The following is a 72,089-nucleotide window of genomic DNA, read 5'->3' as shown; positions in this document are numbered from 1 at the left end:
TCATGAAAGGTCACTTCAGGTTTGATTTCTACTCTCGGGCACTGTTTGGGATGGGAACAGATGCAGCTAGCAGACTGGAGATTTAGCGGGGTCAATAGCGCCTTGCTCTTTTGCGGGCTATTTTATTCTGGGAGAGTTGGCTTTCTCTTAGCTTTTAAGACTTTGAAAATCATCGAATTTCGAGAAATCCACGGGACTGACAGAGCAGATTCAAAATGCAGTATCCTTCTTGGTGAAAGTGATTTTGCCACCCCTGCGAACGTCTGCTGGAGGGAATATTGCATGCCGTGTCTTTATATATTGGCAGTTGCATTGCCATAGCTAATATTGAAGAGTAACATCTCAAAGTACTTCCTGGAAAGTATTATTTCGGAAGGTGCAGTGACTGTTGTTATGTATGCAAACATATAAGTTTCGGCTCACAGGAAAGGCAAATAGCAACGTGGAGCGGTCACTTTTGCACTCAGTACATATCCAAAGAAGCTCCTGACCAATGCAAATGTCAATATGAGCATGCACTAACGTTGCAGTTATACTACAGGTACCCTCAGACGCGATGCGCAGCTGACACACTGGAGAGCCACCGCCGGCTATATCAAGGTCCGCCACACAGGAGTTCCATGCACGCACCTAAAAAAAATAGCTTGTAATATTGCGGAGTGCACCCCCACTTCCTCCTAACATTCAAAACTCCGAAAAATATGTCGAAAAAGTGTCCGAAAGATCTAACAGCCACGTCCTTTGAAAATGCAGTTTGCACTGGGACGAAGTTATACTGCATTCAGTGCAAATCCCAAACAATATGAGCCCCAACCAATTAGAATTAGTATACCAAGGGACCAGACATCTCACCTACCTTTGGGTTGTAAGATATAGTCAAAACCTTTAAGTCGCGATGTAAAAAGTAACAGCATAGCTAAGTTACTGAGGCAACAAGTACATTCTTCAAGTTACAAAGATAATATTTATAATCTATTTATGCTGAAAACTCCACGACTCACTGAGAAGTTATCGAAGAAACTGGTTACTAGTCGAGGATGAACTTTGTGTTTGTTGCTTATGATATGGAAACTCTTAACAAATTGGCAATGTGGTGGAGAGCTGATAGGATCTTCAACGGACAAAAGAAAAATTAGACTGGTTGGTTACAAAGATCCGGAAGAAGTAACCGTGCAGAAATCGACGAGAAAATGTCAATTGTGGCTTTAGTTAAGCATCAATAAATTGTTAATGAATTGACAATTCAACACTTTTGGCTGGTTCATTTGCACTCCAGCTCTAGCCCATGAAGCTTGACTCAGTGGTAGCATTCTTGCCTCTGCATCAGAGGTTATGGGTTCACGCTCTACTGTCGGACTTGGAGTAAAAAAATTAAGCCAATGTTTCGATGCAGTATTGAGAAATGATTTTACTTTTTTCTGGAAGAGCTGACTTTCAAAGCAGAAACTAATCTGAGGTCCAGTGTGTCTATTCGGTTCAAGAAGGCAGCTCACTACCGCCTGCTCGAGGGCACCTAAGGGTGGGCAATAAACGCTGGCCCAGCCAGCGGCGCCCACATCCCATCAATTAATATGAAAAAAAATGTAAAAGATCAAAGATTCACTATTTGAAGAAGAGCAGAGAATTTTCCTGATGACCTGGTCGACACGCGGCCCTCAACCAAAATGGATTAACTGCCCATTTGTTTTATTTGCTGCTTCTGGGATATTATTGTGTGCAAATTGTTTGTTGCAATTGTCTCCTTAACAACAGTGATTTGCAATTAATTAGATGCCTATGAAACAGCTCGAGGCATACCAAGGACATCAATACAGGTTGTTTAATTCTTTCCTTGGTTCCATTTGAGTTAAATTTTAATTGGACTATATGGAATCTAGCAAGAACATTTCGCAAGTTATTAGTAAGAATAAAACTCAATATTATAACTTTCTCTAAGATTCAGAGAATGACGATTGCCAATCTGCCTCAGTTGCCTACTTTAGCCAGTAACCTGTGTGATGTTCTTGCAGGGGAACTGAGGGTTGTGCTTTGCAACACTTTCCACTCTCTCCAACTAGGAGGGAGACCTGTGAATGTTCTGTAATTACTGTTAATCCGGCAGTGTGGCCGAGAGTTGGGGGGGACAAGGAATTCCCTGTGCATCAAGGGTGGGATAGCGCCTGTGTATGAAGGGATAAGTCAGCCTATATAATGCGGCACGGGATAGACACATTGCTATGTGCACAACCTCTTCAACAAAGCGCCATACACTAAGTCCCACATTAACATTACACACCAGCACTGGACTGCAGTGAAAACCTATATACTGTTAGTCAGGCAGCATCGGTGAAAAGATAGGCAAACTTAATGTTTCGGATCAATGACCAAAACGCTAACTCTGTTTCTCTCTCTACAGATGCTGCCTGACCTACTGAGTATTTCCAGCATTTCCTGTCTTTTTTTCCCCCCACATTTCCAGCAACGACAGCATTTTGCTTTTATTTTCCTGTATGCATCTTATATTTCGCAGTTTTTAAAAACATTAAACATACCGATTTTTCAATCTCAACCTGTAATCGTTTTTGTTGGAAGAAAGGGAAAAATGTTTCCGCATTGAAAATTTAGGGCCAAGAGAAGGGTTTTTAAATTAATTTACGCTGGATTGCAGTTATACTACATCCTGCGCGAACTCCAGAGAGTATGCGAGTACTCATCGGATGTGAGTTCAGACATCTCATGTTACTTGCACTTGAATCAGATTGATGCCTAACCCTAAGTTATACTGCTGGTTTCATTTGGATGAGTACTCAAAAGAGATTCGCATTAATCTGAAAGTGATTGCATGATGGTAATTAAAATTTAATTTCGTATGCTTTCCATCTTTTTTTTGTCAACTTCTATTAAAAGACACATTGGTTTACATGATTTGGTGGGTGAGCTACTGAGTGCCACAGTAACCCCGATCACAGGAGTGTAGAGAACATTCACATGGCATCTGTAGTGTTGCTGAAAAGTGGTTCTCCGTCAAGCACTGCTAAAGTCAGTGCGTAAAAACAGCGTAAATTGTAGTTCGCATCAATGCCTAGTTTCCGTATTCACAGCTGAATTGTAGATCCCAGACCAAATCAGTTCTCTGCAGTTCATCTTCAAAGGCTAAGGAAAGGAGCTAAGGCGTATGTTGTTTCCAGAACTGTCTGTCCGATTTGGGGATAATAGAAATATATGTCATGGTTATAAATATAGCGAAACTATTTGTGTGCATACTTCGTGACCTCCTGACGTCACCACACACACATTAAGATGCTGTGACACGATTGAGCCACTATCAGGACTTTGAAGATGCCGATAAGAATTAACCCAGCAACCCTCCAGCTTCAATAAAGGGAAAGTGACTGTGTCAAAACTTTCACGCCCAGGCTTCTTCTGGAAATTATGAACTTGACTATTTTTCTGTGTATTTTTTTCATGTTAATGCCCGTATAAAACACTATTCCGCACTTCACAAGTATTGACTCTTCTGTAACATTATCTTTTGAAGGAAGGTACATCCCTTCATGTTTCGAGGGCTCTGGAAGTTGTGTCTTCTCCCAGACTGCTATTCCAGTGGTGACAGAAACAATGTGCCAATACTAGAAGAGAACAGGGCACAGCCAAGCTAATCTACATAACTTTTAATTGTTAGAGAGATTTGATTCACGAAGGTTAGCAATGTATAATTAGTAAATATACATCTCTTTCATAGCTGTTATAACAAAACGATTTTTTATGCGGAATGAAGGCCGTATGACGGAAACTGCTATTGACATCAGGCGGCTGACCGGCAGTTTTCACAAGAAAAGTGCACAGAATCATGGGCTGAAATTTCCCCACAACATCGGCGTAAATATAGGAATCCTATACGACGAAATTCTAATTTGATTCATTGTGTCGTTATAAACCACGGCTCCCCATTGTAAACGAGAGCATTGCATATTCTCTATCTCACGTCACTGATAAAAAAAATCGTTAAGTCCCACTTATTAAAAGCAGGATTTGGCTTATTTAACCATTTTAAACTGGTAACCTTGAAAATAGCTTGTGCCCATTAAAGAATACATCTTGCATTGCACATTATTATTTGAGGTTACAGAATGGAACTAACCATTTACCCATTTACCACAGTCCTAGTGGTGCAAATTACTTGGTCAGGAGAGGGGTATTCCTGAAACACACACACAGACCAGGAAGGCGCATTATACAAGCTGTTCTCAGCTATGTTAGTGATCAGGGCGCTACAATTGGATAGATTGGCGGGGCGGGAGGGGCGGGCGGGGCGGGGCGGGGGGGGGGGTGGGGGGGTGGGGGGGGTGGCGCGGGGGGCGGGGGTGGTGGGTGGGTGTGGGGGGGGTGGCGCGGGGGCGGGGGGGTGGCGCGGGGGGGGGGGGGGGGGTGGCGCGGGGGGGGGGGGGGGGTGGGGTGGCGCGGGGGGGTGGTGGTTGTCCATGCGTCCCATTACTGATCGCTATTCAGCTCCCTACACGAAGTGCGTATGTTTGGACGCCGGCTGAGGGCTTAACCTGGTGCTATAGCCCCCCCCCCCCCCCCCCCCCCGAGGTTGTGTCTAATGTCAACAATTGCCCTTAAGGCTCACATTTGAATCTCGGCCACTTGGGTGAAATAACGAGGAAAACGTGAAGTTCATGGAACCACATCCCAACAAGAATGCCTTCAGCAGTGTACAGACAATTAGCTAGAAACGGAAGAACAAAATATAGAGGTGTTTTCGCCCCGAAACAATTACTGTTTGCTCTGTAACGCACTTGATATGCGCGTCTCTTAGGCACAGTCCTCTGTAAAGTGTAGAAAATCACTTATAGGGTTAGCATGTGAGCACTGTAGCACCGAGGAGATAACTGAATCTGCAAAATAATTTATGCAAAAATAGCAAGAGGATGATTGACAGTTTAGGGGTAATCACCTCTCATTCAATTAAAATATGTACATTTTTCACATGATTTATTTTGCAGTAACTACCTCTTGTGCAAACTTGTCAGATTTAAAAAAAAGTCAGTATTATGCAACAACGTATAGTTACGTTGTCAGTCTCCCCTCAAGTATATTTCACCGATTATTTTTTTATGACTACAATTAACAGCTGACTACTAGAGATTGTACTTCGCCAACCAAAAATTAACTTTGAAAATCGGGGAATCCCCGCTCCAATGTTTTAGGGGAATATTTGTGAGCAGGTTTAAAGTTTTAGGTATAAACTTTATAGCCAAAAATTTCAATGGAATTTTCACTACTGTTTTGAGAGCGCATGTCCGTCAACAAGAGAAAAAAAAAATTGGTGTTAATTTTATGTAGAAGTGTCACTGAATTATCCATTTCAGGCAACACCTGATACTAAACGTCCCTCCCCACACCCAACCGCTGTATGTTGCATACGGTTGTGGAAAGGGTAGCCTACAGCTGTAGTTGTCATACACTCATTTTTTTCCCCCGAAAAACAACTTATCTGGTGTGAAAAGAAATGTGTTTATCAATGAATGTCCTCGGATGTCTCTCTACACCGTCGTGTAAAGAGTCCAGGGACAAAATAGACGCCACGAACGGACCACTAATTTAAGGAGGCCAGCAAAATAACATCCGGATACAAATGACACTATGCAATGGCGGAGAACATTTTACCATTTTAATGAGCAATCCTTCGCCATTGACCAAACTGAAACCATGCCTTTCCATGAAAATGTGAAAGATAAGAAAGGATTGCATTTATATAAAGCGGCTTTTCAGGGACCACGGGGCAAAATAAGGGATTTGTAAACAAAACAAGCCTCGGGACAATGAAATTTGTTTTTTTTTTAATATCGTGCATAAAGTCCTTTCGAAGGACAATGACATTGATCAACTTGTAAATGAAAACATTTGCCTTCAATTTCCTCTTGCCAGTCAACATGTTGAAACCTCACTTTGAAGAACCCTTGAAGAGGTTGTGACAGGGCAGATAATAATATTGAACATGTGAGTGTGGGGCTGTTGAGATATGCAAGGCAGCAAATGAGATCCACTTATTTTTGCCAACAGAAGTTCCCCCTCTTCACGTCACTATTAGTTGCCACATGTTCAAACACGTTTCTGGTTTCTTTGCTTCAGCGCTTCCTTAAGGCTGGCAGTATCTCCAGCAGGGACCGGGGACATGGAGACAGGCTAAGGCTGTGATCTGAGATCCGTGCCACGACAGAAAGTTATAACAATATAAGTCTGTTGGACATGCCGGCTGGGCTGTCAGTTTTAATTTGTGCATGACCTACTGGCCGAAAAATGGGATAGAAGTGGCAGAAAGTGGGACTGAAGGCTAGTATTATTGCTTTGACAGCTTCACTCATCTAGAAGTAATGCAAAATGCAATTTATATTTATACTCCCTGACCTCCTGCTCCAAGAGGAAAGTATCTAATGAAGGGCCACTAAGGCAGGGGAGAAGCAGCCTTAAGTTCAGCTGGAATTTGTCTACATTGTTATTCTTCAACTGTTTAATTACAGTCCAAACGTAAATCAAACACCGAAGAGGGCAATGGAGCCTGAAGTCTTACCATTGTTTCTTTGGGGGGCTTTGGTAGGGCAGGAAGGAATAGGGAGTCCCAGGGATGTTCTGCAGGATGTCTGCTAAAACTCTTTATTAGATAAATGTTCGAGCAACACTCCTGGCGTTTGTTTTTTCCCTCGAGACCCAGTCACTGAACTATGCTGACTTTTCACCGTAGCGCCAATGGCCAAACGTTAGATATTCTGGAGCAGCGCCAGGGAAAGGCTTGGGTTCACACCAAAGTAAACACAATCATGTCTTCTAGCTTTGTACACACTGAATACGATCTGCAAGATATGTGTTTGCTGCCATCATATGTCTCTTTTTTTTATTCTTTCTCCCTTTTAATCCACAGACCCGTGCTTCTGCTTGTCCTATAATCCCGTGGCATGTGCTGATGACATCACATGATGTCCATTGCCGGCAACATCCAGTCCCCTGCAACTGTCATTTAATGCTGCAAGCAAATGAAAAATGACTGTGAGACTCACTGGCTCCCAGAAGTGACCTTGAGTATTATTAGAATGACCTCCCATCGGTTTGACCAGAAGACCTTTGATATCTGCATGAAGAAAATATACGAGTGAGATGCCTCGTCTACCAATAGAAAGGACAATAGTCAGCGAGAACAGTACAAAGCTAACTCTAAGTTGCAGCTCATTGCTACCAACATTAAAAAGTGATCACTGTACACAACTTGAATCTTTGTTACCATTGCTTTGAGAATTCTGTTTTTAATGTACATCATTAGTTTCTTATATTAATTTAAAAAGCCCCAGGCTTATAAAGGATATATAGTCTCTGTCAGTTGGAAATGAATCTGATAGTCGATAAGAGTTTAACTCCTCTCAAGGAGCATTTTATTACAGGTTATGGCAAGCTATAGAGTCAGGAAGAAAACAACGAGTGGAATCACATGCTTTGGACTGTCAGTTCAGTGAGTAGACTGAAAGCTTTACTTGATCAAAAATTATAGGTAAATCGAATTCCTTGCTGTAATCAGCTTTTCTCCACTCAATCACGCAGTCTCTCCCATACCTAAACAAACTCTAAATACTACCCTGCTCTAATCAGCTCACACACTCGAAGCACGCTCCATGACTAATACGATATCCTGAAAACAAATTAATGAGGACTGATTACGGGAGAGAAGGTTAGCTCTCCTGCTCTACTTTCACCCCCTGCGTCGTTCATCTTTCCCGGTCTCTTCCTTCCCTCTCTTCACATTTCATTCTGTTTAAAAAAAATCCCCCCCCCCCCCCACCAAGCTTTACCAGATTCCACCTCTCTTTCTCCCTCGTCAATCCTCTTTTCCTTCTTGTTTCTTTACTTTTCTCTGGTCAGCTCGCCTCTTTCTAACCCACTCCCGACCCCCACGCCCACCTTTCTCTTTGCCTTACCTACTATCACTTCAACCTGGAGCACACCTTACCTATGCTGCTATGAGTGGAATGATAAACGCTCATCCCTTTACTGTCCCTTTCAACTGTGCATCCCACGCCAGCTGATATCAAAAATACAAATTGGATGTGATCTTGCTGTGCTGCTGAGGCTTGTACCCAAACGCAACGGCTCCCTGCCACACCGTGTATCTGTCCCGGATACTTGGCATTAGCAAATTTCTCAAGTGTCAGGTGAATCCCGAAATTATTCCGATAAAACACTCATTCCATTGATTCAGCCAGGGGCCAACAACTCACTATAAACTGGTTTTATTACAAAAACAAGCACCCTTCTCGCCAGTAAATCACAGGGGGCATTGTATCTACACCTAGTTACAATTAGTTATATGAAGGTGAGTACCACACACACACATTAGTAGCAGTGAAGAGATATATGTTGCTTTATTCTCTCCCCCGCACCTCCACCCCCCCCCCCCTCACCCCACCAGCCCACTTCCCCTCCCAATATCAGACTGTTCACCTCTCATCAATCCTGAAATTAATACGGATATTGTCATGTGCAGATTATGACCGGGGGACACTTGAGCTAATGCCTTTTACCCTATGCGCATTCGTCAATATGATAAAATGTTTCCTTTCCAAATGGGATGCTGTTGCAACGAGACTGTAATGTGCCGAATTATATGTGGTGCGACGTTAGAAAGATTGATACTTCAAAGGCTGCAGATTTATTGCAATCACATAACTATGTCGTCCATTGTGATCTTCCAACAGTCTTTCTGTGGCAAAACTGAAACCTAAATAAAAGTATATATTCTTCTGTGATGCAACATCACGTCTTGCCGATTATTTAATATTATAGCTGCAAAGTTTGATTCTGAGCATATAGAGTAAGTTATATAGAATGTTAAAATGCATATCCCTTAGTATTTCAGAAAGAGACGGGTTTCTGCGGACTGGTCATTGTCAGCTCCGTAAATCGTATTCATGGGAAATCACCAAATTGCTAAGAGTGTTATGGGAAAGAGAAGCAATGGCAAATACTTCACAATCATCGGGATTAAAGCAACACTGCTCGTCTGCAGATGTTACAAAAACTTTACGACAAAGAGGATTTCTGAGGCTTGTTAAGTAGAACACCTTGAGATTTATTTTATCCCCTTTCCTTAATCGGCCACGAAATCAGCAGAATGGAATCCACAGAAAGTGGCTCAATGGCTTTAAAAATACTTTTTTTTGCCGTCTGAGCGATGATTCATCACGTGCAATTTTTTTTAAACAAATGGAAGCAAAAGTAGTGCCTCGCGTTAAACGGGCAATGAAATAGGTGCACTAGGTATTCCTGTTTAGTAATTCCACCGTATCATACAGTTAGAACAACTTTCTTGCTTTATTCTGATGAATATTCCCTGCGGGGAATAAAAGAGCAACCGCAGAGACAAATTGAACTAAAATGTGCTTGACTGAAGGGTGGACAACGTAGGAATGGTTGACTGAACACAGTCATCCTTTTCTGCATTCTAATGTATGGTCTAGAAGCCTAACAACTTATTTCTGTGCACTTGAACAGAGCGAAGGTTTTGCTCAGTCAACATGAAGGTGACAAACCTTTTGGGTAACTAGAAAGTATGATTCGCTTCTTTTCCATTAGACTTTGCGCTCTTTGGGTCAGAGGTACCTTAAATAATGGGTGCTCCTGCTGAGAGATTAAAACACGTTCCGATGATAAAAGTACAATGAGTTAAATTTAAAGTCCAATGAAGCTGTAGCCTCATGCTTAAAGTACAGTAGGACAAGATACACACACAACAGAAGTATATCTCTCGTGTGTCACTTTCTGCGGATTTCTCGTTCACTGATCAAGTGCAGTTATCTATTTTCTCCAGAAAACATTGTTTCTCGCCAAGTTTGCTTCCTGCCCAAATAACATGAAACCTGCTTTCAGTAACTAATCGGGCCAGTTGTTGGCCATGCTGACAGTTTTTCGCCAGGTCCCGAGAAAAAGATTGGACATTCCAGTGCTCCTTATTAAATGCTACATTCTTAAACATTATCACACGTTATCTGTTAACCCCTCTCACGAATCAAAGTTTTAGAAAATATATTCATTCATATTTATCTGGTAGAACATTTATATAGTATATGTCAGTAGAAGTTTCCGACTGGAATGTAAGAACTGTATATAACTCATGGCTGCTTTGTGCATCCCCTGCATTTGCAGAGGAGGCTGATTCCAATGCTTAATGTTTTATTTTAATCCCATTTTCTTGAGTTCAACTGAACATTCAATGCTAGAATGAAACACATCAGCCAATATACTGTATACTTTTTTCTATATAATAAATACAAGTAGCGCCTTGTACATCACCTGTGTAGGAATGTAGCGAAGCATGAAAATAAATGACTATTTTTCCGAATAAGTGGATCTGTGATAACTTTCAGGATAGAATTGCTTTATTTTGGTGGCTTACTAGAAGAAGATAACCTTCGTCTTTTAAAATGAGACAGATGAGAAGCAAGCCCTCTTCCAATGGTCTAACTGTAAAATTATACACTGCAGATTACAGTCTCACCGACTCTCACACTCGACTGCACGTATCCAGTGCATATTTTGTATTCAAACAATTTGAAACATTTCCCTTAATTTAAGGTTTATCAGACATGGTTTATTACAGAATCGAAAGAGGTTTTTTTTGTCTAATTCACGGTTTAGCAGACGACCCTTTCACGAACAAATAAAAGTGGTTCAAGGTGATTGATGACAATGTTTATTCTGGCCGAGATTTATTGCAGCGACGTGTTAGCATGGAGACGAAAGGTAGCATTCAGCGCGAAGCCTCTGAGGAAGTTCTAGAGGACAAAAGTTGAATGAAAGACCCGTGCCTTTTACCTAATTCTACAGACTCCGGTCATTTTTATACCTTTGGAAGGTCATTTCAAAATACACTCCAATGTAGTACTGGAACGGTTAGCTTACACCAGTTCTTGTAACGACTAATATTATAAGTCGTATGTAATAGACGGACATTTCCGACACAAATCTAGGGGGATGATGGGAGCATTTTCAGTCTGAGATCTATTGTTATCCATGTTCTATACTCAATGCATTATTAAAGTCACTAAAAAGACATTGCATTAGACATTGCATCTTTAAAACTATTGCCAAGAAGAAATCCAACCACCATTATTATGGCATTTCTTTCCAAGTGTTTGGCAATATTTTTACACCACTTCAAAGTACGGCTTACAATTTCTATACAATTTATATGATAGCAATGAAAAATACATCCGGAAACATTAACAGCCTTGATTATAGTTATATAAATCTCGCCTTGAATAGGGACTCCTAAGGCAAACTCAAATGCCAAAGCTCAGGGTCAATGAGAATGCACATCTTTCGGTCCTAGTCATAGATTAAAGAAATATGAATTTATTTTAAATAGCACATTAGCATGTTGTGTCTGTAAAATCCATCATGGAGCCCAAACAGGGGGAAGGTGGTGTCCGCCTGACCAACTGCACTGCATCTCCATCAAATCGTTTCATCTTCTTTAGCAAACTTGACAAAACAGAAGAAATATGACATGTGAATTATTAAATAGAGCCCATTTGACTTTTAACCTGCTGTTTTCAGGAAGCTAAATTTCCGGTATATTTATCTTGATACACATTACAAGGGCTGCGGGCTATTGAGTTGAAAAATTCAGAGGCAGAAGGAAGAGCCAGGGCTCGAGCGAAGGTCTGCATGAGAAATGGGTCATTTGTCATAGAAAAACGTCAATAAATTAGATAGAATGATGGATAAAAAGGCTGCAAATGGATGCGAGTGACGACAGACAGCAAACGGGGTCTGGTTGAATAAAACGGGCGCAACAGGCAACTAACTCTTACAGTATGGAATGGTCTTATTAACTGTGCGAGGATATTTGGGGATATGTGTATCATCTAACAGGTGTTAACATGTAATAAGTTTTCAACTCTGAATATTATACAAGATAATGTAATAATTTCTTTACTAATGACATACAGTTATGCTGATAACAAGAAATCCTGTTCTGTTTTATAACCGCTGCCATGGTTAATATTAGGTTTAATATGATCAGTGTGGTATTCATCAGGAAATGATGGCATCCAACCGAAATTAATAAACTTAAAATAATTAACGTCTACCACATTCTCGCCATCTAAAGTAATAATCACAAATGTAGTTCTTCATGCCAGTCATCACAATATGATGTTTTGCTTTGGGTTCAAAAATTGTAACTGCTTGTTCGAATGTTAAAAAAATGAATTCTATCTCCGTCGATATATTTTGTATTACCACCACATGGACAGATAGAAGCTGACAATTTCAAGATATGTTTGCTCTGTGATATAGATAAATATAATTCTATCGCTTAATGTGCATCATTTAAATTAATTATTTTTTAATTCACTCAAACATCTACACAGGTATATGCTGCCCCAGCCTATAGTCAAATCATATTTGCAACTATTGCAATATTTCTATTCAAATTCACTGCGAAGTGGACGAACCAACAGTTTGATTTAAGTACTGGTGACTGCAAAAATATATAGGATACTTGTTGGCCAGGTGCATCATTGATCAGAATACCTGTGCTCAGTTACTCTGATTCCAAGTACGCGGGCGAGATCACTTTTTTCTGCAATATTAATAACAATTAAAAAGAAACAGTTTAACTGCATTATTGATGCGAAAGGACACAATTAGCGAATAGGCGCTCAACAGAGGGGAAAATCCTGAGTAATTGAATAAACCAAAATCTGGGTGATAGAGCAGTCAAAAGTGGCCGCGGTGACAGGAGAGCTATGAGGCAAGTGATGGATACTATTGTCCTAATTTGACCCTCCATTAACACCAGTTCTCAGCAGCTGTATTATGTCAGAAATTCCCATCGACATACAGAGGTTGTCACTAATTTTCTCAGCACACTCAGTCCTCGATGCAGTGCTCAATCCTATCTCAAATAAATGGGTGGAGAATATGACCCAAAACTGCTCTCCAATCTGAGCAGCCTATTACCGTCGCCAAAAAGCATTGTTGTGCAGGTGCCGGTAATTTGGTCCTTATCTCTAAAATGTTTATGCAGCTCCGTCCATTAATACTGGAAATGTTATTAATATTAATTAACAAATAAAACGAATCATTTTGGGCCCAGTGAATAGCCTCATCTTCTAATTGGACTTAAAGGAAGAAAAAAGTTGACCTACTAGTGACAGACACAGGTTTGAGGGTGACATTTCATTGTGTAGCACCATGTGAAAGAAATAAAAAGGGACCCGTCAATTTAATGCAAGGACCAAAAGTGCATATTGTTGCTAAGAGACAGGGATGCCGCTGAACTTCCATCAGAAGCTCTGCTCCGACCTTATGCAAATAGAACTGAAAACTCTTTGTGGATGGCAGCGAATTCCACCCACCATGTCAGGAATACCTGGCAGAGGCTTTTATTCAAATGTTCAGTAAAAACACACAAGATGTGACAAAGCATGACACATTCAGCTCCGTGGAGAGAGAGGGAGAGAGAGAGAGAGAGCGCTCACCATCCAAAATGCCATCAATCCAACCTCCGGAGCTGTCATTTTTCTCCCCCTTCAGCCTCACAGAAGATTGGTCCAAAATACTAAATTGTTTCTCTTTACATCTCTAAAAGGACTATTAAGCCACATTAATGTAACTAAGCAATCTACCAGAAACGCACATTAAGGCAAAGGGGAAAGAATCTGAGGAATGCTTGGATCATATCACTCCAATGTCCTCCTGAAATTATCTAGACCGGAGGAAAAAAAATCAAAGTAATCTCAGTAACACAAATGAAGTATGAATGTACAATTTAAAGAGGTTATAAACCATTCAGAGGTTGAACATTATTATTTGAAACTGCAAGCAGATGAATGTCAAAAATGTCATTTATGTAAGAACGTGCCACATGATAGTCTGAGATTGAGTAAATAATATTAATAATATTAATGTTAACAGATTTTGTTGGAATATTAATTCATATAACATTTTGCATTTAATTTTCCCAAGAAACAATACAGTAACAGCTGATATATTTTATAAAGGAAGAAATCTCGCAGTTAATGACTGCGTAGGTCAGCTTTGTGGTTATTACCTCTGTAAAAAGGTCATGCATAGTTTTATACTGCGGGGGGAAAAAATCTAAATGTATTTGTAAACTATACACAAAGAGCTAGGGAGAAACAAAACTTTACATAGCCCAGAATATCAGTTCTGTACGCATCAACACATTTACACCAAAATGTCATACTCTATAAAGATGCACATTTAAACTTATTTTTGAATGTGTGTTAGAATTAGCGGAAAAGCTCCCACATGTACACAGATAAAAATAAAATAAATGAGTTTCAGTCTATTTTAAAAGTTAAACGCTTCATTTTAAAGGAAACAAAGCACAAAATATATATGTGATCATCTGTCTTTGGGGGTTTGTTATGAGTGGTCAGTGTGCTGCAATAGTATTCAATCACATTTCAACACTATCTAGATAGTCACGAGAAAAAGTGAAATTATTTGAAGACTTACTTAAAGTCACGTTCAATAGACATGTTCGTTAAGATTTAAAAAAAACATTCTAATCTATTTGACTTCCTTAAACACCATTTTTTTCCGATTTAGCTTGCACTATCAATTTACGCACTTGCGAAGAAAATACATTTCTGTTTCCCCCAGCCCAACAATTTTGTTTTCAGACGCTGAGCAAACTATAATAAAATGAATCCTTCAAAGATTAAATCACTGCAGTCAAATGTTTTGTTGTTATAATAGATCAAACCTGTCAACAATTAAAGTTATTTAACGCCCGCAACTTCATATTTTCAACACAAGGCAGCGCAAAAAAAAAGGTTTGGACCGACAATCAAAATAAACTTTTAAAAAATCTGATAATAATTGTGCAAAGAATTGAAGGCATGCGTTTTCCTGCGACATGACTTTCTGCCGTGCTTACAGTAATCATTCTGACTTTTTTTGATTAAAGAGAATGTTATTATTTTAAAAATGTGTAATGTGTGATTTTACTTCTACTTTACATCACTCGACTTCAGGAGTGGTGACAAGTTTGTTTCTGCAGATTATTATATAATGCTCGAATATAAAACATGTGATGTAAACTATGTCAACATTTCCACCGCGTTCCCACTTAATTCTCCCCCTTCATATAGGTTTTCAATAAAATGTCTGCATTGCTTTGCAAAACGAATTTGGAATTCATGTATTCACAGTTTAAATAAACGAAGTTACTTAACTAGTATCACATTAAGCGCTGTAAACTCCGAAAGGAAACTAATTTGTTCCGTAGTGAATGTAAAAGTTAAAGCAAGTTATGCAGTTGGATAAATAGCAAGTGAAAATTGTACTGTAGAAGTTATCTCAGGGTAAAAAGGGGACCATTATGTTTCCAATATTGCAAAAGGCGTGGAGGCTAAAATCGGAATTGTCCATTTTGTTTCACGATACAATCTTAAACCAGCAGTTAAATTACCTTGAAATTGAAAAAGAAATTGTGGCGAGATTTCCAAATAGCAACCAATTTTCATAAGGTGTATAATAAGATGGGTATTTAAACAAGCGTTGCGTATGTTCAGGAAAGGTTTTAATGGGAAATTCAGTAGGTGTTGTAAATATTAATGGGATTTGAAATTGTTCGGTTTCCGATAGCAGCGCATGGAACAGCTGACAGCAACACACACGGAACATGTGGCGGCCCAAGAGCAGGATGGTCCGTGCTCTTGTCTTCTCTACTTCATTACACCATTCCAGTTGTTTCAGTACAGTTTAGTTCAGGAAATAAAGTCCACGGGTCAGCCATGCCAAATGTCCTCGTTTCTGGTCAAACTAAACCCACCCATGGCCACACGTAGCTCCTTGGAGATAGAGAGAGAGAGAGAGCGAGCGCTGGGGAGTCCTTAAGGGTCACGTTCACAGGTAGATGTCATGAGAGGACTCCCCACCACAAACTATGGAGACAAATCTGTTTGCCTGTCTCCTCCCTTCAATCTGCTATTATGAATATGTAACCTGGCGGGTGACTGTGGACGGGGACAGTGGCTCCCAAAGTCAGACGCATTACATCCAGCCCAGGAATGCACACCGATCATCTCCACCAGAGAGAGTATGTCCTATAATTTAACGCAGCAGAGGGCTTTTGGAAACGAATCCCAGGTCATATTACCAGGGGCTTCCTACCGCCTTTGGTCCTAACAACATGGAACCCAGCAATAACCTGAACGAGAACAATCGTTAGGTACAATTTCTTAACTACCTGTCAATTTAAGGTCGGTGTTAGCAATCCAAAATTAACCCAGCTGTATTTTAAAGTTGGGTACCAATAAGGGCAGCAAAACAAAAAGTATTTTTCTGCACGAGAACCATGATGGTAAAAATGGTACAATCTGTTGTATCCCAAGCCAGATTTCACCTAATTCAATTTCGGAATAGGGAAACGTGTCAATTTATCCCGTCAACGCCCCTTTTCGCTCCAAGCTGTCTTATTGTTAAATGTACACAGATCAACTCTTTTTGCACAGTGTTGGGAAAATCGAAGACTTCACAAATGTTCGTTAAACCAAACGAAGTGAGTGTGCTTTACTTAGAGGGCAGAAGGACCCAAATGGAAATCCTTCTCAATAGTGTACACTCGAATTGCTTTTTGCAGTTAGTTTGCATAATGCATTGAGGCTGCCATAATTATATTTTACAGGGCGCCACTTCTTATCGAGATAAATGTGGGCTAACAAAATAGAGCATTTCCGCATAATCACGAGTTTAAAGACGGATACAGATATGATTGTCTGTTTCATAGACTGGCTGATTGAACTATTATTAACTACATTTCAAATGTAAATGTGCACAATAGCCCATCAACAACTAGCGTCCCATACGAAGGCTCGAGGGAATAATGCAGGGACTGTTGATTGGGTTTACCTCTACCTGAAACACGCGATCGTCAGCCCTGATTCCGTCATAGCAGAGAACTCACAGAGCAAAAACATGCACAGGTTGCCTCACAAGCGTTGTCCATCTATAGAATAATGAATTGGCCATTTCCATCTAGTGCTCCATTAAGGATAGGGGAGGTCTGATGAAAGGTTGCAATGGTCGGATTAAGCGATTATAACACACCTTTTTGAACAGTTCTAAATGTCTTTCTTTATTATTGCATAATGATTTTTCTTTCAGCGTCACCCGTGTAAAAATGCTAATGCATTGGGGGCACCGGATAGAGAATCATTGTGAGCCCAGGCAAGTAATGTGCACTGTTCCGTGCCAAAACACGCTTACCCTTCTGTAATTAATATATTCATCGCAGGGTTAGAATTTTAATGTATACCTATTGATTTCGTAGCAGAATATTCCATTCATATATTTAACTGTAACCGTGAAATGCATGGGCTATGAATTAAATATTAATAAAGAAATAAGACTATCTCTTAAGGTTAAAACAATGTAACCAGTGTCATTGCTGATTTACATCTGGAATGGGACCATAAATCAAACTGATGTCATGACTTCATTGAATAAAGACAGGGCTGAGCACCACACACCATTTTATGGTTTTATATTAATGACAGAATATAAGTACAGTTAAATCATATTCCATGCAGATTTCCGGTAAATCCAAACTATAACTACTGTGGATGTGATTACTTTTAAAACTCTGCCCTGGTGATAATTATGGTGGCCCGAAGTCTGTTAGAGTTTAAATCGCGAAAAGCAGAATGAAATATTACACGGTGGACTGTGTTGTAAACAATCCATGCACTATTTAACACTCTGTGATTGCAATTCTTGTTTCCCCATTCGAGGCAACTTGCTCTTGAATTCGTATCGAAGTGATCCTGCATCCAACCTTGCCTGAGAAAAGTCAAGGGGCAGACCATCACAAGATAACAAATTTACTCCCCTGTCACTTAAATGTTCCTCCCAAATAAGTTACCTTTATCATGGCCGCATATATACATATGGATTTACCTCTGTCGAGTGATTCAATGCATTTTCTATGACTCACATTCATTGCCACAGAACTGATAAACTACAGGACTAAGGCATATTAACAGCACCGTGCAAGCTCATCTTACTTTTAGAGACATGCTGAAAGCGAAATCAGATCAACTGTGTCCACTGATGTTCAGTTACCCTCGCATCACTATAGGAGTCACTTGATCAACGTGCTGATGCTCTATCACTCACTACCCCCGCCCCCCACCCCTGCCACAACCATCCAACCTTCCAAAATCTCAGCAAAACAAGTACACGCAGGAAACTTCCTGATGCAATGAGTAATTGTCAATCTACACGATAATTATCAATACATTTTGCATTTTAGAGCTAGGTTTGTTTTCCTCTCTCTCGGCAACTTATCCGATAGGTCAGTTGTTATCAGAAGGCTATGCACCTTTTGCATTCTCAGTACTCACTGTGACACGTCCTTTGGCTGATAACGCCGTGTACAGTCATCTAAGTACAGCAATTCACACACAGGCCTAATGTTTGCCTTTCGATGTCTTTAATGACAAAAATGTTTGAAAGGCTCCAGGAGGTCCATCAGTTCACCGGGAAAACGTATCTATCAGCCTAAGTAAACAAAGCTCAGAGAGGGCGTCATGGCATATATAATATTGACGCATGACTCAGTGTAGACAGGGTGCAAAGTCGTACCAAGGTGAACAAAGGGGCAGGTATAGATGTGACACAGTCACATAGGTCAAAAAGTGTTGATAGATACAATGATAACATTAGCTATTAATATTTTGATAATAATTAGGGGATAAAAGAGAAGGAACAACAAGCCTAATCAGCACTTTATCCACCTGAAGAAAGGTAGGAACGGTTTTAGTGATGCTCTGGCTTTTTATTGGCTGCCTTTGTGTTTGCATTCGCACATTATGAATCAAAGTATTGCATTTGGTAGATAACACAGGCTGTTAAAAGCAAACAAGGTCAGTGGGGCTATGTAGGGGCAAGGGCATGGACATGGTTATCTCTCAGTTAAAGCAGCAAAAAAATATAGTGTGAAAGATAGAAAAATCTTTAGATAAAAACATTCTGCATGGTTCAAGAACATAATAGTTCAATTGACTTTTTAATCCTATTGAGTTTTCATATGTTTTATATATATAATTTATATGTATATACACACATGTAACTGTAAATCACTCATCTTATGAATAGGCCAGTTGATCCAAAGATGTAGTCGGATGGCTTACCTTTCACATTGTGTATAGAGTTACTGCTGATGACACCTGTGAACAATAGCACCGTAATGTTGGCAATCATTGGCAAAACAGGTGTCATTGACAGAATATTATTTATGACAATAGAAAGTGCAAAAGGCAACAGGTATGCAGTCATTACATGATGTCTAAAGGAAATTTGAGATTAAGACAATAAAGTGGTTATGTGCCCTCATCATTTGTTCACCCTTGTCTGCTTGTTATAGTTACATTTGTTCCATGAGCATCAGCTATGGAGAACATAATTTTCTAACATGAACTGATGGGCAGCATCCAAAATTTAACTTACTATTGAAAGCCCCCTCCACCATGAGAAAAGTAACTGCCATTGCAGATGAGTTTCAGAACCCCAAGCATTGAATTTCTATTTGCTGATTGCCGATGGAAGACGCTAAAAGCTTCCCCCAGAAGCAACATTCACTTAAGGTTTAGGAAGATCTGTCACCAGAAAGATGTGCCATAAGGGTAGATTTGCCAGTAAACAAGACCACCAAATGAACCTCAGGAAATAAGAGGATAGAAAAGGCAAAAAGACAGAGGCAGAAACTGAATGAGAATCTGTGATAAATGTGACAAACCCTTGGTTTTGACAGTGGAAGACCCCTTTCAAAGTCATTTTCTAAAGGAATGTATACTTTGCTAATATCATTTATGAAAGCCACTAATGCTATCCAGCATAAGTGGGACTGTTCTTACCTGGTTCCATTCTTGTCTACCTAATCATAGCCAGAGAATTACTTGCAATGCTTCCTCTTGCCCGGTTGCCCTGTTGCCTCTTGTATCCTTTAAGGACTCATCTTTGGTCCACTCCCGTTTCTCATCTGCATGATATCATCTCTGTGATATCCACAGTGTTAGTTTTTGTACATATGCTAACAACATCCAGCTCCACTTCGCAACCACCTTGCTCAATTCTTCCACTGTTGTTAAATTATCAGATTGTTTATCTGAATTCCTGTAATAGCTGAGCAGAACTTACCACCAATTAAATAATGGGAAGACTAAAGCCATTGTTTTCAGCCCCCACTCCAAACTTCATTCCATAGCTACCAACTCCATCTCTCTTCATGCCAACTGAAATTAAACTAGACCGTTCATAACCTTGGTGCAATTTGACCCTGAGGTTAACTTCTGGCCACATATTTCAGCATCACTAAAATTGCTTATTTCCACCTACTTAACATTGCCTGGTATCATCCCTGCTTCAGCTCATCTGCTGCTGAAACTTCCATTTATGCCTTTGCTATGTCTAGATTTGACTATTGCAATGTATTCCTGGTTGGTCGCCTGCATTCGACCATCCGTAACCTTAATGGCAGTCAAAGCTCTGCTGTCCAAGTCTCATCACATAGTAATTCCCATTCACTTATTACCCCTAAGCTCGTTGACATACATTGGCTCCCAGTGAAGCAACATCTTTGAATTTACAACTTTCATCCTTTTCTTCAAATCACTCCATAGCCTTGCTACCTCCTTATCTCCATAATCTCAGCCAGCCCCATAACTCTCCATGATATCTGCACTTATCTAGTTCGGGTCTCTTGAGCATCTCCAATTTTAATCACTCTGCCATTGGTGGCCATGTGTTCAGCTGCCCAGGCACTAAGCTCTGCAATTCTCTCCCTAAACATTTCCACCTCTCTACCACCCTCTGTCCTTTAAGACACTTCTTAAAACCTACATCTTTGACTAAGCTTTTGATAATTTGACATAATATTTCCTCACATGGCTTAGTGTCATATTTTTACTTTGCTGCTGAAAAGCATCCTTGAGATGTTTCATTACTTTAAAGTTACTATAAATTACCTTAAATGTAATATATAATTTCAAGGTACTATATAAATCTAAGTTGTTGTATGTATTGAACATTTTGTTTGAAGTAAATAACTATTTGGCAACTAAGCAAAATATAAGCCTATTGAGTATCTTGCCATTAATACTGCATTGACCTAATATTTTAATATACTGACCATGGATAAAAATGTATACCTAAATGAATCATGAATTCCTCACAAACGGCAATTAGATAACCTTGTTCCCCTGATGTACAAAAGATATCAGAAGAAATAGGAGCAGAAATAGGCCATATGACACTTCGAGTCTGCTCTGCCATTCGATAAGATCATGGCTGATCTGATTACTGTCTCAACCCCACTTTTCTGCCTATTCCAATAGCTCTTGAATACCTTTTAGTTCAACTATCTCAGCCTTGAATATATTCAATGACTGAGCGTCTGTTGCTCTCTGGGGTAGATAACTCAAAAGATGCACAACTCTTGGAGAGAAATAATTCCTTCTCATCTCTATCTTAAATAGACAACCACTTATTCTGAAACTATATCTCCCTAGTTCTAGATTCCCCCATGTGTGGAAACAGCATTTACCCTGTCCAGGCCCTTATTTAACTAGTTACATCAGTGCAGGTGCTGTGTGTAGCTGCTGCCACACAAATTATCAAATTTAGGCAAGGAAATGATTTTAATCATCAGTTATCCCCAATAGAGTTGAAATGTTCATATTTTACTTTATGTTGATGTTTTAATACAAATAAATTATAACTACCTTCAAAGGAGATTCAGGGGTGCTAATAGTGGCTTATCAGGCTTTTGGCACTGTAAATTCTCAAGTATTTCCAGTACTGGAGGGCAGGAGATGCGACAGAAGAGGAGCGGGGTTTACATGTAGCAAGTCTTGGTGCTGTCTGAACAGTTATTCCTACTGTCAATCATACAAAAAAACCTGCAAGAGGAATGCATCCCCAAATCCAAGATATTATGTGGTTCATTAGATTTAGAAGCAAGGTAGACCTTAATGCATTTTTGGAATTTTGACTGTAGTGTATTATGAACATACGCACAGTGATGACAGGCAAAGACCCTCTGGTCCATCCAGACCACCTCCCAAGATTGTGATACTGTGTGTATCACAAGATACACGCCCTTCACCCCATCCAAAGCTATGCAGTTCCCTGGGAGAGGCAAAAAAGATAGATAAAAGCATTGGCCAATTTGGTAGAAAGTGTCTGGGGAATTCCTCTCCTCCTCATCTAGCTAATCAAAACTAGTCCAGGAGATCCCTTTGTCACTGAATTCCCTGAAGTATGCATCTTTTGTAAGAGGTGATGTCTGCACCAACCAGAAACTGGTCCAGCTTTTGCTTGAAGGAATTGTGAATCAGCATTGGCACATGAGAGGGCAGCTATTCCAGAGGTTCAGTATTCTTTGGAAGAAGAGCCGTCTTCTTACATCAGACATAGATCTGGCCTTATGTGCCTTAAAACTGTGACCTCTGGTCCCCCCATGACCTATTTAATTGGGAACAAGCTGTCAGTCAGAATTCAACCTATTTTCTTCATCACCTTATAAACCTCAATCAGATCACCCCTGCATCTAGGCATTTCTGCAATGTCGTCCCAACTCTATTAGCCTATCCTGCACAGAATGACACTGGGGAATTCTGCAGTTTAATTGGTGAAAATTCCAATAGGCCCTTTTTCAATCTCAAAATATGTATTGTGCATGGAGCTCCCACCCCAACCTGGTACATTAGAATAGCCCAAAATCTGCCCTCAAGCCTTATTAATATTATTTGGATGAGCTGTCAGTTCATATCACATTTCCATAGGCATCTTACCTATTTCATTAAGTTTTATACCTTACTTTCAGTACTGTTTTTATCAGATTACTAAAAAGTAATGGAGAAATTCAAATATTTTAAAATTACATCTAAATGATCTAATTAGTTTCTGTTTTCCTTGTTACTGGTTTTGTACTTAGCTACTTTTTTTCTTACTGTTGATTTCCAATTCACAGCTTTTGTTCTTGTTTTCAAATGATGCATCCCTTTCCTTTTCATCCTCCATAGAGTATAGAATAGAATGGAATAGTACAGCAGGATGCCATTCAGCTCACCAAGTCTGCACTGGCTCTTTCAAAGAGCAATCTCATTAGTTCCATTCCCCGCCCCCTTCCTTTCCCCATATCCCTGCAATTTTTACTCCTTTAACTATGTAATGCTGCCAAAAGATTGCTTACTGTAGAGTTCACAGGCAAATTTTGAGCTTGATAGTGAATTGGTTACATTCACATAAACAAAGGGTGGTTATTAATAGTAATATCATTATCCCGTTACTGTTTGCTGGAGTTGGTGCACGCAATCCTTTCCTCTGTCTTACTCAGAGTTACTCAGTCACTAAGCATGGGGTAAATGGATTCCACGATCTGTTTTGCCAGTTCATGGCCCTTTTCACATTTTCCCATGATTTTTAGAGCTCCTTGTGTTGGAGGAGTAGTGTAGAGATTAGTTGAGAGGAAGAATGCCAGGCTTTTCACCGAAATTTCCTGGGGGAACATTTGCTGGATGGCCCAGCCCAGGGGATGTCCTCAATTGCCTGCTCCCCCAAAGAAATTTGAAGATGATTGGAACCTTTGCTGGCCAGAATACCCTGATCTTGCAGGACTCTCACTTCAAATCATGCGTTCGTATATCTTAATGGGGAGAAGAGATATGAAAAATGTTTTGGCTCAGGTAGTTGAGTTAAATGTAGGTGATCACTGAGTAACATGACAGAGTTTGAGGCATAGAAGAGGAAGCAGTTTGCACAAAATCAAGGTCCACATATTTATTCCATTCTGAAAGATGAAGGGTGAGTTAGCAAAGGTAAAGTGGAAAGAGGAATCACACAAGATTGTCGTTAATGGGCTGCATGGTAAAGAAATATAGATTTCTGCTGCTTAGAAACTAAGAATGGGAGTAGCATGTTCAGTCCTCAAGCCTGTTTCTCCAGCCAATTAGATCATGCATCTCCACCCCACTTACCCACTTTTGATCTACACACATTACCTCACTTACATAATAAAAATCTAGCAATTTCAGTTTTGAAAATTTCTATTGACTAAGCATCAAGTTTGTATTCTCACCTTGGTAAAATAGATAATCTACATTATTTATCTTAACAAGCTGCAAGCTAAATAATTTTGATGTTTTTATTCTTTCATGGGGTGTGGGGCATTTGTTGCCCATACCTAATTGTCCTTAAATGGAATGGCATGCTAGACCATTTCAAGGTGAATGGAATGGTTTGCTCAGCATTTAAGAGAGCAATTAAGAGTCAACCGCACTGCTGTGTGTCTGGAGTCACATGTAGGCCAGACCAGGTAAGGATGACAGATTTCCTTCCTGAAAGGATAGTAGTGAACCAGGTAGGTTTTCACCACCATCATTGACAGTTTCATAGTCACCATTACTGAGACTAACTTTATATTCAAGATATATCAATTGAATTTAAATTTCAACAGCTACTGTGGTGGGATTTAATCCCCTGACCCCCAGAGCAACAGCTTGGGCCTCTTGATTACTAATCCAGTTCCATTATCACGATACCACCATGTCTCTTTTCATCATGCTATGAGTTACAGTACAAATAACCATTCATAAACTGGTCAATTAAGAATAAAAAAGATAAGGCCTTATGCTCCACTGAAGCTTTTTAAAATTCTTTCACAGGATGTAGGCATTGCTGGCAAGGCCAACATTTATTGTGTATACCAAATTGCCCTTGAGAAGATGATAGTGAGTTACTTCTTGAACCATTGCAGTCCATGTGGTGTAAGTACACCCACAGTGCTGTTTGGGAGGAAATTTCAGAATTTTGACCCAGCAACAGTGAAGGAATGGCGATATAGTTCTGAGTCAAGATGGTGTGTGACTTGAAGGGCAATTTGCCATGCATCTGCTGCTCCACTCTTTTGAAGTGGTAGAGGTTGCGGGTTTGGAAGGTGGTGTTGAAGAAGCCTTGCTGAGTTGCTGCAGTGCATCTTCTAGATGGCACACACTGCTTCCAATGTGTGTCGGTGGTGGAGGGAGTGAATGTTTAATCCGGTGGATGGGGTGCCAATCAAGTGGGCAGCTTTGTCTTAGATAGTGTCAAGTTTCTTAAGTGTCGTTGGAGCTGCACTCATCCAGGCAAGTAAAGACTATTCCATCACATTCCTGACTTGTGACCTGTAGGTGGTGGGCAGGCTTTGGAGAGTCAGGAGACAAATTACTCACCTCTCGCCAAATTCCCAACCTCTGACCTGCTCTTGTAGCCATAGTATTTATGTGGTTAGTCCAGTTCAGTTTCTGGTCAATGGTAAAGGATGTTGATTGTTACCTTTCTCTCTTATACCTTATTTATAATCAAACTAGCCAAATACTTTTCATCTTTATTACTCACCTGTACCTTATTCAAAGCATCATTCTTTCAGTAAATACGTCTTTTCTAATTTATGTTTTAAATTTATCTTTTACTAATTTATATTTCTGTCCTCCACTCCTATTTTCTGGCTTATTGGATAATTCTGGATTTGATTTATACCATTTAGTATTACATATAATTACAAGGCTCCCGTTAAATGCTTCATATTCAACCATAGAACCTTTGCTTCTCTTACTTTTTCTCATAGTTCATCTCAGTAACACATTGAAAATGTCTTCCAGTACATACACTGAGTATCTTTTATGTGGAATGGTATTCACAACTGAACATTGTACTTCAAATGTGCACTATCTGTTTATTGTAAAGCCTTACAGCATATTTGTACTGCACCTTTAGTGTCACTATAAAATGCTTTCCACTTCACATAACTTCTAAAGTTGCAGTATAAATCTGAAGTACAGTCTAACCACATTCCAGAGAGCATCAACGTGAGAGCCTCAGTCGGATGTCATCTCACATGTCTCGAGTTTGACATTGTATGGAATTGAATTCCAATGTAATATCCAGCTTGATTTAAAAAGCATTTGCGAGGGCGGCCTTTGGGCCTGAGGACTCTTTTAACCAACCCGGAGTCGATAAAGGATGGTATGCCTCAGCTCACAGGCCTTACCGACCTTTAGGTGTATGCAAGGTCCCATGTGGGCAAAGAAATGGGAACTCCCAGCCTAGAGAAATCCCTTACCTGCCATTTTCCCCTCAGCATTAGTACATTATGAAGGATGGGTAGAGGCTCTGCCCTTCTAAGACTGAGCAGGAATTCCCAGATTAGGTTTGGAGCTGACGTATCCTGCTCTTGGCCTCTTTCCAAAATAACTCTCTGGATTTCCATTGGAATCAATTCAGCCTCACTATGTTTGCACCCTCAGAACTTACGTGCTAATTTAATTGCCCATAATACATCATGTAACCCTGCCATCCTGACCTTGAATATAGAAAGTTTGAATATTAGTTTACCAAGTTATGAATGTGCTTTCTAATGAACATAATTATAGCATCTTAATTTAATTTGTAAGTTTTACTTATTCTTTAATTTTACCATCATTTTTAGTTCCAATTTGCTCTCTAACTATGCATTAACCAGCATGATTCAGAAATATTTTTCCATATTATCGATCCATTTCTAGAATCCTTTTTGGATCTAAAATATTGTTTAAAGCTTATTTTAGCTAATTCATTTACTTCTCTCAGAGATTCTCTCTCCCTCTTTTCTTCAGGAGCTTTGAATTCTTTTTCTTTTGTGATTTCATTTCAATTGAGCTATTCTCCTATTTAGAGACCACTAGTTTCATGTCTTTTCATTACTCACCTTGTATGTTCAACATAATATTTAAAAAATTGTTCAATTTATCCTTGACACATATTCTTAATTTATTTCTTTTTCAAGTTGTCGCTCATTTTAAATTCCTAGGTTTTTAACTCCTCCTTACTGCTTTTGAGTGTTAGATTATTTAAAATGAATTATATCGAGGTTAGGAGTCCAGAACAGGTTCCATTACTTCCCTATTATGGATGCAGGTTTCTCCCAGTGGAGTTCACGATATATCAAGTTATAAAAAAAATCTGGTATCTCATTCACTAGTTCTGATCTGATACTTTACTTCCAGTCGGGCATATTTCCAGTTTATACTGAGCTGGTTAAAGACACATATTGAGTAATTACACAGTCTTCTTACCTCATCATAAGTTCATCTTCTCCACGCTTGAAGAGAGCATAAGTTGGAGACTCGAGTATTGTTACACTATCTCTGACCCATGTTCCCTTTCAGCTTGGCTCCCCAGTGAGTATGTGGGCTTTGGAAGTTTTGTCATTATATACTGTCATTACCTTTCTAGCAGTGGTTCTGCTGGTAGCACTCTCTCCTCTTGTGTCAAAAAGTTGTAGTTTCAAGGTCCACTCCAAAGACTTGAGCACAAATTCTGGTCCAATATTTCAGGGAGGGAGGGGTGTATTGTTGGAGGTGTCATCTTTCAAACAAAATTTTAACCCGTTTGCTCTGTTAAGTGGATGTAAAAAATCCCACAGTCTTATTTGAAGAAAAGCAGGGGTGTTTTCCAAGGTGTCCTGGCCAATATTTATCTCTCAACTAATAGCGTTAAAAACAGATTGTCTGGTCAATATCTGACTGCAATTTGTAGAATTCTGTTGTGTACAATTTGGTTGCCTACATTTCCTACATTAAACATTGATTACACTTCAAAAGTACTTAATTGGGTGTAAAGCGTTTTGGAATGGCCTGAGATTGTGAAAGAAGCTATATAAATACAAGTTCTTTCTTTCTACATATTGAGATCTTGTTCTCCACCTGTTTATTAACTGAAGCCAGATTTTGTGACTTTCACAGAATCACAGTGCAGAAGAGGCCTTTTGGCCCATCGAGTCTGCACCGACACGTGAGAAACACCTGACCTACCTACCTAATCCCATTTACCAGTACTTGGCCCATAGCCTTGAACATTATGACGTGCCAAGTGCTCATCCAGGTACTTTTTAAAGGATGTGAGGCAACCAGCCTCCACCACCCTCCCAGTGCATTCCAGACCGTCACCAACCTCTGGGTAAAAAAGTTTTACTTCACATCCCCATAAATCTCCTGCCCCTCACCTTGAACTTATTCCCCTTGTGAATGACCCTCCAACTAAGGGGAACATCTGCTCCCTATCCACCCTGTCCACACCCCTCATAATCTTAGACACCTCGATCAGGTCGCCCCTCAGTCTTCTCTGCTCCAACAAAAACAACCCAAGTCTATCCAACCTCTCTTCATAACTTAAATGTTTCATCCCAGGCAACATCCTGGTGTATCTCCTCTGCACCCTCTCCAGTGCAATCACATCCTTCCTATAATGTGGTGACCAGAACTGCACACAGTACTACAGCTGTGGCCTTACTAAGGTTCTATACAACTCTAACATGACCTCCCTAATTTTGTAATCTATGTCTCGATTGATACAGGCAAGTGTCCCTTATGCCTTTTTCACTAACATGCCCCCCCGCCTTCAGAAATTCCAAAGCTATCATTTGGTTTCTTAATTTCTAAACCCCTCAGAATATGTAAAACTTGACTTTCTATTTTTATGAAAATCCTGTATCCTTGCACACTGAATTCATTCTCGTCTTCCAGAGTGAACTATATTCCTGCATGATTTTATTATTATCTATTGCTGCGTTTGCCTCTTATACAAGCATTATTGAATACTTCTGGTGTTTGGGTATAGATAACTGATTCTATTTTTTAGTCTTTTCTTAGGTAATTGGCTCTCTTTGTTTATTTCCTTTATTGTTTCATACTACCTTCACCCTCTTTTAGTACACTTTCTGACCTTGGTTTATCTGTATTTAAAAGTTTAAACTCTTCACATCTAAATGCACTGTAAATGGGGCACAATGGTCTCCTTAACATTAACAGCTAATCTTTCTGATCATGTCATGTGCAAGCCCTTGTTATAATTCACTAGGCAAACAAGGAATCTGGAGCCAGTCTTTCCTTAACTTGGTTTATTCACATAACACAGAGGACGAGGAATGGACATGGACACAGGCTCCCTTTTCATCCCCCTATACAGGTGAAAACCAGTTCTTATATATACTTAACAATAAACCCTAATCTTTGTCCAATTAATAACAGCTGTTCTCACGTACAACAAAAAAAAGCATGCACTTCCTTGTAACAGTATTGCAACATTAACAACACTTTCTTATGTACTCATCTAATGAAAGACTCACCATCAGTGTCCTTTAAAAAAAGAAATAGATACAAGAATTGCTGGTAACTTCAATAACCCCTATCCTTTCTGTTCTCATTAATTTGGGGAGTAATTTTATTTTGTTTTTTTCTCATAATCACAAGGCTCTCCATATGCCTGTATGACACACCTTCTAGTTACTAGGAAACTGGCACAATAAAGATTCCAACAACAAGCAAATGGAAGCTTGTATCTCACAGAGTACATTGGCTCCATTTGCGCAACAATTTCGGGACTCTTCAAATTTGCAGCACTTCATTAATTTGGTCCGGTTTTCAGGGAAAAACAAAGCCTATAATTGTCCACTGACTCAATCTGACATCCTTTCAGCCCACCTGGAGGAATGGACATTACGTATTTGGGCAGACAAGTGGAATTGAGGTCAAAGATCTGCTATGATCTAATTGAATAACGCAGCAGGCTTGCAGGACCATATGGCCTTTTCCTGCTCACATTTCTTATATTCTTAATATATATTTTAAGTCTAGTAGCAATCATTGTGGGTTTTTCTTCCCCTCTCCTTTCACAGTCATGCACTCTGCCAATCACAGATTTAGTAAATAATAACACAGTATGTCATGGCACTTATTCTAAGCAATGTGTTTATGGGTGAAATTTTAAGGTTTATTCCTGTTGTAACTTTGCTGAATGTCCCCAAGGAGTGGAATGCTGCAGGCTCAAGTGTGCAGATGCTACCATCTCATGACACAGAGCAACATCAACACAGGTACATCCACACTATAGGAAAAAAGATCTAGAATTAGACTTAGAGCAAAGTACCGGACAAAACACAGATCATGAGTGAAAAGGACTAAGTGGCATTGGCAGTAAAGGAATAGAATAGAATTGGTCAGCAGCCTGCTCCAGGCTACTCTCAGCTACAGGTGACACTCTGTACTTGTTAATAAAGAATGCTGCTTTCTGAGTGCCATGAATTCATACGGACATTTGAGAGAGTGCACATGGCATGTTCTGGACTTTCTGCAGCACAGCCCCCTTAAAATCAATTCTAGGCACAGCTGTAGGTTCTCTTGGAGAAGTATTTACTGGTACTGGAAAGATCCTGGGTTCCAATGTCCATAAATCTGTCCAGTCTGGATACACCATGCTGTGGAATTGGCCGAACAGTATGCTGGCATCAAGATTCACTTAGCTTATCACAGTCTTCTGGCCTGCTCTCGCATGGATTACTGTGGATGCAGAGATATTACCCAGCATGATTGGAGTTAGGACAAGCTGGGTCTGAGGGTGACTCTTTATGGCATGCACCCAGTCTGGCCGAAATGGATAATGCAGGGTTAGGCCACACAATTCTAGTGCAGGCAATTGCCTGCTGCCAGAGGCTTGATAAAACTGTCCCTTTTACTAAGAGAATTCAAAAGTTGATGCCGAGGAAGAAGGTGGAGCATCTGCCTCAGAAATTCCAAATTCCAAATTTTAAATTTCAAATTTCAAGTTCCCAGCTTCCTAGCTAGAAGAAGAGGAAGAAGAAGAAATATTAGCAGGAACAAACCATCTGCTCCATTGAGCCTGCTCTGCCATTCAATATGATTATTGCTGAACTTAGGCTTCAGCTCCAGTTTCTTGCCCATATCCCTTGATTCCCTGAGAGAACATCTGTTTGTCTCAGCCTTAAATATCCTTAATGCTGGAGCATCCATAGCTCTCTCGGATAGAGAATTCCAAAGATGCACAATTCTTTGAGTGAAGAAATTTTGCCTCATCCCAGTCCTAATCCTTATCATGGGACTGTGTTAGAATGGACCCACTAAATATTTAGCTTTATGGAATATATTGTAAAGCAAATACTGGAATTGGATAGAGCCAACCCACTGATCTTTCAGTCTCAAATAAAATAATCAATTGATCTTCTGAAAATATTAAGCACATATTAATTGGTCAGGAGAGGTGAGGTGAGAGTGACTGCCCTTGACATCAAGGCATCATTTGACCAAGTATGGCATCAAGTCATCCTAGCAAACCTAGGGTGAATGGGGATCAGGGGGAAAACTCTCCGCTGGTTGGAGTCATACTGAGCACAAAGGAAGATGGTTGTGGTTGTTGGAGGCCAGTCATCTCAGTTCCTGTACGTCACTGCAGGAGTTCCTCAGGATAGTGTCCTTGGCCCAACCATCTTCAGCTGCTTCATCAATGACCTTCCTTCCATCATAAGGTCAGAAGTGGGGATGTTTGCTGATGATTGCACAATGTTCAGCACCTCAGATACTGAAGCAATCCATGTCCAAAGGTAGCTAGACCTGGACAATATCCAAGCCTGGGCTGACAAGAAGCAAGTAACATTTACACTACACAAGCGCCAGACAATGACTATCTCCAACAAGAGAGAATCTAACTTTCACCCCTATTATGATCACTGAATCCCCCACTATCAACATCCTGGAGATTGCATTGACCAGAAACTGAACTGGACTAGCCATATAAATATTGCAGCTACAAGAGCAGATCAGAGGCTAGAAATCCTGTGATGAGTAACTCACTGCCTGACTCTCCAAAGCCTGTCCACCATCTAAAAGGCATAAGGCAGGAATGTGATGGAATGCTCTCCACTTGCCTGTATGAGTGCAGCTCCAACAACACTCAAGAAGCTTGACACCATCCAAGACAAAGCAGCCCACTTGATTGGCACCCCATCCACAAACATTCACTCCCTCTGACACCGACGCACAGTGGCAGCATTGTGTACCATGTACAAGATGCATTGCAGGAACTCACCAAGGCTCCTTAGACATTACCTTCCAAATACACAACTGCTACCATCTAGAAGGGCAAGGGCAGCAGATACAAGGGAACATCACCACCTGGAAGTTCCCCTCCAAACCACTCACCATCCTGACTTGGAAATATATCACCGTTCCTTCACTGTAAATGGATCAAAATCCTGGAACACCTCTTCCTAACAGCACTGTGGGTGTACCTACACCACAGGGAGTTCATTGATTGAGGATGGCAGCTCATCACCACCTTCTCAAGGGCAGTTGGGGATGGGCAATAAATGCTTGCCCAGCCAGTGACAGCCACATCCCATGAATGAATAAATAAAAGGCCAGTCATGGAAGATCCTTCACACTACTTGTTGAACTCATCATTATTCAAAAATATCTCGTGTTCCTATTGGTTTTTGGAGGATCAATATATACCCAGATTAGAGTGAAAGTATCCTAACACAGTTTGACTGATAACTTGCTCTTATTCAACTCCAACTCAGGCAGAACTCTGTGGTTTGTGTGCTATCCCTCACAATGTGCTGCGCACACATCGTCCCTGTCCTTACTGACCTTCAGTGACTCACTAATCATCAGTGCATTGATTTCAAAATCCTCATCCTTATCTATAAATCCTTTCATACCCTTGTTCTATTAAAAGACTGCAATCTTTCTAGCCTAATGTTCCAGCATACGCTGGTGTAAACCTCCCCATCTTCTTCAGCCTTCAATCATCACCATCCGGGACTCTGAAACTATCTCCCAAAACCTATTTACTTTGCTACCTTCAAAAGCCTGCTGAAAGATACCTCTTGGGCTGGATCTTCGGTCCCTTCCCTGAACTTCACGCTAATTCCTCCTGTAAAATGCCATGGGACGCTTTGCTATGGGAAAGGTTGCAATGGAGTAGATCTTGACTTTGTGCTAAAGTGAGAAATGGGCGACAAGGAATTGGCCTGGTTTACATTTGGTTTGATTTTTATTTCCATTGAAATGAATTAAATTAACATTGTTAAGTATATAAAGCAAAGTTCCAACTCACTGTTACCCAGTTTACATGATAGCACAAAGTCAAGATCAATGCTAGTGTGTTTTACAACCAAAAAAAGATAAAATTCTTCCACTGCAGTTAATATATGCTGTGCTTCTTTCTCAAATTGGAGAAGGACAGTAAAACATTATATAGGGAGATTTTACAATCCTTTGAGATGATGCAGTTGCTGATCCTAATCACCAAGGGTTATAGGGTAAGAGTAAGTAGTAACAGTGATAGAGGGCAGCCCTGTTGTTAGGCCTTTAAGTACAATTTCAGCAATGGCCAATATACAACCTGTGTGCTGCTCTCTATAAAAACGTGCAGTCTGATTGTAGTGATGAATCATAGCAAACTTCCATTACCATTTATTAATGGTTGAGAGTTTTCCATTAATAGGTAGCAATATTACACTGTTATTCTCCAAGTTTTCTCTTGCTTTGCCTTTACCTTTTTAATGTGGCTGTATTTAGGTGTAATATTCAGCATCCAAGAGTTGAAAAGTCAAATTAATTGGAAGCATTGGATAAAAATAAAGGAGTAAAGTAATAAAGAAAGGGCAGAAAAGAAATGATTGAAATTTATGAATCAGATGAAGGAACAGAGTGATGAATAAATACATAATCATGAAGAGATGGATTGCTACTAGAGAAAAATATATTTTTACTATCTGCTTCAGCTTTTTAACTGACAGTTTTATTATTCTGTAATAAATATACATGGGTTATGTAAAAGCAGTGTTCTTTAAATGTTCCATTCTAGTCAGAAAAATTTATGAAAACCCTCAATTTTGATTTACAGTTGAGGGCTATTCTAATGCCGTGTTTTCCTTCAAGCACCACTGATTAAATCTTAAAACATTAAATGCTGATGGATGTGAAATAGTGCACCTGCACTGTTAAGTGATGGGAGGTTAGAAGCCTGCACTCGCCAGCCTGAGTCACTGACTCCTAAGACCTCATCTGTCTCAATCTCTGCTGCCAGCTGACATTGTACAAGCAGGCACAATTAATAATGGTGTTATCCACTAGCGCCACTATAGACATCCTGATGAAGAGATTCTAACCCTTGCTACAAAAGCACTTCAGAGAAGGCCAAACAGTCACCTCTCCGCCTTTAAATTCAGGACTCCACCTTGCCACCGAGTCTCGTCAGACCATATTCTCACAGCAAAAATAAAAGATCAAGTGCTACTGGTTATTATGTTATTTTTTCCTCCTTGTCCATGAGGGAAGGCTGAGACCAGTTATGGATTAACAAAATGATCAATAGTTCCTTGCTGCCTTTCTCGGTGGGGGAAAATGAACTCCAAACACAGTCAAACTCTTATTGATCAGAAGATAGCTTTCACTTTCATTACCACTGTCTCCTGATAACCCACAAATAATGTGATGAGCTGGTAATCTCTCTGATTTTCAATGGACCCTTCGCCCTCTCATCTCTGGCAGGACTTTCATTTTTTTTTTCCTTGATAAATCCTTTCACATAATTTATGCAGGAGCTCTTTGCCAGGTTTATCAGACTGTGCCACTCACAAAACACTAATTTTGGCATGGCCACTTTCTAGCATTTTCAATTTTTTTTTGTTTTGAATGTCTTCACACTATCTCAGTACAGCATTAATAAAACAGTGATTGATTAATAAGTCAATAATCAATCAGATTGGCATTAAATGTGTGAAGCAGATTTAGCTTTACACATGAGAAATGCAAACACTGCTAAATTATTCAAAAGTAAGACACAAAAAATTACAGGTATAATTGTGTAGATTAATTATAAATATAATTACAAGTACATAATTTATTTTTAGGAAGCATATTGTATATTTTTGGAGATATCAACATTTCTTCAGGATCCAGGCATCGCATGTGCAGCTCAAGAGCAAGCCTGATACAATTTATTATATTTTCATTTAGTCTGTCGCTTGGCTTCTTTATAAAGCAAATGCATCTTTCTCATAACATATGTGGCCATTTAAGAACTATGGAACTTCATTGAAGGAAGCAGCTTTCTTGAAATAACTGGTGTGTTTGTTTGTATGTATGTGTGAGTGAGTGAGTGAGTGTGTGTGTAAGTAGGTGCACACCAGCATGTATAAGACACATTGTTAGTGGTCTATTAAAGTACTTACATATGCTACAGATATTGCTCTAATATTTTACAGTGTGTCAACTAGGAGCAGTAAAATCTTACCAGTAGTATTGAGTGTTTGCTTTTATGGAATTTTAGTGCAGTGAATTGAGGAATGCATCAGCATATCTAGTTCATATAAACATGATGATTGGCATTTTGATGCACTCATAATAGTAACACTATTTCTCACCGTGAATCTTTACAGCACTCTGAAGCTGGTATTGCCACTAGATACTGAAAAATTCAGCAGACATTTACTAGTTAAGATCTGCCAGGGACTTATCGCTCACAACCACAACAGGATATTTTAATATTTTGTGCTTACATCTCAGGGTTCCTTGCTGGTGTCATTTCATTAACACATTATTAAGAGTATTGACATTTTTAACAAAAAGTGCATAAGGGTTTTATATAATTGCTGTAATTGTTAATTAGATTTATGATAAGAGGAAGGAGTATTGTGCCATAATTGCTTTTCAGACTTTGGTAATGGTGGTGGTCCTAATCCCCAGTGCCCAGTTTGGGTGGTGGAACTACAGCTGAAAGACATATAAGATAACTGTGTCCATTTCCAAACATCTGTTTGATGCAGCTCCTTAAAATGGCTAAATAGGAATACAGACAGGAGGTTTCAGGCACAGAGAGGGGGTGGGTGGGGGGGACCCTTATCAGAACATGCATTATTACTTTACTTTAAGGATTACATTTTAATGAAATATTCCTGTGCTTCTAGATCTGAAAAATTGTGTCATTTCTAAATATTGTCAGGATTTTTTGTTTTGGGGGATGGGGAGCGGGAGCAGGTACGGGCGGACGCGAATCCGATCACCACTTGCGATCGGGTGCGCTCTGCCATTTTATGTGGGCGGGCCAATTAAGGCCCGCCCAGCGCATTTGCTGACTCATGTGGATAGCAGGAGTGTGCAGGCGGCAGCGGGTGTGCACAGACCACCAGGTCCAAAGTCTGTCTGCTTAAAAGAAGGCCTGGCAGCCTCCTCTGTAGGCTGCTCACAATGGCCAGTTACAGGCTGCACCAGAGTGTGTGCAGGCCAGGCTGGAGGGAAGGCCAGAGGAGCAGGGCAGGCTGCAGGGTAGGCCAGAGGAGCAGGGCAGGCTGCAGAGTAGACCAGTGGAGGGCCAAAGCGCCCCTCGGTTTTCTGATGAATGCCTTGCTGCCCTCCTCTAGGAGGTGGCAGCACGGCGGGAGGTGTTGGTTCCCCATGATGGGAGGAGGAGGCCCCTCCAGATGACCAAACATGCCTGGGAGGAGGTGGCGTAGGTGGTGAGATCCTGCGACATGGTGCGGCGCACCTGGATCCAGTGCCGCAAGAGCTTCAATGATTTGTTGCGCTCTGGCAGGGCGAGTACCATCTGGGCATTGGGCATTTAACCCAGCAGGTAGCCTTACCCTCTGAGGGTCCACCCCCACCACCCCACCAAATCTTACGTTCGTGACTGCATTGAATCATTTAGGGCATTTATCCTTCGCTGGGTGGCCAAGCAGATAGTGCCCATGCTGAGATCAGCCTGAGTGGGTCATGAGGAGATGAGTTTTCCCCTGCACCATGTGTTGTCCTTAGTCGCACATAACTAGTTTGGGGGCGACCTGGAGGAGCTGCAGCAGGCGCATACTCAGAAATCCAGGACATGTCCTATTCAGGGTGATGAGATGGTGGAAGGGGAGCCTCAAGGTGTCAAAAAACCATCTGCTGCCCTCTACACTGCGCGTGGTTGCGCCTCCCTGCTATGGGGGGAAATACCGTGTGATTCCTAATGTGATGCACGCAGCATGTGTCCAAGGGGGCGTTATGGGGGTGTGGAGCAGGTCTGGCATCTTGGTCTGAGTGATCGGCAGCAGCGGGTAGAGGAGGCACTGGAGGCCGGATATGCCCCACTCTGGTTGGGGTGTGGTATGTGTGAGCAGAGTCCATGTGCAATTTGCCTTAATGAATGGTCTTCTCTCTTTTTCAGGAGAAGAATGCTCATAACGTGGTCGAGCGTGTGAGGACTGGAGGCAGCTCTCTATATTAAGCCGTTTCGAGCAGGAGGCCCTTGAACTGAAGAGGCACCATGCACCCAATGTCGATGAGGCTGGGGTGGCACGGCCAGGTATTTAAGGCCAACAGTGAGGTCTGCATTGTCCTCCCAACAGCCATAGCACTGAAAACTGTTAAATTAGTTATTGTTGCAACATTGCTGGGCTATTGGTTATGGAAGGTTGAGCGCATAATGAGCTGGGGGGACAGGATGAAGTCTGTCAGCGTGTGCACGCTAACTGATCCACTGTCTTTGTTCTTCCTTTCAGCATCATCAGAGCAGGGCCGGGAGGAGGAGCAGCAGAGGCCCCCCTCTCACACCTGAGGGCCCTGAAGTCTCACCAGTATCACACCATCTCTGCCAGGCAGGCAACAGCGCAGATCCTAGCACCTCGGTGGGAATTCAAATATCGGCTAGTGTCCCGGGGCACAGCAGTGAGGGCACTTCACAGTCGCTGGAGGAGCTGGCAGAGGCAGAGAATGCCCATGGTGCCAGCAATCAGAGGACTGCAGGGGGACCAGGCACATGCTCAGACGGTGCCTGATGATGTGTCTCTGGAGTCGTCCGCGATGCAACAGGTGCAGGAAATGCGGCCGGGTGTGCAGAAGCATCTAGAGGGAGATGAGGCTATGCCTGGCTTGGTCTCCATGGTGGAGGAGTCTACGTGGACGATTGCCGAAGCAATGAGCCTCATGTCCGAGTGCCATATGTCCTCCATGGAGAGATTGATGACTCTTGAGGAGAGTCTGCTCCAGGAGACCTGTCAGGGCTTCCTGGGGATGTGCTCTGACCAGCAAGCCCTCACATCGGCAATGACTTCAGCTGGTCAGTGCCAGTGTGGGAGATGGTGTGGGCATCAAGCTTCCCAGCTCGGTGCCCATTCATCCATGGTGAGCAAGGAGGTCAGAGGTGACCTCATGTCGGCGCAGCAGCTGCCTGTCATCTCTGCGGGACCTCTCAGGGTGCTCCGGATGAGGGCACTAGCTCCTCTACCCCTCTCCCAGTGACCGTATCATGCGGTGAGGCTGCGATGACTGGGGAGATGCCAGCTGTGTAATCGGCAGCTCCCTCCCAGGCAGGGTCAGCACAGGCTCCACAGGCCAGAGGACGACCGCCAAGGTCATCGAGGCCAACAGGACAGCAGAGTCAGGCTGTCCCTCTCAAGAAGTAGCACCCGGAATTGAAAGCATAAGGCACATTAGGCACACCACAGGTTTATCACTGGAGCTTTTCTGTTGGCCCGAGATTAGGTCCTTATGATTTCTTTTGGATTGTTGACAATATTGTTTCATAATTGTGAGAACTTCTGATTCACACATTAAATGCCAGATGTGTGACCATGGCTGAGGGTGGCTCGTTTCGTCTGCATGTGTATGTTTAAGAAAAGTGTCATGAGTGTTTCTTTTGACATTCATCTTTATGTACAAGGTCTTTAGTTATTGTTGATGACCTGGCAGATTTTGAGCTTAGGTGTCGAGGATCGAGGTGGCAGCCCAGGCTTGTCCTGGTGATCCATCTGTGGTGCGCTTGCTGAAGGTTCATTGGATTAAAGCATCTTGGGTGTCCCTGCCTCCCTGGAATATGCCCGGGTTAGCGTCTACCCCCCTATGCGTGCTCATCCTCGGACTCACTGCTGGACTCCATGTGCAGCCGCAGCCACTGTGTCGACATCTTCATCGTCCACTGCGTCCCCCCTTTCCAGCGCGAGATTGTGGAGAGTTCAGCATGCAAGCCCTATCACCGTGACACAATCTAGGGGGGTACTGCAGTGCACCCCCCGAATGGTCCGGGCATCGGAAGCGCATCTTGAGAAGACTGATGGTTCTCTCCACCACAGCCCTTGTGGTGCCATGGTACCTATTGTACCACTGCTCAGCTTCTGCTCTTGGATGGCAGGGAGGTGCCACCTTCACAGGGGATAGCCCTTGTCACCCAGCAGCCATCCATCCAACCCGGCCGGAGCACTGAAGAGTCCCGGCACCTGGGAGTGTCTGAGGATGTAGGTGTTGTGTGAGCTGCCTGGGTACCTTGCACAGACTTGTAGAATCAGCATCCTGTCATCACACACTATCTGCACATTCATGGAGTGGAAGTCCTTCCTGTTGATGAAGGCACTGGGCTCACCTCCTGGTGCCTTAATGGCCACATGTGTACAGTCTATAGCACCCTGGACATGGGGGAAGCAGGCAATGGCTGCGAAGCCTCTGGCTCGCTGTGTTTGGCTTGCCTGGTCCCAACTGTTGTGGATGAAGGTCAATGCACGCCTGAACAGAGCGTCTGTAACCTGCTTGACACAAGTGTGGTCAGCTGATTGGGAGACACCGCAAAGATCACCCACCGACTCCTGGAAAGAGCCCGAGGCATAGAAGTTGAGGGCAACTGTGACCTTCAGAGCCACTGGCATGGGGTGTCCACCCACACAGTTAGGGGAAGTCTCAGGCCCTATCATCTGACAGATATAGTTCACTGTCTCCCTTGACAGTTGGAGCCTCCTTCGGCACTGCACTTCAGACACATTGAGGTAACTGCTTCGCTGCCTGTACACCCTGGCAGCAGGATAATGGCATCTTCTGTGGTCCCTTCCACCTTGGACCACCTCTTGGCCCTGCGCCCCTTCATCATCCACTACGTCCCCCTTTTCTAGTGCAAGATTGTGCCTGCACCTGTACTCCTAAAGGAGGCTCCCCTGGAGGCTGAATATGCACTGTTGGCCTCCTCCTCCTTCTAGTCCTCCCTTCCTCCTCAGGGGAGCTGTCTCCAGTGGACAGATCAGATCCCATACCCAGGCTAAGGGAAGGCTTCCTGAAAGCTACAGGCCCAGAAAAGATTCCTCACTGCAGAGTGCTGACCTGAATATTAAGAGTTCAGAAAAAGCTGCTGGGATGCGTTCTGAAGTACTGCAGATCGCACAGGCAAGTTTCAATAACTTTCACCAATAAATACTTCACAGAACAGATTCATGACCCCACTGAGCCCTCTTATCCCGCCCATGGATGAATTTAATAGAAATGTTTCCTACTCGCCTGCCTGTTGTGCCCATGCACCCACCCGAAGATCGCACGGGCGCTGAAAAATCGGCATCAATTGAAGGCTATCGGGCCTTATGTGGCCCATTAATTAATGGCAGGTGTGCATTGGACTTCACCATGCACCCACCCAACGAAATATTGTGATGGCATGTGGTGATGTCGGGACCTGACATCACCGCGTGTCATTTTATGCGCAGACGCATGGGGCCTGGCCCTGCATGTCAAACGAAATATTCTGCCCATTATTACCTAACTGGGGCATTGCAAAGAGTATAAACTCGAACTGTTATGACTTAACCATTGCATTGTGTTAAGGGCGCATTGTGTATTTAGCAAGTTTCATATTTAATAACTAACTTCTGACCAATCTGACCCAACATCCAGGTCTTTAAATTCAGTTCAATTGTTTCCACTCAATCTATCCATTGTGTAAAACTTCTATTTGAAGAGGCCAGATGTGTTGTAACAATTCATTTCTATGTGCTAACCAGACTTTACATCTTGTTTTTTTCTGTATGTGGAACTTTTGAAAAAGTCCTAAGTCGACAGTTTTAAAAAAAAAGACCTTATGATTGGCTTTTCTGGGGGTGAACTGCATCTGGTCAGCATGCTTTAGGACTTAACAACAAAGGGTTTTATTTATTCTGTAAGTCAGTGGCAGCAAATCGGCTAAACTTGTGTTAAGAAAGAGAGCATATTGGAGTTTATGGATAAGTATTGTGACATTTGAGCTTTCCCAAAGTGGGTATAGCAGGGGATAATGATGGATAAGGATAACCAGGGCAGAATTTTCCGCTTGGCATGCGGGCATGCACCCAAAACGCTCGAGTGTGAAATAGCGCGCGATGACATCAGATGAGCGTCCCAACATCATCGCGCACTGGCACGATATTTCGGTCGGCGGGCACATGTGAGAGTTGGCAGGGTGCCCGCCAGTGATTGAGAGGCTTGTTATGGCCATGAAAGTATCAATTAATAGGGGTTTTCGCTATCTGTCCAACCTTATGGTTGGCGGGTGGGTTAATCGGCCAGGCGCTTTTCAGGAAACCTTATCCAAGGGCAAGATGAGGTTTCCATAATTAAATTTTAAAAAATCTATGCGCAGAATTTTTATAACGTCCACACACAGGTGACTCACTTTGATGCGTGGACGTTTTACCTGGATTGTAAATTCTGTCGTTGTTGATGTTAAATTTGTCAGCTCCCTGAGGCAGCTTTCTGTCTGTGCTGACTTCAGCGCTCACCCTTTTTCCATCCCTACCCCAGTAGCGCTGAGCCTTTCAGCGCTCCATTCATGCTGGCTGGCTGTTGATTGGCCAGCCAACGTGAAATCGCGGGCGGGGGCCATTTGCAGGTGGTGGCCCATTCCCTGGCCACCCCTGTGGCTGCCAATTGTAGCTGACTGCTGACCCGAAAAGTCTACCCATAGAGAACATAGCCAGGGAGGTCCAAAGCCTTAGAATGTGGATCTTCAGGACTCTGCACTTTATCTGACATCAGAAGTACTCCACACATGTCAACGACCTCACCACAGGTCAAAGTTTGAGGAAGTTGTGCCTCAACAAAAATGGTTATCTTTGGTCTATGTCAGCTTTGGCAAGCAGACCTGCAGCCAACAAGCATTGTACAAATGGTACCTTGCTCGTCCTGCTTTCTACCCTTAATGTCACCATTAGCACATTCCTTAGATAATATCACCACCGTCAGCACCTCTTTCTCCTTTTGTCTATGACATCTTTTGGCTATCTCCACCTGTCACTGGCCCTCTATCCAGATCTACCTGTCCCATCCCACCTTAAACCAGCTTATATTTCACCTCTTTTCTATTTTTGCTTAGTTCTGATGAAGAGTCATTCGGACTCGAAATTTTAACCAAAAATCTTTGGTCTATAACAAAAACAGAATTACCTGGAAAAACTCAGCAGGTCTGGCAGCATCGGCGGAGAAGAAAAGAGTTGACGTTTCGAGTCCTCATGACCCTGAGGACTCGAAACGTCAACTCTTTTCTTCTCCGCCGATGCTGCCAGACCTGCTGAGTTTTTCCAGGTAATTCTGTTTTTGTTTTGGATTTCCAGCATCCGCAGTTTTTTTGTTTTTAATCTTTGGTCTATGTCAGCTTTGGCAAGCAGATCTGCAGCCAACAATCATTGTACAAATGGTACTCTTAAGCAAGTGAAAGCCACTAATACATCAAACACCTGAGCAATTGGGCCCTTTCAAGCTACAGATGGGGACATCAATAGAATTGCTCACCACAGCAACTAAGGAGCAATTGATGCCCTATGTTAATATGCCAGTTCAAAAGCATCATGCAACAACAGTTGCAGAAGCAGACACATTTTCTTCAGACGTGACAGTGTTAATTGTACTCATGCAACTATCTGTGCACAAAAACTGTAATTTCCATGTTTTTGTGAATAGAAAAGGCTGATGTTTGCTGAGGGTACACAGGGTGTGTGAGTAGAGATCTAAAATGAGGACTATAAATGCATACTTTCTGAACAATGCCCTCGACACATGCTTTATTTAATGGGGCCAGGGATTCCACAACTATTCTAGAATGAAAAGTGATAGCATGACGTACTTCCAAAACTTGCCTGTTGGCGCCCTGTACCCCTCTGGTAAGAGATTTTGTTCATTTCAGTGTAGGAGAAAAAGTAAAATGGAACACACCTTTGGACTATTAAAACAATGTTTAGATGTTTTGACAGTTCTGTGAGTGTCTTAATGCACAGATTTGAATCAGAATAATAGTGCCATGTAATACAATGCACAAATCATCATAGCAACATACTTGGAAGAGAAGAACAATGGCCAGGCAAGCCATAAGAAGAGGTGAGGGTCAGGGTGGCCGAAAGGGTTTGGGTGACATTCACCCTCTGAGCTAGGATTTGGTTCAAGTTTGACAGCATCTGTGGAGAGCAATACAGTTCAAGTCCAAATGACTCTTCATCAGAACTAAGCAAAAATAGAAAAGAGGTGAAATATAAGCTGGTTTAAGGTGGGGTGGGACAGGTAGATCTGGATAGAGGGCCAAAAGAGATAGCCAAAAGATGTCATAGACAAAAGGACAAAGAGGTGTTAACGGTGGTGATATTATCTAAGGAATGTACTAATGGTGACATTAAGGGTAGAAAGCAGGACAAGCAAGGTACAGATAGCCCTCACGGGGGTGGGGTGGGGTGAAGGGATCAAAATAGGCTAAAAGGCAGAGATAAAACAATGGATCAGCAAGGGGGTGGGGATGGAGAAGAGAGAGTTCATGATCTAAAGTTGTTGAACTCAATATTCAGTCCGGAAGGCTGTAAAATGCCTAGTCGGAAGATAAGGTGCTGTTTCTCCAGTTTACAGCCTTCCAGACTAAATATTGAGTTCAATAACTTTAGATCATGGTCTCTCTCCTCCATCCCCACCCCCTTCCCGATCCCCCCTTTTCCAATAATTTATATATATTTTTCTTTTCCCACATATTTCCATTATTTTTAAATGTATTTCCATCCATTGTTTTATCTCTACCTTTTAGCCTATTTTGATCCCTTTCCCCCCATCTCATCCTCACTAGGGCTCTCTGTACCTTGCTCGTCCTGCTTTCTAACCTTAATGTCACCATTAGCACATTCCTTAGATAATATCACCACCATCAACACCTCTTTGTCCTTTTGGCTATCTCCACCTATCACTGGCCCTCTATCCAGCTCTACCTGTCCCATCCTATCTTAAACCAGCTTATATTTCACCTTTTTTCTATTTTCCCTTAGTTCTGATGAAGAGTCATACGGACTAGAAACGTTAACTATATTCCTCTCAGCAGATGCTGTCAGACCTGCAGAGTGTTTCCAGCTATTTTTGTTTTTGTTTCAACCCCTGACTTACTTGTGATTCAACTGCCTATTTACCTCAGTGTAATGAGAATGTGGATTGTCCAGCCAGTGAGTCAGTCAGGCATAGTCTCCCTCATTTCAGCCATGGGGTCCTATCTGATTGCTCCAGCTTCTCCTGCCATTTGTTAGGGACTGGCTGTGATTTGAGAGCCACATGCCTTTTCTTGTGCATCATAGTGCATGCCATTATTGGAAGCTGAATTTTGGGTACATTTACTCATCTTTGTGATCATAAACTGATCAGTGAGGACTCTTAAATCCCTCAGTATGGTTGCTTACTTTCTGCTTTTATGTGTGCCAAATTGGCAGTGATCATGTCAAAGAATGCTAACCTTGGTGCCTTGTTAACATCGATAAGAGTAATGCTGTCTTCTCATTCTCCATGCCTTGGACCACTAATGGCATAAAGTTGTTCAATGACAATCTGGACAGTAGACAGCACCAAAGTGACAAACTGTTGTAGTGGAATCTGTGACAATGGCCATTCCAGCTTGCTTTGAGGCAAGGAAATGGTTCAGCTACCATGATGAGAGTGGTCATGGATAAATAGATTCAGGATATCCCAGGGCCCCTGTGCAGCCAACCCCCACCACTGGGGCCTCAATACAAACCCCTTACACACTTGTGGAAAGTCACAAACAATTCTGCACATTCCCAAGGAATGTCCCCTCTACAGGCTAAATGGGCTAATCACCTTAAACCCAACAAATGAGGGGACTATTGCTTGGCTTCAGGGATTTGCATTCATGAAGCAAATAATAAATGAACTCCATTCCTCTCTCTGGCTACAGTCTGAGACTAAATCAAACTGTTTGCAACCTTGGTGTCCTATTTAACCTCAAAATGAGCTTTCTACTTCATATTCATGCCACCTCTAATACTGCCTATTTTTACCTTCATAACATCGCTCTTGTCTCAGCTCATCTGCTGTTAAAACCCTCACCCATTTCTTTGGTACCCCTAGACTTGACTATTCCTGGCTGGTCTCCCATATTCCATCATTTGTAAACTTGAGGTCATCCAAAACTTTGCTACCCATGTTTTAACTTGCAACAAATCCTGTTCCCCTATCACCCCTCTGCTTTGTCAGGTCCAAGTATGTTATGAACTTTCAGTCAATACTTTAAAAAGCTGGGCACACATGGACTGTTAAAATGGACACCGCAAATCATGTGGCTTTTGGCATTTTGAGCTTCAGAGTCCTAAGTCTCAAATGAATACCTAATTTAAATGCACATTACAGCCATCTCGGGAATTCACACATCCCTCTGTTTAAGGATGGGTGCAACACAAAAAGAGTACAGAATTCCAGCCGACCTGACACTCTGTTTCAGCCTGGCCAAAGGGGAATATGAAAACTCATGGGTCCTATCAACCTACCATTGTATTATGGTAGGTTCTCTCATCCAGAATACTCTGGATGAATCTCAATGTGTCAAATGACAACACATAGTGATTGGAATCAACATACACACCAACCTTTTGTTTTGACAAAGGATTTTGGACTTGTGGAAGCCGCATGATAAGGGAACCATTTATGCAGTCTGCTTTTAAATCAGCAAGCAGCTGCTTGCAGACAGAGAATTCCACCAAAAGCCATTGAAGTAGCTGCAAGTAAACCAAGTAGTCAAGATAATAAACAACAATACCTTGCAAGTGGGAGACTCTGACAGAGAGACTGACTCCCCAACCTGTTTCAACTTTCAGTTTGCCTGAGATCCAATCTGCTGAAAATTTAGCAACAAGAAACCCCACAACCTGCTGAGAATTCTTCACTTTACAAGACCTTCACTTCAACTTAAGCATTGGCTTCATCTAAGAAACTACAGGTCTGCCATGAATGAAACTGAGCTACTTACAAGCTTCAACAGAATATTACCTTCATCTGCATCTAATCTTTGTGTGTGAGACTGTATGTGAGACAAGTGAGTAAGACTTGTGTCAAATTTGTGGCAAGTGTATGATAATAAATAATCTTTTTATTTTTAAATGCACAAAAAGCTGGAGTTAATTAATGGGGACACTCACTCTGAAGGTAAGAAAATACTTAAATGCAAACACACTGATCCCAGGCAGTAAAAGGAAACATGTAAATCTGGTCTGTGACTGCTCGCTTACCTACATTGGCTCCTGGTCAAGCAACGTCTTGATTTTAAAATCCCTTTCCTTGATTTCAAATCCCTACATTTCCTTGCACCTTTCAATCTCTGTAATCGCCTTCAACTCCACATGGCACTCCCCCTCCCTATCTCTGTAATCTCATTTAACCCCACAACCCTCTGAAGTATCTGGATTCTTCTAATTATGCCCTCTTATGAATTTCCAATCATAATTGCTCCACAACTAGTGACCATGCCTTCAGTTGCCTAGGTCCCAGCCTCTGGAATTCCCTCCGTAAACCTCGCTACCCCTCTACTTGCTTTCCTCCTTTAAGACATTTCTTAAAATCTACCTCTTTGGCCAAGCTTTCGGTCATCTGACCAGTGTCTCCCTTTGTGACTTGGTGTCATACTTTGTGTTATAATGCCCCTGTGAAGTGCCTTGGGACTTTTCATTATATGAATGATAAATATAAACAGAAATCTAAGTTGTTGTTGTTATTTCAAACTTTTACAGGCCAAATGCTTTATTTACTGAATGATGAAGCAGGTTTTTAGTAGGTGTGATTATATCACACGCTGAGTTCTAGAGTAATGCTGAACAAAACAAACACAAAATGAGGTCAAGGAGTAAAGTTCCACTGATCCTTGAGTGCTCCAATTAAACAAAAGTAGCTACTTTTCACCCTTGTTTGACACTCTATTATTGAAATTACCCTGTGTAACATGTAAATATCTAACAAATTTGTATGAAATTACTTTGCCACTTTAGCAGAGAGGTTTACCTGTTTATTTCATGGCTTGCTGGGCTAAGTGTAACAAAGATCTCTGTGTCTCCTGAACATTGGTGAACTTTAATGTGCTATAGACACATTTTCCACAAGTGTAGATACAAATCAAGAATCTGGCTTCTGTTGGCTTATGTCTGGGGGACTAAGTCAGCTTATGAAACAAACTTTATAATACATTGAAACCACATCAACAAAATAGTCTAGGTGTTCACTGGCTGCTAAGAGGAACACGTGAGTAAACAAAGTCTCCATTACAGCTGATTGGAGGGTCAAAGGTGAAGCTTGCTCTTATTGAAATACAATGGCAGTGTTAACCTACTGTCCCTATTTTGTTTGTCTGTTGACTTTGTTTTCCCCTTTAGACATGCGAAGGAGATATAGAGACAGTTTATGCATTGACTTTTAACACCGTCTGCATCGAAAGTTCAAACCCAGACCCAACCTCCAAGCATACAAAGGTCTCCATGTGTTGGCAAGTTTTGAAAATTGGTACAAGTTTTGAAAATTGTAACCAATATTTACATTACTTAAGGGATTTAAAATCATGTAAGCATGTAAAAGCAATGATTCATGAATGATTAAAAACTATTTTTGATCCATATTGGTATCAGTTGTAATGAAACAGGGCTGTAAGATCTAAAACAAAAACAAAAACAGAATTACCTGGAAAAACTCAGCAGGTCTGGCAGCATCGGTGGAGAAGTTTCTCCGCCGATGCTGCCAGACCTGCTGAGTTTTTCCAGGTAATTCTGTTTTTGTTTTTGTTTTGGATTTCCAGCATCCGCAGTTTTTTTGTTTTTATCTCTGTAAGATCTAAAGCTGAATGGTTAATTAAGAAACAAAAACAGAAGCAGAGGGAAACAAAAATACCTGGAAAAACTCAGCAGGTCTGGCAGCATCTGTGGAGAGGAACACAGTTAACGTTTCGAGTCCGCATGACCCTTCAACAGAATTAAGTAAAAATAGAAAAGAGGTGAAATATAAGCTGGTTTAAGGGGTGGGGCGGTGGTTGTTGGGACAAGTAGAGCTGGATAAGCAGAGGAGATATGAGCAAGCTTTTTGTTACTTAACCCTTTGTGTGCTGACAGGCCAAGTGTCTACACCTGCCATTTTGAAGCAGTTTTCAGCATAATGTGATGCTGAAATAATCCCTAATAATACAGTTTTACATATTCATTCTATTCAAAGATAAGGTCAAATACATGCTTACATTTTTTAATGAAAATAAGGTTTTTAAAATGTGTTAAAGTGTATTATGCTCATTCACTTTTCTCTTTTGCCATTACTTTTTCTTCAGTTTCCCTCTCATTTTAACTTTGCTTTTACTTTATTTCTAAATGATATACACATCCCAACTGTATTTATAATCATTTTTTTGATTCTTTTAGTTTAAATTTAAAACACTTGGCTCATGTTTATTATCTTTGGTCCCTCTGTGTAAGTTGGTGGACGAACAATATTGATTCAGAATGGCTTCAAAACTGGTTTCAAAGATTATTTAGTCAGCTATTTATGGTCCACAAGCCTATAGATGACCTAGGTACCATTAGACCAACCCTTTAGTTCATGTAAGGCCAGGGATGGTTTAGCTGGTAGTTTTCCTGCCTCTGAGTCAGAAGATTAGGGGTTCAAGTCTCAACCCTGAGACCTGAGCACATAACATAGGCTGACACTTCAAGGTAGTGCTGAGGGAGTGCTGTGTTGTCAGAGGTGCTGACTTTCAGATGAGACATTAAACCAAGGCTCTATCTACCTCTAAGTTATGCATAAAATATTCCATGGTGCTATCTGAAGAAATGCAGGAGAGTTCTTCCAATCTTTTTTCTATTAGCTAACATCTATTGAAAGTAGATGACCCGGTCATTATTTCATTACTCTCTGTGGGAGTTTGTTGTGCACAAATTAGCGGCCAAATTTCCTACATTGCAAAAGTGACTACACTGAAAAAGTATTTCATTGGCTCTAAGTGCTTTGAGATGGCATGAAAGGCATTAAGTAAATGCAAATTCCCTATTTCTTTATAACAAAGAAGGAAGCACTAGACAACTTGGGGGTTGATTCGAAGCCTCAGCCTAAAGCAGGCAGGATGTGGGCGGGGCCCAATTGCTGTCACGAGAGACCCTCAATCACCTGGTCGAGACTCACTTCCACTCCATAAATTAAAAATAACTTATGCATTTTGAGGAGTTCAATGCTTGGAAAGGACCGAAAATCCAGTGTGGATCACAGCCACGCAAGATGAAGTGGGAAGATTGTCATATGAGGCAGGGCCATCGAAGATCGGGGGTTGTGGAGGTCATTTTTGAGGGACTGCTCCTGAACTCTCAAAAAATACTAGCACTCCTGGAACTTATCAGGTTTTAGGCAACCTGCAGTAGTCCCTAGGCTGCTGTCTGTGTATAAAGAGAAAAAATATAAAACCGTCTCTCACACTTCTGAAATTACTTTGAACTTTCAGCTTCTCTTTGAATGATTTTATGACAATCAATCTGCCAGTTTAGTAGCTAATGGATATCCTACATCCAAGAACATTACCAGCATTAACCACAAGTGACATTGATGTGGCTGAGCATTCAGGCTCATTTTAAATCAGTCAGAAGCATATGTACAGAAATGGCATGGAACTGCAATTGGAAGTGAAACCAGAACAGCAGAACTACAGTTACGGACCAGAATCCGAGACGCCACAGTCTTCTACGTGCTTACTCAACATGGCAAAAGAGAAAAGTGGGTGAGCAGAATACACTTTAATACATTGGGCAGTATGGATTATTGAATGCTTTCTCAGGACCTGGAGGTTAAAAAGGATCACGCAGCTTTAAGAACAAGAACCTACAAAGAGGGTTGAGACAATGAGGATGACACATCTCTCACCACTGTTTATGTGCAACAGGGATGGTGTTTTCAAAAGCCCAGTACTCCACGTGTTGATATGCAAAGATGACACTGGGCTTTGGAAAATTCCACCCATTCATATGAAGTTCCTCCATGCACTATTTAAATGGTTCATTTCTATGTTTCATTAAATGAGTTAACAAATGTGTTAAAATAGAACACAGGAGAATTTCATGTTGTGATGCATTAGTTAAAAGTATGTTTAAGTTTCTTTTTCTGCATCAAATATAAGCTGCAAAAACCTACTGTGATATAAATCTGGTCAGTCATTCTATCCCTTTGGAGTAATTTCCACAAACCCCCACCACCAATGAGAAATTACAGGGCATCGGGGGAAAATTTATCTAATTTTAAACTGGAACAAACTTTCCAAGTATGGGTACTGTTTGAGTCATAGCAGTGCCAGTGGCAATCTATTTCTTCAGAGCTGCTGCTGCTCCATTGTGGTAGCTTCAAGGTCAGGCTAGTAAAACCTCTGGTTAGGTGCATATTAGGAGTTTCCATTGCGTGTCTGTTGAAGTTATGGTGGAGGAGGCAGGTCAACCCCAAGGAAACGCCTGGCCAGTCTCACACTTAAAAGTCTTGCTATGTCCATTGTGATAATCTTTCATAGAAATAGCTCCAACAAACAATACTGATCTGAATTAACATCCATTCAAAAGTGATTGTAAGCTCAGAAGAAAGTCAGTCATTTGCTTTCTAGGTGCAGCTATCCAATTCCAGTTGGGGCAATGTTTCCTCTGTGAGTTTTGTATAATAAACTGTAAACTTTGTAAATGCACTCATGATGTTGCTGCACATAGTGCACAGTACAAATCTTTCCGTAAAATGGTAAAATCAATTAGACTACTTTCCCTATAAGTGATTATGTTTTGCATCAATGTGGTGTTTATGTCATGATAAATAAATATTATCTGCATTATATTCACTTTTGCATGAACCTCCTGTTCCAACAACTTCTTAATTTGGCTTTTCTTAGTCAAACCTTCATATACCTACTTAGTGTTTCTGACATTTTCTGACCTTGTTTAGGTTTTCCAGCCTCCAGATATATATATTTTTTCTCTTTTGCTTCACGTATCATTGTCCCATTTTGAATGGAGTTTTTTGGACAATTGCAGAGGCACCGGCATAAGGAAAATATGTGAATATATTATACATTGGCGCGTGTTGACAATATGCTGATGTTCCCGTGTGCCTCTGTATGTGTGGCGGTTCCCTTCAGCTCCTGGGTCAGTAGGTGAGATGTTTGACCCGAAGTAAATCCTTCATTCACTTCACTGGCTTGGATTCAAGGAGTCAGACTCAGGGGCATTAAGACATTATTGCCCTTTCCATACGGAAACAGTTTTTGGAAGGAATTTATAGGCAATTAGCAGAACTTCACAGAAACTATCTCCGGGTTTCATTTTATATAGAGGGAGGCTGCAGAAGGGATAGGTGTAAAGATAACAAGAGAATGTTACAAGAAATATTTGTTCGTCAGGCTGTATCTAGTCTCTATACATTATAAACCTGAGCATTTCTGTTGTGTGGCTGTCCTTTATGGACTAGCTCACAACACCATCAACATGTAGCTCAAAATGGCACAGTCCTTATGATATTAAAAAGTCAACATTACTCAAAGAATTACTCATCAGGCGCCTTATCAAAGGTTTTAGAAACCTGAATGAAATGGCATGTTGTCACATGTCTACAGCCCACAATGCATTAAACATGCAAACAAAAGAGGCTTTAAAATGAAAGGATTAGGGCCTCCATTAAGACAGCAGACAAAGGCATGTCAATCAAACACACTAAGCATTTGACCACCAATATTAAATGGTAATTATTAGACAGTAATAGAACATTCAAGAGATTGCAAAAGCATCATACCAGATATTTTCATAGAATGATAGGATGATCGAGTAGTTAGAGCACACAAGTAGTCCATTCAGTCCATTGTGTTTGTACCAGTCTCTGGAAGAGCAATTCATTTAGTCCCACTCCCCTGCCTCTTCCCCATAGCCCTGCAATTTTTTTCTACTCAGATAATGACCCAATTTCCCTCTGAAGGCCATGATTGAATCTACCTCCACCACACTCTCAGGCAATGCATTCCAGATCCCAACCACTCACTATGTAAAAGAAAAGTCCTCATGTTGTCATTGCTTTTTTGGCGATCACCTTAAATCAGTATGCTTTCATTCCCAACCCTTCTGCCAAAGGGAACAGTTTCTCCCTATCTACTCCATCTGGACCCCTCATGGTTTTGTACATCTCTCCTCATTACCCTGCTCTCCTCTAAAGAGAACAGCCTCTGCTTTTCAAATTTATCCATGTAACTGCAATTTCTCATCCCTAGAACCATTATCGTAAATCTTTTCTGCAACCTCTCTGATGCCTTCACATCCTTGCGAAAATGTGGTGCCCAGTACACAATATTTCACTTGAGGCCGAACCAGTGCTTTATATAGGTTCACCACAACCTCCCTGTTTTTGCACTCTATGCCTCTATTTATAAAGCCCAGAATCTCATGCTTTATTAACTGCTTTCTCAATCTACCCTGCTACCTTCAACATGTCCACATACATTTGTACATGTATCCCCCACATTCCTTTGCCCCTCTTTATTTTATAGTGTCTCTTCTCATTCTTCCTGACAAAATGTATCACTTCACATTTCACTGTGTTAAATTTAATTCTTTATATGTCCGCCCGTTCACCAGCCTACGACCTCTTGAAATCTATCACCATGCTCCTCACAGTTCACAATGCTTCTAAGTTTTGCGATATCCACAAACTTATACCTTATTCTTTACCATTTTTTGTCCCCATTGCCCCTTTTTTCCAGTAGAGTTTAGACTTGTTAGACACATGTGGATGGGTTTTACAAACTTACACCTCAACTGGAGCTTTACAAATTCGGAGCGGATATCAAGATTTCAGAAGCGGAGGTCAGTGAAGCCCACAGGACTCTCTGATTATGTGGAGTCCACAGGACTCTCTGTCCATGGGGAGTCTGATCGCTTTCTTGGGCAAATTACTGATATGAACTCCCAGCATGTAATGCCAGACGCATTGCAGCATGAATTGCAGAATCGACCTCATACTTCACACTGCTTTGACAATGAAAAGGGACGTGTGAATTCACTGATGTGAATAAAGAGATCATAGCATAAATTTTCCTGAATTGAGAGCAAGCCTTTGGATTAATAGGTAGCATTCCTGCCTCTGAGTTAGGAGAAACCCCACTCCAGAGAGTCCCAGCGAAGGGATATTGAAAAATTTTGGGTTGACATCCAGGGAGAGAGTTGTATCTGGTGGATGTGTTTCCCACTCCTTCATTCAATGGGTTGTGGAAGCCCATCATACCCTCCTGCCATATGGATTAAACACCACTTTGGCTGGTTAATAAAAGTTAGAAAATGTCTTAGAAAGTGCATTCACTAGTGGCCTGGCAGATAGTTAATAAACCTGCACATCCTTCCACTCCTTCTACCATCTGTTCTCTAAGGAAAGACTATGAAACTCCGAGCGCAATATCCTGAACTGCAGTCCTTAATACCTAAACTGAATCAGACATAATCCTGGAAAACTTTCCAATTGTAGATTGAACATTCAAAACATAAACATTCCAGGTCCAAGTGTAAAGAGGACAAAACAATCCGAAAAGCCACCTTACACCAATGAGCAACATACACCTCACAAACTGTGCATAAAGGGGAACATCTAAGGACAACTTAAGTAATAACTGACATGATTATCCATACAGAATGAAGCAAGCCTGTTCTGTCGAGGTAAATTCAACAAACAGAACTACTTTCCAAAGTGCTTTTGGTCTAAACCACTATGTACCACAGGATGTAGGACAAATTCTACAGGATGGTGCATGCATCAGAATGGAATAAGTGCAACCAGAGACCAATCAATTTAAATGACTCCAATTCATCCAGCACTTAAATTGTGAATATATTTGCTCTGTAACTTACTCTAAATAAATGATCACAATAAACCACCTTGAATATTGCTGTAAAAATAATGCGAAGCTCTGCACGAGTATAAACCTAATGAAAAATAATGCCTTTACCACACTGAAAGAGTGCACATCTTCCAGTTAGCAACAATTCAGTATTTACATTGGATCCAAAGGTAATAAAGGCATGCACAACATTCTTTGTGATGAAAGGGAAAATAGACCATTATTAAATTGTCGCATTATAAATCTGAACACTTTGCTCTTTGTTTTCAGACATAGCAAAAGAAGCACAAGAGCCTGGAATTTGCAGTCAGTGTTGAAGTAACAGCACTCAGCACTGATCTTGAAGAAAGCTACCCACAAAGATCCAATGATCTCTGTGGCATGGATTCCCCTTTTACCAATACCAGTTTAATTCTAGCACAAAATCAAAGGGATTTCCAGGTGTCCAGCAACAATGATGTCAGCAAGTAGGATAAGCAGCCAATCACACTGAAGTATTCTCACAGCCATCAAACCAGGAAGTTAAAAACCACTTCATTCTTATTTTAAAATTTTTGGATAATAAAATATATGATAACAATTGGATTATGATAGAAGCTAAAATAAAGTTAAACGACTTCTAAAATATATCGTTTAATTTTTAAAAAATCATAATGGAGAATGTTGACAAATATAAAATCCAGAAATATAGGACAGCATTTTTCCGTCAGCGAGCTGGGGGTGGGGCCCGCTCGCCGATGTGAAAATGACACGGGATGACGTTGGGGGGATCCCCCGATGTCACTGCGCCCCATTTAAATATCCAGGAAGGCAGGTGGACAGCACGATCAACTGTCCACCTGCCGACCTGTCAATGGCCAGTTGAGGCCATTGACAGAATAATTAAGCCAATTAAAGGCCCTGCCCAGCCAACCTTAAGGCTAGTGGACAGGCCAGGAGCCCCGGTGGGCAATAGATAAAACATGAAACCTCGTCCACCGGCGGGATGAGGTTTCATGTCTGTTTTAAAAAAGTTTAATAAAGTTTTTGTCATATTTATTAACATGTCCCATCTCGTGTGACATTGTCACATGAGGGGGACATGTTAATAATTTTTTATTATTCTATTTTGGAAGTTTGAAACACTGTCAGTGATTTCCCTGAGGCAGCACTTTGCCTCAGGGAGCAGTGCGTTCTATTGTGCGCATGCGTGAGAGAGCGCACTTTGACAGCTGGGGATTCCCTCCCCAGCCCCTGCACAGGAAGTGCATTGCACTTCCTGTCGGGGAGGCTGCTGGGTGGGCCTTAATTGGCCCGCCCATTCAAAATGGTGGCGGGGCCTGCCCGCCCATCAAGGGCAAAATTCTGCCCATAATATGGCTTTTCATGGTGACTGAGTGTGTTTAACAGAATTATGAGGTTAGTCCATAATTAAAAATCTAGTTAAACTCCAGTTAACTAAATGCAACTTTTTCAAGGATTTTTGCACTGAGGCTAAAAGTGTAAGAGTGCAAATTCTCATCAATCCAAAAATTTCCGATTGATCACAATCCTGGGGGACTGGGATGAATTTTACAGCTCCCCTGCTGGGGTATTTGTAAAATAAAGTGAGTGGCCAGCCTGCCACCTGCCCCCCCTACCCCGACCTGCCCCCCATATAAAAGGAGGTGGGTTAAGCGTCGTTAAGGAGGATTAACCGCCACTTAAGGGCATTATTACACCTCCGCCACAATTTTTAGGATTGCAGGGGAAGGTGGGGGCATGGCAAACAGCCCAGCAGCGTTGACAGTGTGGGCTGTGGTCGAGCAGAAATAGGGTGCCTTAATTATGGGGGGGGGGAGGGTCTCCGGCGTCCATTGGGGGGCACACCTTCCTAAGATGGCAGCCCACAATTGTCCCTCTCTCCTTACCTCGCTAAACCGATCCCCTCACCTACACCTACCCCCCGCCCAACTCCCCCTTACTGGGGTCTCCCAGCTGTGTGTACTCACAATCCCCGGATTTACCTGACATCTGGGAGACATCCTCACTTCTTCCTTGGGACCGCTTCTAATCCCGGCAATAGCCATTACTGCCTTTTGGCACTGCTGGGACGATAGAGTGGCCAGCCAACCAGATTCATTGCAGGGCAGCCAGAATTCACGTCAGTGAGCAGCCAAGCGATTTTTAGATCGGGGGTTGGGATTAGTAATCTGTCCCCCTGTAAAATCCACTCTGCCCATCTCGAGGAGCCATACTCACTGGCGGCAACTGCTGGATTTTTGTGTTATTCTGCACTGGAGTGTACTCCTGAACTTGTTGTGAATTTCGGTTGGAGTAATGATGGCAAAAGCTGTCAGTTTTAGCATCATTTCCACCACAAAATCGGGGCCAATTTATTAGCCTGAAGCCAAGGCTTAAAATAAAGAGTGGATTCAAACAGTGGAGAAAGTTTTATCCAGTAAAAATGCTGAGGGTAAGTCTCAGAAACCAGCAAGTTGATAAAGATTTGTGAAAACATAAAACGACAAAATATGCTGAAAAATATTTCATCATGATTGACTTACACAGGTGATCTCCGACATCAGGGAAGTTTCCTGCCAGGTTGTTAAAACCATGACAAGTGACTCCTGAGCAATTGCACATGCACTGGCCCAGATCTTCTGGTCAACAGGAGAGTGGGAGCCCACGCTGCTGACCACATTCAAAACAGAGAGGCCTTACCTTTTTACACAGAAGCCTTGGGATCTTCCTGTCCCAGCTGCAGCGTAAACCCATCGATGAGGTAAGTCGGGAGACCTGGTAGCGAGGCGCAATATCAGCGATTCCATGCCCACTTTCACGTTATGAGTCGAAGACAGCCCCCTTGAGACCTTTGGTTCAGTGAATTTCAGAAATTTTTAAATGCACTGTGAGGAACCCGTTTTTTGGAAAATTGGAAGGACATTGAATTTTGGACACTCCTGCCTGAGTTGGTTTTTAAATGTCTACAAGTTTAATTCTGGACTGTGAATATGCCATTTTTTTTTAAAAAAACCACAGCTTGATGTCCAGCGGGGACACCTGATGAGAAAATAGTGTCTTTGTTTATCTGAGTTAAAGAAGAACTGCTGTTGCCAGGGTAGAGACTCTTGCTGATTGGTTGAAACTGTCTGGCCTGAGAGAAGTATTCTCTGAACATGTTATTCTTTTTGAACTCAGAGTCAAAGGCAGGCTCTTTCTCCCTCTCTCTCCCCCATATAATACATGCAGCCTGGAGTGAGTTAACCCTCGGTCAGAAAATTCTCATCAAAATAACTCATCTGTATTTTGAAAGTCTTCAAGTTGTGACAAGCGAGAGTTATCAAAGGCAGGCCAAACTTTTTCCAGCCCCATTGGCGTCAGGCATCATGGTGGGTGGCGGGGGTGGGGGGGTGGAGGGGTAGGGGGGGGAACAATATGACGAGAAGGCCAAAAGTCAGTTTTACGCCATTGTAAAGCCAGTTTGCGATCGTCTGCTCCATCTGTCAATGGCGGGCCGTGTTTCCCACCACCACACATCAGGGAGCTAATTTCAATACTTTAGCATCTCATTATAAGACCCGCTCACCGGAATCATCCCCCTACGCTGGATCATTTGGGCACAATCAGGCCGATGTGTTTCACAACTGTACATAAGCGACACGCACCTAGCGAGCTGCATTTTGCTCGGGACTTCGAGGTTTGTTTGCCTACCTTGCTTCGGGCAGCACTCGCAGTCATCAGCGCCAGGCTTCGCAGGCAGCACCACATCACTTTTAGGGGGCCGCATGGGCAGGTCTCTACCTACTAGATCAGCTTTAACGTGCGGGTGGCTTTCCAATGGCTGAAGGGCTGGGGCTTGTTTGGGGAAGGGATGTATCGCAGGATGTGTGTTGGGGGCACATGTTAATCTGTGCAAGTGCCCTCAAGATGATAAGGGCTGAGGAGGCAGCCTCCAGAGAAAATGAAGCCAGATGGTAATGTGAGGATATGTGTTAGAGAGTGAGTGGTGATGTCCCTTGAGTTGGCAGTGAGTGAGATGCCAGTGAATGTGTGGTGGACTTGTGAGTATGTGAGCTGAGTGTGGCGAGATGGTTGACCTACTCTGGTGGCACGGATGAGATCCTTCATCCTTTTTCTGCAGTGGGTAGCACTGACCACCTCTGCCACCACCTCCCAAGCTGAAGTTGTGAGACTGATGGGCCTCCTGCAGCAAGAGCGGGGATAGAGGACATTGTGGCAGGCCTCCATGGTGTCCAAAAGGCACCTCAGGGATGCATCACTGAATCAGGGGGGCTTCACTCTTCCTGGCATTTGGGCCCATGTCTTCACTGGAGCAGTCCTGGGCTGCAAGCATTGAGAAGTGTGTGCAGTTTAAATATGGCACCCGGCGTGGGGAAGTGGTGAGGTAAAGACATGGCAGGCAATTCGGAGACCACCCGCTAGCAAGACAGTGTGTTTCTTTTGGCTGCATAATTAATGAGGCTGGAAGGGGATGATACAGTGTGAAAGTTCGCCATTGCGGGTAAAACATCTTCTTTCATGTCCTCTGCCACACTTAGTGCAAATATGGGCTGATTCCACACAGTGTGTCACCAAGGATCTACCTGAAAGGACTTCCAGATCTACTGTGACCAGAGTTGAGACTTTTCAAACTTTACCCTTTATAAAACCGTTCCCCTACTCCAGCCTCTGCAGAGGCCCTGTTTGTTTTGTCCTGTTTTGTGTTTGCGTGTGAGTGTATGGGTATTAGGATCTCTTTTTTTTAAAGGGGAAAATCATTATACTTCCAAACAACAAATTGCTTGTTAACCAGTTTCACAACTTGTTTTAAAAAGGATGTTCATTTAGTAATGAATCAATTGTTTTGTGTGTATTGAAAAAGCCCTCGTTAAAGTCTTTTTATGCTGGGTATACCAGTATCAAAGGTAAACAATTGGCCATTTTGGTGAGTGCATTGAACATTTAAAGCATTGCTGTGACCTGTGGAGAGGTTGGGGTAGAATTAACTGCGCACTCCTCCCATCGTGGTCCGTATACTTTTAATTCTAGGTTACCCCATCAACCCAGCACACTGACACTGCACAGACCCAACACTGCTGACCCACTGCTCATATCCATGACACTGCTCACACCCCAACACTGTTCACCCTAGGCACTGCTCACTCTAGACACTGCTCACCCCACCGACACTGCTCACCCCACCGACACTGCTCACCCCACCGACACTGCTCACCCCAGACACTGCTCACCCCACCGACACTGCTCACCCCACCGACACTGCTCACTTCCCGACACTGCTCACCCCAGACACTGCTCACCCTAGACACTGCTCACACCCCCTGACATTGCTCACCACAGACACTGCTTGACACCCCCTGACAATGCTCACCCCACAACGCTGCTCACCATAGACACTGCTCACTTCCTGACACTGCTCACCCCAGACACTGCTCACCCTAGACACTGCTCACACCCCCTGACATTGCTCACCACAGACACTGCTTGACACCCCCTGACAATGCTCACCCCACAACGCTGCTCACCATAGACACTGCTCACCCCCCAACTCTGTTCACCTCAGACATTGCTCACCCGAGACACTAATCACCCCACTGACACTGCTCACCCAAGACACTGCTCACCCTAGACACTAATCACACCCCCGACACTGCTCAACCCAGAGCCTGCTCAACCCAGACACTGCTCACCCCGGACACTGCTCACCCCACCGACACTGCTCACCACACCGACACTGCTCACCCCACCGACACTGCTTATCCCAGACACTGCTCACCCCACCGACACCGCTCACCCCAGAGACTGCTTATCCCAGACACTGCTCACCCCACTGACACCGCTCACCCCACCGACACTGCTCACCCCACCGACACTGCTCACCCCACCGACACCGCTCACCCCAGACACTGCTAACCCCACCGACACTGCTCACCACAGACACTGCTCACCCTACACACTGCTCACCCCGCAACACTGCTCACCCCAGACACTGCTCACCCCACAACACTGCTCACCCCAGACGATGCTCACCCCAGACACTGCTCACCCCAGACACTGCTCACACCCCCTGACATTGCTCACCACAGACACTGCTTGACACCCCCTGACAATGCTCACCCCACAACGCTGCTCACCATAGACACTGCTCACTCCCCAACGCTGTTCACCTCAGACATTGCTCACCCGAGACACTAATCACCCCACCGACACTGCTCACCCAAGACACTGCTCACCCTAGACACTAATCACACCCCCGACACTGCTCAACCCAGAGCCTGCTCAACCCAGACACTGCTCACCCCGGACACTGCTCACCCCACCGACACTGCTCACCACACCGACACTGCTCACCCCACCGCCACTGCTCACCCCACTGACACTGCTCACCCAAGACACTGCTCACCCTAGACACTGCTCACCCTAGACACTGCTCACCCCGCAACACTGCTCACCCCAGACACTGCTCACCCCACAACACTGCTCACCCCAGACAATGCTCACCCCAGACACTGCTCACACTAGACACGGTTCACCCCAGACACTGCTCACCCTAGACACTAATCACACCCCCGACACTGCTCAACCCAGACACGGTTCACCCCTGGACACCGCCCACCCCCCCAACACTGTTCACTCCTCCAACACTGCTAACCCCAGACACTGCTCACCCCAGACACTGCTCACCCAAGACACTGCTCACCCTAGACACTGCTCACCCCACCGACAACGCTCACACCAGACACTGCTCACCTTCGACACTGCTCACCTTAGACACTGCTCACCCTAGACACTGTTCAACCCCCGACATTGCTCACTCCAGACACTGCTCACCCCACCAACACTGCTCACCCCAGACACAGCTCACACTAGACACTGCTCACCCCAGACACTGCTCACCCCAGACACTGCTCACCCCACCGACACTGCTCACCCCAGACACTGCTCACCCCGCAACACTGCTCAACCCAGACAATGCTCACACCAGACACTGCTCACCCCAGACACTGCTCACACCACCGACACTGCTCACCCCAGACACTGATCATACCACCGACACTGCTCACCTCCCAACACTGCTCACCCCACCGACACTGCTCACCCCAGACACTGCTCACCCCAGACACTGCTCATCCCAGACACTGCTCACCCCGCAACACTGCTCAACCCAGACAATGCTCACCCCAGACACTGCTCACCCTAGACACTGTTCACCCCACCGACACTGCTCACCCCAGACACTGCTCACCTCATACACTGCTCACCCCAGACACTGCTCTTCCCAGACACTGCTCACCCCAGACACGGCTCATCCCCCGACACTGCTCACCCCCCCCGACACTGCTCACCCCTAGACACTGCTCACCCCCCGACACTGCTCACCCCAGACACTGCTCTTCCCAGACACTGCTCACCCCAGACACGGCTCATCCCCCGACACTGCTCACCCCCCCCGACACTGCTCAACCCTAGACACTGCTCACCCCCCGACACTGCTCACCCCAGACACTGCTCACCCCACCGACACTGCTCACCCCAGACACGGTTCACCCCTGGACACTGCCCACCCCCCCATCACTGTTCACTCCTCCAACATTGCTCACCCCAGACACTGCTCACCCCAGACTCTGCTCACCCCACCGATACTGCTCACCCCACTGACACTGCTCACCCCAGACACGGTTCACCCCTGGACACTGCCCACCCCCCCATCACTGTTCACTCCTCCAACACTGCTCACCCCAGACACTGCTCACCCCAGACTCTGCTCACCCCACCGACACTGCTCACCCCACCGACACTGCTCACCCCATACACAGCTCACCCCAGACACTGCTGACCCTAGACAATGCTCACCTCCCAACACTGCTCACCCCAGACACTGCTCACCCTAGACACTGCTCACACCCCCTGACATTGCTCACCACAGACACTGCTTGACACCCCCTGACAATGCTCACCCCACAACGCTGCTCACCATAGACACTGCTCACCCCCCAACGCTGTTCACCTCAGACATTGCTCACCCGAGACACTAATCACCCCACCGACACTGCTCACCCAAGACACTGCTCACCCTAGACACTGCTCACCTCCCAACACTGCTTACCCCAGAAACTGCTCACCCCACCGACACTGCTCACCCTAGACACTGCTCACCCTAGACAATGCTCACCCCAGACACTGCTCACCCCAGACACTGCTCACCTCCCAACACTGCTCACCCCACCGACACTGCTCACCCCAGACCCTGCTCACCCCCCGACACTGCTCATCCCAGACACTGCTCACCCCCCGACACTGCTCACCCCACCGACACTGCTCACCCCAGACACTGCTCACCTCCCAACACTGCTCACCCCAGACACTGCTCACCGCAGTCACTGCTCACCCCTCGACACTGCTCACCCTAGACAATGCTCACCCCAGACACTGCTCACCCTAGACACTGCTCACACCCCCTGACATTGCTCACCACAGACACTGCTTGACACCCCCTGACAATGCTCACCCCACAACGCTGCTCACCATAGACACTGCTCACCCCCCAACGCTGTTCACCTCAGACATTGCTCACCCGAGACACTAATCACCCCACCGACACTGCTCACCCAAGACACTGCTCACCCTAGACACTAATCACACCCCCGACACTGCTCAACCCAGAGCCTGCTCAACCCAGACACTGCTCACCCTGGACACTGCTCACCCCACCGACACTGCTCACCCCACTGACACTGCTCATCCCAGACACTGCTCACCCCACCGACACCGCTCACCCCAGAGACTGCTTATCCCAGACACTGCTCACCCCACTGACACCGCTCACCCCACCGACACTGCTCACCCCACCAACACTGCTCACCCCACTGACACCGCTCACCCCAGAGACTGCTGACCCCACCGACACTGCTCACCCCAGACACTGCTCACCCTACACACTGCTCACCCCGCAACACTGCTCACCCCAGACACTGCTCACCCCACAACACTGCTCACCCCAGACAATGCTCACCCCAGACACTGCTCACCCTAGACACTGTTCAACCCCCGACATTGCTCACTCCAGACACTGCTCACCCCACCAACACTGCTCACCCCAGACACAGCTCACACTAGACACTGCTCACCCCAGACACTGCTCACCCCAGACACTGCTCACCCCACCGACACTGCTCACCCCACCGACACTGCTCACCCCAGACACTGCTCACCCCGCAACACTGCTCAACCCAGACAATGCTCACCCCAGACACTGCTCACCCCAGACACTGCTCACCCCAGACACTGCTCACACCACCGACACTGCTCACCCCAGACACTGATCACCCCAGACACTGCTCATCCCAGACACTGCTCACCTCCCAACACTGCTCACCCCAGACACTGCTCACCCTAGACACTGCTCACCCTAGACACTGCTCACCCTAGACAATGCTCACCCCAGACACTGCTCACCCTAGACACTGCTCACCCCACCGACACCGCTCACACCAGACACTGCTCACCTTCGACACTGCTCACCTTAGACACTGCTCACCCTAGACACTGTTCAACCCCCGACATTGCTCACTCCAGACACTGCTCACCCCACCAACACTGCTCACCCCAGACACAGCTCACACTAGACACTGCTCACCCCAGACACTGCTCACCCCAGACACTGCTCACCCCACCGACACTGCTCACCCCAGACACTGCTCATCCCGCAACACTGCTCAACCCAGACAATGCTCACCCCAGACACTGCTCACCCCAGACACTGCTCACACCACCGACACTGCTCACCCCAGACACTGATCATACCACCGACACTGCTCACCTCCCAACACTGCTCACCCCAGACACTGCTCACCCTAGACACTACTCACCCTAGACACTGCTCACCCTAGACAATGCTCACCCCAGACACTGCTCACCCTAGACACTGCTCACCCTAGACACTGCTCACCCCGCAACACTGCTCACCCCAGACACTGCTCACCCCGCAACACTGCTCACCCCAGACTCTGCTCACCCAACCGACACTGCTCACCCCAGACACTGCTCACGCCAGACACGGTTCACCCCAGACACTGCTCACCCTAGACACTAATCACACACCCGACACTGCTCACCCCAGACACGGTTTACCCCTGGACAATGCCCACCCCCCCAACACTGTTCACTCTTCCAACACTGCTCATCCCCTGGCACTGGTCACACCCCCTGACACAGCTCACCCCATAAACTGCTCACCACAGACATTGCTCACCCCACCGACACTGCTCACCCCAGACAGTGCTCACCTCATACACTGCTCACCCCAGACACTGCTCTTCCCAGACACTGCTCACCCCAGACACGGCTCATCCCCCGACACTGCTCACCCCCCCCGACACTGCTCAACCCTAGACACTGCTCACCCCCCGACACTGCTCACCCCAGACACTGCTCTTCCCAGACACTGCTCACCCCAGACACGGCTCATCCCCCGACACTGCTCACCCCAGACACTGCTCACGCCAGACACGGTTCACCCCAGACACTGCTCACCCTAGACACTAATCACACACCCGACACTGCTCACCCCAGACACGGTTTACCCCTGGACAATGCCCACCCCCCCAACACTGTTCACTCTTCCAACACTGCTCATCCCCTGGCACTGGTCACACCCCCTGACACAGCTCACCCCATAAACTGCTCACCACAGACATTGCTCACCCCACCGACACTGCTCACCCCAGACAGTGCTCACCTCATACACTGCTCACCCCAGACACTGCTCTTCCCAGACACTGCTCACCCCAGACACGGCTCATCCCCCGACACTGCTCACCCCCCCCGACACTGCTCAACCCTAGACACTGCTCACCCCCCGACACTGCTCACCCCAGACACTGCTCTTCCCAGACACTGCTCACCCCAGACACGGCTCATCCCCCGACACTGCTCACCCCCCCCGACACTGCTCAACCCTAGACACTGCTCACCCCCCGACACTGCTCACCCCAGACACTGCTCACCCCACCGACACTGCTCACCCCAGACACGGTTCACCCCTGGACACTGCCCACCCCCCCATCACTGTTCACTCCTCCAACATTGCTCACCCCAGACACTGCTCACCCCAGACTCTGCTCACCCCACCGATACTGCTCACCCCACTGACACTGCTCACCCCAGACACGGTTCACCCCTGGACACTGCCCACCCCCCCATCACTGTTCACTCCTCCAACACTGCTCACCCCAGACACTGCTCACCCCAGACTCTGCTCACCCCACCGACACTGCTCACCCCACCGACACTGCTCACCCCATACACTGCTCACCCTAGACACTGCTCACACCCCCTGACATTGCTCACCACAGACACTGCTTGACACCCCCTGACAATGCTCACCCCACAACGCTGCTCACCATAGACACTGCTCACCCCCCAACGCTGTTCACCTCAGACATTGCTCACCCGAGACACTAATCACCCCACCGACACTGCTCACCCAAGACACTGCTCACCCTAGACACTGCTCACCTCCCAACACTGCTCACCCCAGAAACTGCTCACCCCACCGACACTGCTCACCCTAGACACTGCTCACCCTAGACAATGCTCACCCCAGACACTGCTCACCCCAGACACTGCTCACCTCCCAACACTGCTCACCCCACCGACACTGCTCACCCCAGACCCTGCTCACCCCCCGACACTGCTCATCCCAGACACTGCTCACCCCCCGACACTGCTCACCCCACCGACACTGCTCACCCCAGACACTGCTCACCTCCCAACACTGCTCACACCAGACACTGCTCACCGCAGTCACTGCTCACCCCTCGACACTGCTCACCCTAGACAATGCTCACCCCAGACACTGCTCACCCTAGACACTGCTCACACCCCCTGACATTGCTCACCACAGACACTGCTTGACACCCCCTGACAATGCTCACCCCACAACGCTGCTCACCATAGACACTGCTCACCCCCCAACGCTGTTCACCTCAGACATTGCTCACCCGAGACACTAATCACCCCACCGACACTGCTCACCCAAGACACTGCTCACCCTAGACACTAATCACACCCCCGACACTGCTCAACCCAGAGCCTGCTCAACCCAGACACTGCTCACCCCGGACACTGCTCACCCCACCGACACTGCTCACCCCACTGACACTGCTCATCCCAGACACTGCTCACCCCACCGACACCGCTCACCCCAGAGACTGCTTATCCCAGACACTGCTCACCCCACTGACACCGCTCACCCCACCGACACTGCTCACCCCACCAACACTGCTCACCCCACTGACACCGCTCACCCCAGAGACTGCTGACCCCACCGACACTGCTCACCCCAGACACTGCTCACCCTACACACTGCTCACCCCGCAACACTGCTCACCCCAGACACTGCTCACCCCACAACACTGCTCACCCCAGACAATGCTCACCCCAGACACTGCTCACCCTAGACACTGTTCAACCCCCGACATTGCTCACTCCAGACACTGCTCACCCCACCAACACTGCTCACCCAAGACACTGCTCACCCTAGACACTGCTCACCCTAGACACTGCTCACCCCGCAACACTGCTCACCCCAGACACTGCTCGCCCCACAACACTGCTCACCCCAGACAATGCTCACCCCAGACACTGCTCACACTAGACACGGTTCACCCCAGACACTGCTCACCCTAGACACTAATCACACCCCCGACACTGCTCAACCCAGACACGGTTCACCCCTGGACACCGCCCACCCCCCCAACACTGTTCACTCCTCCAACACTGCTAACCCCAGACACTGCTCACCCCAGACACTGCTCACCCAAGACACTGCTCACCCTAGACACTGCTCACCCCACCGACACCGCTCACACCAGACACTGCTCACCTTCGACACTGCTCACCTTAGACACTGCTCACCCTAGACACTGTTCAACCCCCGACATTGCTCACTCCAGACACTGCTCACCCCACCAACACTGCTCACCCCAGACACAGCTCACACTAGACACTGCTCACCCCAGACACTGCTCACCCCAGACACTGCTCACCCCACCGACACTGCTCACCCCAGACACTGCTCACCCCGCAACACTGCTCAACCCAGACAATGCTCACACCAGACACTGCTCACCCCAGACACTGCTCACACCACCGACACTGCTCACCCCAGACACTGATCATACCACCGACACTGCTCACCTCCCAACACTGCTCACCCCACCGACACTGCTCACCCCAGACACTGCTCACACCAGACACTGCTCATCCCAGACACTGCTCACCCCGCAACACTGCTCAACCCAGACAATGCTCACCCCAGACACTGCTCACCCTAGACACTGTTCACCCCACCGACACTGCTCACCGCAGACACTGCTCACCTCATACACTGCTCACCCCAGACACTGCTCTTCCCAGACACTGCTCACCCCAGACACGGCTCATCCCCCGACACTGCTCACCCCCCCCCGACACTGCTCAACCCTAGACACTGCTCACCCCCCGAAACTGCTCACCCCAGACACTGCTCTTCCGAGACACTGCTCACCCCAGACACGGCTCATCCCCCGACACTGCTCACCCCCCCCGACACTGCTCAACCCTAGACACTGCTCACCCCCCGACACTGCTCACCCCAGACACTGCTCACCCCACCGACACTGCTCACCCCAGACACGGTTCACCCCTGGACACTGCCCACACCCCATCACTGTTCACTCCTCCAACATTGCTCACCCCAGACACTGCTCACCCCAGACTCTGCTCACCCCACCGACACTGCTCACCCCACTGACACTGCTCACCCCAGACACGGTTCACCCCTGGACACTGCCCACCCCCCCATCACTGTTCACTCCTCCAACACTGCTCACCCCAGACACTGCTCACCCCAGACTCTGCTCACCTCACCGACACTGCTCACCCCACCGACACTGCTCACCTCATACACAGCTCACCCCAGACACTGCTGACCCTAGACAATGCTCACCTCCCAACACTGCTCACCCCAGACACTGCTCACCCTAGACACTGCTCACACCCCCTGACATTGCTCACCACAGACACTGCTTGACACCCCCTGACAATGCTCACCCCACAACGCTGCTCACCATAGACACTGCTCACCCCCCAACGCTGTTCACCTCAGACATTGCTCACCCGAGACACTAATCACCCCACCGACACTGCTCACCCAAGACACTGCTCACCCTAGACACTAATCACACCCCCGACACTGCTCAACCCAGAGCCTGCTCAACCCAGACACTGCTCATCCCAGACACTGCTCACCCCACCGACACCGCTCACCCCAGAGACTGCTTATCCCAGACACTGCTCACACCACTGACACCGCTCACCCCACCGACACTGCTCACCCCACCAACACTGCTCACCCCACTGACACCGCTCACCCCAGACTGCTGACCCCACCGACACTGCTCACCCCAGACACTGCTCACCCTACACACTGCTCACCCCGCAACACTGCTCACCCCAGACACTGCTCACCCCTCGACACTGCTCACCCTAGACAATGCTCACCCCAGACACTGCTCACCCTAGACACTGCTCACACCCCCTGACATTGCTCACCACAGACACTGCTTGACACCCCCTGACAATGCTCACCCCACAACGCTGCTCACCATAGACACTGCTCACCCCCCAACGCTGTTCACCTCAGACATTGCTCACCCGAGACACTAATCACCCCACCGACACTGCTCACCCAAGACACTGCTCACCCTAGACACTAATCACACCCCCGACACTGCTCAACCCAGAGCCTGCTCAACCCAGACACTGCTCACCCCGGACACTGCTCACCCCACCGACACTGCTCACCCCACTGACACTGCTCATCCCAGACACTGCTCACCCCACCGACACCGCTCACCCCAGAGACTGCTTATCCCAGACACTGCTCACCCCACTGACACCGCTCACCCCACCGACACTGCTCACCCCACCAACACTGCTCACCCCACTGACACCGCTCACCCCAGAGACTGCTGACCCCACCGACACTGCTCACCCCAGACACTGCTCACCCTACACACTGCTCACCCCGCAACACTGCTCACCCCAGACACTGCTCACCCCACAACACTGCTCACCCCAGACAATGCTCACCCCAGACACTGCTCACCCTAGACACTGTTCAACCCCCGACATTGCTCACTCCAGACACTGCTCACCCCACCAACACTGCTCACCCAAGACACTGCTCACCCTAGACACTGCTCACCCTAGACACTGCTCACCCCGCAACACTGCTCACCCCAGACACTGCTCGCCCCACAACACTGCTCACCCCAGACAATGCTCACCCCAGACACTGCTCACACTAGACACGGTTCACCCCAGACACTGCTCACCCTAGACACTAATCACACCCCCGACACTGCTCAACCCAGACACGGTTCACCCCTGGACACCGCCCACCCCCCCAACACTGTTCACTCCTCCAACACTGCTAACCCCAGACACTGCTCACCCCAGACACTGCTCACCCAAGACACTGCTCACCCTAGACACTGCTCACCCCACCGACACCGCTCACACCAGACACTGCTCACCTTCGACACTGCTCACCTTAGACACTGCTCACCCTAGACACTGTTCAACCCCCGACATTGCTCACTCCAGACACTGCTCACCCCACCAACACTGCTCACCCCAGACACAGCTCACACTAGACACTGCTCACCCCAGACACTGCTCACCCCAGACACTGCTCACCCCACCGACACTGCTCACCCCAGACACTGCTCACCCCGCAACACTGCTCAACCCAGACAATGCTCACACCAGACACTGCTCACCCCAGACACTGCTCACACCACCGACACTGCTCACCCCAGACACTGATCATACCACCGACACTGCTCACCTCCCAACACTGCTCACCCCACCGACACTGCTCACCCCAGACACTGCTCACACCAGACACTGCTCATCCCAGACACTGCTCACCCCGCAACACTGCTCAACCCAGACAATGCTCACCCCAGACACTGCTCACCCTAGACACTGTTCACCCCACCGACACTGCTCACCGCAGACACTGCTCACCTCATACACTGCTCACCCCAGACACTGCTCTTCCCAGACACTGCTCACCCCAGACACGGCTCATCCCCCGACACTGCTCACCCCCCCCGACACTGCTCAACCCTAGACACTGCTCACCCCCCGAAACTGCTCACCCCAGACACTGCTCTTCCGAGACACTGCTCACCCCAGACACGGCTCATCCCCCGACACTGCTCACCCCCCCCGACACTGCTCAACCCTAGACACTGCTCACCCCCCGACACTGCTCACCCCAGACACTGCTCACCCCACCGACACTGGTCACCCCAGACACGGTTCACCCCTGGACACTGCCCACCCCCCCATCACTGTTCACTCCTCCAACATTGCTCACCCCAGACACTGCTCACCCCAGACTCTGCTCACCCCACCGACACTGCTCACCCCACTGACACTGCTCACCCCAGACACGGTTCACCCCTGGACACTGCCCACCCCCCCATCACTGTTCACTCCTCCAACACTGCTCACCCCAGACACTGCTCACCCCAGACTCTGCTCACCTCACCGACACTGCTCACCCCACCGACACTGCTCACCTCATACACAGCTCACCCCAGACACTGCTGACCCTAGACAATGCTCACCTCCCAACACTGCTCACCCCAGACACTGCTCACCCTAGACACTGCTCACACCCCCTGACATTGCTCACCACAGACACTGCTTGACACCCCCTGACAATGCTCACCCCACAACGCTGCTCACCATAGACACTGCTCACCCCCCAACGCTGTTCACCTCAGACATTGCTCACCCGAGACACTAATCACCCCACCGACACTGCTCACCCAAGACACTGCTCACCCTAGACACTAATCACACCCCCGACACTGCTCAACCCAGAGCCTGCTCAACCCAGACACTGCTCACCCCGGACACTGCTCACCCCACCGACACTGCTCACCCCACTGACACTGCTCATCCCAGACACTGCTCACCCCACCGACACCGCTCACCCCAGAGACTGCTTATCCCAGACACTGCTCACACCACTGACACCGCTCACCCCACCGACACTGCTCACCCCACCAACACTGCTCACCCCACTGACACCGCTCACCCCAGACTGCTGACCCCACCGACACTGCTCACCCCAGACACTGCTCACCCTACACACTGCTCACCCCGCAACACTGCTCACCCCAGACACTGCTCACCCCACAACACTGCTCACCCCAGACAATGCTCACCCCAGACACTGCTCACCCTAGACACTGTTCAACCCCCGACATTGCTCACTCCAGACACTGCTCACCCCACCAACACTGCTCACCCCAGACACAGCTCACACTAGACACTGCTCACCCCAGACACTGCTCACCCCAGACACTGCTCACCCCACCGACACTGCTCACCCCACCGACACTGCTCACCCCAGACACTGCTCACCCCGCAACACTGCTCAACCCAGACAATGCTCACCCCAGACACTGCTCACCCCAGACACTGCTCACACCACCGACACTGCTCACCCCAGACACTGATCATACCACCGACACTGCTCACCTCCCAACACTGCTCACCCCACCGACACTGCTCACCCCAGACACTGCTCACCCCAGACACTGCTCATCCCAGACACTGCTCACCTCCCAACACTGCTCACCCTAGACACTGCTCACCCTAGACACTGCTCACCCTAGACACTGCTCACCCTAGACAATGCTCACCCCAGACACTGCTCACCCTAGACACTGCTCACCCCACCGACACCGCTCACACCAGACACTGCTCACCTTCGACACTGCTCACCTTAGACACTGCTCACCCTAGACACTGTTCAACCCCCGACATTGCTCACTCCAGACACTGCTCACCCCACCAACACTGCTCACCCCAGACACAGCTCACACTAGACACTGCTCACCCCAGACACTGCTCACCCCAGACACTGCTCACCCCACCGACACTGCTCACCCCAGACACTGCTCATCCCGCAACACTGCTCAACCCAGACAATGCTCACCCCAGACACTGCTCACCCCAGACACTGCTCACACCACCGACACTGCTCACCCCAGACACTGATCATACCACCGACACTGCTCACCTCCCAACACTGCTCACCCCAGACACTGCTCACCCTAGACACTGCTCACCATAGACACTGCTCACCCTAGACAATGCTCACCCCAGACACTGCTCACCCTAGACACTGCTCACCCTAGACACTGCTCACCCCGCAACACTGCTCACCC

This window comes from Carcharodon carcharias, chromosome 26 (assembly GCF_017639515.1).
Source record: "Carcharodon carcharias isolate sCarCar2 chromosome 26, sCarCar2.pri, whole genome shotgun sequence".
Classification (NCBI taxonomy): domain Eukaryota; kingdom Metazoa; phylum Chordata; class Chondrichthyes; order Lamniformes; family Lamnidae; genus Carcharodon; species Carcharodon carcharias.
Note: the sequence above shows the minus strand (reverse complement) of the source record.